The 70,504-nt window shown below is 51.4% G+C and overlaps 1 protein-coding gene across 1 annotated transcript; it reads left to right on the top strand.

Moving 5' to 3' along the window:
- The first annotated feature begins 15,768 nt into the window (after positions 1 to 15,768).
- On the top strand, positions 15,769 to 46,488 carry DISP3 (dispatched RND transporter family member 3). The gene is made up of 20 exons (XM_049618089.1): positions 15,769 to 16,864; positions 17,789 to 18,008; positions 27,625 to 27,761; positions 28,637 to 28,771; positions 29,076 to 29,236; positions 30,488 to 30,627; positions 31,580 to 31,728; positions 31,951 to 32,112; positions 33,133 to 33,294; positions 35,500 to 35,613; positions 36,385 to 36,521; positions 37,596 to 37,780; positions 39,576 to 39,706; positions 39,786 to 39,958; positions 40,926 to 41,052; positions 41,569 to 41,714; positions 42,957 to 43,116; positions 43,687 to 43,800; positions 44,260 to 44,426; positions 45,220 to 46,488. The coding sequence occupies exons 1-20, from the start codon at positions 15,769 to 15,771 to the stop codon at positions 45,580 to 45,582; spliced, it is 4,179 nt and encodes a 1,392-aa protein (XP_049474046.1). The 3' UTR covers positions 45,583 to 46,488.
- Positions 46,489 to 70,504: the final 24,016 nt, after the last annotated feature.

Here is a 70,504-nt window from a genome sequence, read left to right as displayed (position 1 = left end):
TGGCCACGGAGAGACCAGACGGCCGCTTCTGCTCCTTCCAGCTGGAAGGCACACGGGTGGGAGGGCTGCAATTAATGTGTGTCTGTAGGCTCATCAGAGCTCTTTGGAAATGGGCATCATTCAAGGCTAATGGCCTCAGTCCTCTGCCTTACAAACGGAGCAGCAGGCTGAGAATAACAAAGCTGATAATGAGGCTGCCGTTTGCTGATTACCTACTAAGCATGTATAGATACTATTTCACTTAACCTTGTAAGCATCTCTCGTGGAGTACGGATCATTATTCCCATTTAATATATGGGAAAATCAAGGTTCAGAGAAGTGAAGAAGCTTTCCTAAAGCTGTACACCTAAAAGAGGCCACACTGGGGTCAGATTTTAATCAAATAAAGCAAAAGACCCTACTTTGCCCAGGATTCTGCATTGTTTCTGGTATTCATTCATTCATTCATTCATTCATTCACTGAATGAATGGTTTTTGTCAAGAAACCATTTACATGATGGTTTTGAAAAGAATGTAAATTCCTCTGCTGGCCCCACCAAGGGTGAAAGGTGCAGGGCTGTCCCCTGAGTTTAGCTCTGGCCCTGTCTCAGGGAGAATGGGTTTCCAGGGCTGGGACTGGGGGCTTTGCCTTTGCATCTTGGATTGTCACCAACCATGGGAGCCCAAACCTGTCTGCCTGTGGAGGGGCTCAGGCAGGAGCCCCCGGTGAGCCTTGGACTAGGAAAACGGTTGACCTCTGTGACATTCCAGGGCTACCGATGGGGAGGTTACTTCAGAGGGGGTGGGTTACGCAGCATCACGCAGCACATTGGTGGTAAGGCCCAAACGCCAGGGAGCCAGGCTGGCCGCCTTGAGTATGGGAAGCATCCAAGTGGCCTCCAAGAAGGAGCTGAGCCGATACAGATGGGAAAGATAATACTTCTCTTCCAAGTGCAGGGGTGAAATGCAGCTGGCTTTCACTGCATTTCGCACCAAGTCCTCTCCCCCGCACCCTGCACCCCCAGCTCAAGCCTGATCCTGCCGACCTGCCCAGGTCCCCACCTATGCATCATCATGAACAACAACATTAGCAAATACAGAACGCTGACCGTGTGCCAGGTGCTGTGCTAATGTTTGAAGAGGCTGAAACCTCCTCTACAAGAAAAAGCCTTCTCCTTACTCCTGCAATCCCACAAGTGTCTGCCTGGGCAGACCCATTGTGTGCCAGACACTGGGCGCAGAAGTGGAAAAGCCTGTCTCTGTCCTTGGAGGGCTCACCAGAGTCTCCCATCCTCGCCTGGCGTCTCCTCCCTGGAGCAGAGGTGATGGGTGAAAGTGATGGCTCCTCTAGGTCCCCCACTAGAAGCAGAAGAGGAACCCAGGTGTCTGTCCTTTGGGGCTCAGAGGACATGATCCAAACAAGCAGTCATTCCAGGGTCAGGAGGAAAGTTTCCCACCGGTGGTGCCCACAGCACACCTGGGTGCTCTTCCTAGCATGATGTCTTGGTGGAAGATGGGATGTAGGGAAAGCTTGTCCCCGCCCAACCATCTGCCCGAGGCATCCGACACACATACTGGCACCTGGACGACATGTCCTTTGCCAAACCTTGTTACTAGAGGACACATGACTGCCGGCTGGAAACTATTCCTATCATGGAGCAGAATGTGGCGATCTCCTTGTCTCTGGGGAAGGCGGCTTAAATGGGGCTGAGCTGGGCAAAGGGTTTGACAAACTGGCGAACCTTCGATGTTTGTGGGGAGAAGTATGTGTCCCTCCCTCCCATACTGGCCTTTGCACTGTCCTGGGGGTGGTTTCTTGTGTTCTTAGCTGGGAGAGTTCTCCAGAGTGACCCGTCTGATGATGATGATGATGATGAATCTTTTTTTAAAAAATTTGGTTAGTTCAATGTTTATTTTTGAGAGAGACAGAGAGAGAGAGACAGAGAGAGCATGAACAGGGGAGGGGCAGAGAGAGAGGGAGACACAGAATCCGAAGCAGGCTCCAGGCTCTGAGCTGTTAGCACAGAGCCCAACACGGGGCTCGAACTCACAAACCGTGAGATCATGACTTAGCCAAAGTCAGACATTCAGCCGACTGAGCCACCCAGGAGCCCTGATGACAGTGATTCTAATAATGGCCAACATATTTGGAATGTTTACTGCTTGCCAGGCACCGGGCTTAGAGCTTAATGGGTGTTATAATTTCATCCTCATACCTGCCCTATGAAGGCATTACTATTATTTTTTTAAAGGATTTTCTTTTTTTTAAGCTTCTTTATTTATTTCAAGAGAGAGAGCGCCAGGGAGGGGCAGAGAGAGAGAGAGAGAGAGAGAGAGAGAGAATCCCAAACAGGCTTCATGCTGTCAGCGTAGGGCTCGAACCCACGAACTGTCAGATCATGACTGGAGACAAAATCAAGAGTCAGACGCTTAACTGACTGAGCCCCCTGGGCACCCCAAAGCATTACTATTATTATTTCATTTTAAGGATGAGAAATGTGAGGCACAGAGAGACAAAACAAGTTGCTGGTGAGTGATGGCGCTTGAGACACAGGCAAGCTGGGCTCAGCACAGACCCCAGATGATGATCGAGGCCCTTCTTTGGCCTTTATCTTGATGTAGGTCTCTAAAGATTGCAGCCAAAATACTTTTCGGATCCTTCAGTAATCTGAGTAACTTGTACGTATGGACTGGGGCCGTGTCCCGGTTGACAGGGTGACATGGGTTGACCACTTGCTTCTTGACTGCCAAACAGCCAAGCGGGCCATGTTTCAGATGTCCATATGCGTGCCACATCTGGCAGACTGGCGGGACTTGCCTGCCTTTCTTCCAGATGTTTCCCCTTTTCATGCCATGTAGACACAGCTGGGACTCAAATCCCTCTGGACATGACTGCATGTGCGAGATCCCTGGGTGAAAAGTATTTGCTGGTTTTAAAGCATCATCTTGTGGCTTCACAAAGGCAGGATGTTGGTTTTGGTTCCTCTCTGCCATCCAGGCCTGAGACACATTAGGCTAAGCTAGAGAGAAGTCAGGCTTTGGAAAAGTGTCAGCGGCCAGAGGAGAAGACCCCTCCTTCCCTTCTTCAACTGAAGAAGCTGGGGGGAAGCTGACTGGTGAAGAACATTGCAGGCTAGTAACATCTGCACGCTCCTTGCAAGGGCTCCTGACTTTCTGACCCTGTTTTCCAGAGGCTTTGCGCAGATGGTTCCAGAGTAACAAAGCCAGGAATTTGTGATGAGCAGGAACATGTCAGCCAAGAGGTACTCTTGGGCATTAATGACCATGAGAATAGATCCGGGGTGGGAAGGTTCATAGAGTCTTCTGGAGAAAAGGAGTTCAAGATAAAGGTAATTTAACAGAAAGTCTTTAGTTTAGTTTTAATTTACTGTTTCAACTGTTTTTTAAAAGGTTTATTCATTTATTTTTTAGAAAGAGAGAGAGAGCAGGAGAGGAGGAGGAGGAGAGAGAGAGAGAGAGAGAGAGAGAGAGAGAGAATCCCAAGCAGGATCCACACTGTCATTGCAGAGCCTGATGTGGGGCTTGAACTCATGAACTGTGAGATCATAACTTGAGCGGAAACCAAGAGAGTCGGACGTTTAACCAACTGAGCCACCCAGGTGCCCTGGAAACTCTTTATTTTACAGCAAGCACCATCAGGTGAATGAATTAAGACAATGAATGAATGAATGAATGAATGAATGAATGAAGGGGTAAATGTAGAATTGGTAAGTGGGGCTGGCAGACTTTGACAGCCAGGACCTTGATCTGGCAGAGCCTGACCCCAAGTACTGACAAGGGGAAGGGACCTGTTCTTGTCCCCTGGAACACCCTTCAGCACAGGATCAGGGAGACATAGTCTGAGTCCTTGAACCTTGGCGCCTCACTGCGTGCCCCATCCCCATCCCATTCTGCAGGACCCTCCAGTCACAGGTGTCCTCTGGCTCCTGGCCGTGGCAGGCATTGAAACCCAGAGGCTGCACAGCTGATGGGGGTTGCAGCCCAGCACCCTGTGAAATCTGCAGCATTCTTTACCTTCCCAGCTGCTCCCCTAGCCCTCAGCCACCCTATTTGCTCTCTTGTCACCCTTCTGTGTCCTGGCCTTGTGGGGTCTCCGAATGACAGAACTGGAAGGTATCTAAAATCTCATTGCGACCAGCCCTCCCATTTGACAAAGGGCAAACTGAGACCCAGGAAGGAAGACTAGCCTGAGATCACAAGCAAGGAGGAGACAGAGCCCCTACTGTGGAAGGATTTGGGGTGGGGATTCCCACTGACTTAGGGTGATACTGCACCACTGAGCAGGGGTGGGGTGGGGTGGAAAGGGACTGGGATTCTTGAGTCCAGGTAACTTCACTGGGGTCTCTTGTGGTCCCCGCAGCTGGGAGCCACAGCCAGTTGCTGGGGCTCAGAATCTCCTGGGAAAGGCAGCGGAGTTGAGGAAGGATGCTTAGAGATCTGCTCTTTATCCCGGGGCCCTCTGCTCTGCCTGCTCAGCATGGACCCTTAATTCCTGTCTCTGTAGACAGCTGCACCATCACGGGGTGTGGGGTGAGGCCGAGAGCCCGTGTCAGACTCCCCACCCTGTCAGGGGCCTCTGTGCCACTCCCCACTATAGGCACCCGAGTTGTCATCATCAGTGTAGCCAGGAAGCCCTTCCCCGGAGCCACTGACTGGTGTGGGCACTGAAGGTGCATTTCTACCTAGACACTCAAGTTGATGAACTCACTTGCTAGTCCCAGATCCTCCTCTCCTCCCTTCCCTGGGGCCTGAGCTGTGCCTAGGCTGTGGCCAGGATGACTCTTTGTGGGGGGGAGGTGCGGACCCTGAGAAAGACCGAGGGAGATGGAGAAGGCACTCACCTGTGTGTGCACCAGCAGGGATCAGGAGGGCTGATTCCAGAACTCGGAGAATTTCAAACATGTAAGGCTCAAATAAAGTCCAATATAGTGAGGAGAGTGCCGAGCTTATCAGAAATCCGGTTCAAAGAAATCCGTTTACTTCTTTTAGCCTCAGTTCTTGTTTGCAAATTGGAAATAATTCCTAGGACTTGAAACCCCACGTGAAAATGATCTACAAGCTGTAAGATGCTGCGTAGACGCATCCCCCAGGATGTGAGGGGCAGGGGCAGGGCTGGCTCTGTCTTGGGGACGCAGGGTCTGAGCAGCGTCCAGCATCTCCCTCCTGTGCTTTCGGCCGGTGCTGGCCTCCTTGGCCCTCCGCAAGCGTCAGCAGCAGGGGCTGGGGAAGCTCGGAGTGCTCAGAGGGGACATTTACCCTAAGGGCTCTCCCTGTTTTTTTCCCCGGCAGTCAGGCTGGGGTACAGCCTCCCTGGAGCTCCATCCCAAACCAGTCGTGGTGGCCTCTCTGTGGTCTGAGCACTTCGTATTATGTGCTTTTTTATCTTTGGTGTTCCAATTTACCTCCATGCTTGTCTTTCATGGTGTGGGGCTGAGAAGGGTCTTGCAATGTCCTTGGGCCCACAGATGTGGTCTGGGGGCTCTGGGGGGGTGGGGGTGGGAAGGGATACAGTTTCCAAAGCCTCCCCCAGAGCTGATTACTGACAGGTGGCCAGCCACCTGCTGTGTCCCAGCAAAGCTGATGGCACCTAGGACGTACTGCTTGGCTGGTGTCAGAGCAGGACCCTCCCAACATTTCCCCCTCCCCCAGTCATACAACAGCTTCTGAATGGGGTGAAGGGCAGCCCTCTGCCTTTCCTTTGTGTCCCCCTCTTGGGCAGAGGCCGAGAACACAAAGCGCGAGGGTGTGAGAGCGTCTCTCCCCAGGTGGGGGACCGCCATCCAGAGGTATTAAGTGACTTGTTCTGAGTGACACAGCAGGCCAGTGCCGAGGCCCAGAGGGCCGCTTCTTCTGCCCTAGATACACATCCCCCCGCTTCTGCCTCGTTCCTTGTCCCTGAGCTTGGAGCTGCAGGGAGAGCTGGCTGGAGCCAGAGATGATAGGGGAATCGTTTTACATATTTGTTAATCAGGTCTCGGAGACAGAGAAGGACCCCAAGCTCATCATCCACGAAGGAATCCAATTTGGCTTTTATGGCCATGGTTATTGGTCGTGTTTTGTGGGAATCTTTTTATTTTTTATTAACCTAGCGGTCTGGGGCTGGGGAGCTGATTGGCTACTGGGCCCTGTGGACACTGAAGTCCAGACAGCAGCCAGGACTTGGGACCAGGGAGTGGGGAAGAGGTGGTGGGAAGCAGACAGGTTGGCCAGAGCATGTAGTGAGGGTTTTCAGGAACCTTCTGACCCTTCAAGCAAGGGACGCCTGGGGGCCTGGCTGTATTTTGCGGCCTCTGTAAGTGTTCCTGGTTTTATTAAGCTTTCATTGCCTCTTCTTCAGAGATGCCAAGGTCGCCTGGAGGGCTCCAGGAGTCCGGACTGATGGGTCTGGGCTATGAGGTCTGAGTTCCTAGGCGGCAAGAGGTGTGGGGGAGGGGCAAGAGGTGTAGAGTGGGGCAGTCTGTGTGGAATCCCTCTTAGCAGTAGAGCACAGAGGCTAAAATGATGGGCTCTGACATTGGGCCTGCAGAGGCCCAGATCCCCGCCCCACCCCTGCACACTGCCTCATAGAGCTGAGGCTGGACCAGAGAGGACATAAGTAAAGTGCCCAGTGCTGGGCACACAGCAGTGCCTGGTGGATGCGAAGCTCCCTGCCCAGGCCCCTCCCACAGCTTCTGCCAGAGAGTAAGCCCTTGGCCTGCTGTTTTCTTTCACTGCTGGTTGAAGAGCTGGTTGGCAGATCTGGGCGGCCTGTGTCCCTCTCTCTGGACGTAAAGTCCTGTTCCTGGCCCAGATGCTGTCATCTCTTCCCTCCTCATGGCTGGAGGAAGAGGTGCTTAGAGGAGTGAGCCCTGAGTCCATCCACAGGGCCCCCTGGGGGTGTGGTGAGCCTGCAGAGAGGCAAGCATGAGCTGCAGGAAAGGGAGTGCCAAAGGCTAGACCACCTGCCGGAAGAAACCACGGGGAGCTGGGGAAGATGACCAGGACAGCAGAGTCTTTCAAGGAATACTCCCGGGCCGCCTGCAACAGAATCACCCAGGGAGGTGGTGTCACTAGATTCCTGGGCCTTGCCCCCTGCCTCCCCGAGAGTCTGAATGACTGGATCTGGTGTCTGGCTGAGAAGTTTGCACTTGAACAAGCGCACCTGGTGAATGACCCATGTTAACATCTGAGGGCCAAGGTCGTAGAGAATGAAAGAGGTGGCTCCGGCCAACGTACAGCCCTGCACAGGAGCCGGGGCCGGATTTAGGGTTCTCCCCATCTCTGAAGCTCATACTGATCGCACCAGCAGCTGTGTGACTCAGTAAGCAGGTGTCACCATCGCCATTTCACAGATGGGGAAACCGAAACCCCAGGCGCCCAGCCAGCGGCAGAGCCAGGGTCTGACTCCAGGTGTATCTGACTGCAAAATCCATGCTTAGCTCCCCACTGCCCCCCGCCAAAATCAGGCCCTGATGCTCTTGGTACCCCAGATCCTTCTTAGTGCTGGGGGGAGGCCAGTTCTGTTCCCCTGAGCCCACTAGAGAGAACACACAGAACGGCGGAAGGTGGCAATGCTCTGGTGACCATTAATACTGGATTCCTCTGGTGCTGGCTGGGACATTCCCCGGGTGATATATTGACCAGAGCAAAGCTTGTTTGCCTGATATATATTGAGCTGTTGGGCTTACAAGTCAGTGCCCAGTTTCCTCACCAGCTGTCAACCCCGGGAGGCCGGCTGTCCTTCATGTACTCTGTCTCCGCAGCTGGCCCCGGTCTGGGGAACACAGGGCCTGGACAGGCTCACCGCAGAGCCCCTGCCGACTCCCTCCCTCCCACCCCTTCTGCCTCCCTATAAATAAGCCCAGATTTGCTTTGTGAGAAGTGGTCATGTGTGTCCTTCTGAACTTCCTGCCCTCTGCTGGCACATTTAACTAATGAGGATATGGTGTTTCTTGAGGGGCAGGGGGTCTGAAGGGGAGTAGGGGCACGTGTGAGCTTCAGCTACAGCTGCAAAGCCAGGTTTCCTCAGGGCTGGGGGAGGGGGCGGTTGGGGGGGTAGATGGGGGAACTTCTTGCTGAGGGAAGGGTTCAGACACGCCCTGAGAGCCTCCCAACCATGCCCCTCCCTCTACGGATTTGGAGGGCATTGCCTGGCTCTTTTGCCATTTTCATTTGAGATTCTGGGTAGGACTTGGGGCTTCTTGAAGGAAGACCTCTAGGATCTAACTGCTGGGATGGGGCTCCTGCCTCACCCCCACTTTCCCTCTGAGAAAACTGTATTAGAAAGAAATGGAACCAATAGGATGTAGGCTGATGGATGGATGGATAGATAGATAGATAGATAGATAGATGAATTGGCTCACATGAGTTTGGAGACTAAGAAATCCCAAGGTCCACAGGCAGCAAGCTGGTGACCCAGGAGAGCTGATGGTGGTTCCAATCTGAGCCCAAAGGCCTGAGAACCAGGGAAGCAGATGATGTAAGTTCTTGTCCAAAATCCAGCAGGCTTGAGACCCAGGAAGAGCCGATGTCTGAGACTGAGTCTGAAGGCTGGAAAAGACTAATGCTTCAGCTCTAGCAGTCAGCAGAAGCCCTGTCTTACCCGGCCCTTTTATTCTAGTCAGGTCTTCAACTGATGGGATGAGGCCCACATTGTGGGGGGGTGGTCCTCTGCTTTCCTCAGGCTCCATATCCAGGATCATGTTCGGTCCAACGTCTGGGCATCCCATGGCCCAGCCACACAAAGGTAACCAACACACCCATGTTCCCATTGGAGGGAAGGCTAGGCTTCTGAGACTGATGGGGACTTCCTTTAAGTCATGCCTTGAGCTGACAGGTACTGAAAACAGAGTGATTTTTAGGTCTTGCAGTGCTGGTGCAGGCTTGCTAAAGAGCAGTGTGTTTTTTCAATGGGTATTGCCATCTCAGCTCTCAAGAAACTGACGGGCCACCTGGAATGCAGAAATGATCATGGGCTTCAGAATCCGTAGACCTGAGGTTCAAACTCCAGTTTCACCCCTTATTCGCTGTGTGACCATAAGGGAGTCACTTAACCTCTCTGTTTATTCTTCTGTTAAATGAGGACGCTCCTACTGCCTCCCTCGCAGGGCTGGTGTATGAGGGAGGGTGGAGAGAGTACCTGGACCTCGCAGACACACAGCTAATTATTAGATTGTGATTATCTTAATGGGTGGCAGAGTTTCTGCAGTGAGTTAGTGGGGCTTTGAGCTTCACCCCATCTGGGTGATTTGGCCCCAGTTTTACCACCACGTCTCCACTGCTCCTATAGCCTCCTGGCCTGAGATGGAGTGCCCAGGTCTTGGAGAAGGGCTGGGGATTCAGGATGGAAGGCACATAGCTGGGGCATCTGGAGGGAAGACGGGGCATCAGCAGATAGGGCATTAGGACACTGCTGCCCAGGAGGTCTCTCCCTTCTCCTGTCCACCCTTCTCCGCCTCAGATGAGCTGAATTCACCCAAAGGCGCCGACCCAGAACCAGGAAGCAGAGAAGGACACGATGTCCCCCACTTCAGTGTCAGGGGAGAATGGGACCGTTCAACTCCAACTGTCTCATTTTGAACTTGCACGCACATCTCTCAGCCGAAGGGTAGAAGAATCAAACACCCCAAGATGTTTCTGAGGACCAGCGCCGCACCAGGGAGGCAAAACACCCCGAGACAGGAAGAAAAAGCTGATTAGCTCCTAATTGCCGTTAAATTATATATACATGTATGTATTTGAAGTTGAATCTGCATGTCTAATGTGACTTTTAGTAGTCTGGCTGGGATAAGGGAATGAAGAAGGAATGTTTCTGTCGCCCATCACGGGAAGGAGGGACGTTGTAACCAGCGCTGCAGGCAGGCTCTGGCGTGGGTCCATATCCCTGGGAGCCATGCTGCAGGAGAGCAAGAACTGGGTCAAGGGGGTCTTTGAGGAAACATCGCCTCCCACCAAAGCCCCATCCTGTCCAGGTTGGGGGGCGGGTCCATCTGGCTTGGGACTTGAAGAAGGCCTCTTTCCCTAGACCTTAAAAGTCGTTTCCCTATTTGGCTCTTTGGGAGCACGTGCCGTCTTCTCCGGGCCTGGTGGCTCCCAGGGACTGCCAAGAAGTCCCCCCAGAATCTGCCGATGGAGCAGACTGAGCACTCCTTCAAGCCGGAGTCCTGGCTCTGCCACTGAAATAAGACCTTGGGTGAGTCCCTTCTCTTTGCCTGGTCTCAGTGTCCCTATCTGGAAGACAAAGGGATTGGACTGCCTGTGCTCTGATGCCCCTTCTGGGACATGATCTACTCCCTGTTCATTAAAGAAAAATTTTAATGTTTACTTATTTTTGAGAGAGAGAGAGAGAGCACGAGTAGGTGAGGGGCAGAGAGAGAAGGAGACACAGAGTCCGAAGCAGGCTCCAGGCTCTGAGCTGTCAGCACAGAGCCCGACGCGGGGCTTGAACTCACGGACCATGAGATCATGACCTGAGCTGAAGTCAGACACGACTGAGCCACCCAGGTGCCCCTCCCTGTTCATTTTAAAGACCCCTCTCGGGTCACCTGGGTGGCTTGTTGGTTAAGCCTCCAACTCTTGATTTTGACTCAGGTCATGATCTCACAGTTCATGGGTTTGAGCCCCGCTTGGGGCTCCTTGCTGACAGTGTGGCGCCTGCATGGGATTCTGTCTCTACTTCTCTCTCTACCCCTCCCCTGCTTGTTCTCTCTCTCTCTCAAAATAAATAAGCTTAAAAAAAAAGACCCCTCTCTTTATCTCAGGAGAACAGGAGATTTCCACATTCGCTCACTCATTGGCCTTTGCCAGCTGCCTCTTTTCCAGGACCTTCTGTTTTCTAACCAGGGTCTCTCCTGCTGCAACTCAGTCACCCCCCCTCCGCATTTGCTCTCCTTTGGGGACAGAACCCTCCTCCCAGGCCCTATTATCCTAACTCCTCAAAGAGTTGGAGGCTGTTCACAAAATCCCTTCCACACACATACACACACATTCTATTTTTAAATAAGGTTTTTTTTCTCATTCTAAAAGTGAGGCTACACCTGATCATTGCAGAAAAATTGGAAATAGACAAGTATAAAGGAGAAAATGAAAATTACCCATAATCCTCCCAGGTAGAGATAACCATTGTAAGTGTTTTTTTTTTCTTTTAATGCATGTGGAATGTTGTTTTTTCTGTTATAATATTGAGATTATGCTTCAAATGTGGCTTTGGATTGCCCCATGCCTGGCCCTTAACACTGGGCCAGGTTCCTCCCTGGGCCCCCCAGGGCCTACCATTCCCTTTCAGGCACCTGCCCCTCTTGATTCCCCCAAGAGAAGGGAGACCTTTTTTTGTGGATGTCTCCACCTTGTCTCCTGGGCCCCTGAGAGGCTCAGAGTTCAATTCTGACCATCTCTGTGTGTGTGTGTGTGTGTGTGTGTGTATGTAGGAGAGACAGAGACAGAGAGAGACAGGGGAGGACAGAGAGGACGTTGGGCACTGAGCAGGCCTACCATGATGAAGACCGTGAAGGCATAATGGAAGTCGGCTCATGACGGGTCCCTCATAAGCTGTCCTTAGTTCCTTTCCATGGAGCAGCTGGAGCTCCTTGCTCGGCTAATCAATTCCCATCATTTGAGAAGGGAAAAGAAATGTGCAATTTGCTGCCCACCCTGTGGAAAAGCCTGAGGAGGTGGTTGTCCACTGAGGTGCTGTTGTCAGACCCCACCTGCGAGCTGAGGCCTCCCTGGGTTTGCTGAGGGTCTCTCAGACCCCACCCACCCTCGCTGGCCTGCAGACCAGGGCTTCTCTGCAGCTCGGCGGGAGTCACCACTAGAGGGACCTGAGGCTTTACCATCCCAATGCCAGATGGGGGAGACAGGGCCCCAGGAGCGGATGGACAGGCCCAGGGCCACACAGAAAGTTGATGGCTGAGCCAGGCCTGCAGCCGTGGTGGTCAACCACCAATCTGGTGTCATTTCCCACGTGGCAGCTTTTCTTCCCAGAGGTAGAGAAGACAAGCGTGGGGGTGGGAGGCATGAGAGACAAAGAACTCATGGAGTCCACTTCTTGTTTGTTCGTTTCACCCTCTTCAAGATCCTCCCCACCCCAGGCAGAAGAAACCATACTCCCGGCTGCATGTTTATATTGTTTGGTGATCATCCTCTGTCCCGGGGGGGGAAGTTCTAATACCTAATCCAGATTCTCCAGAGATTCCTTTACCTTTCCTCATTCGACAATTATCCGAAACCCAGAACCCCAGCAGGGAACATGACAGCCAAGTCCCTGCTCTCTTGGAGTTCATGTCCACCCGGCTGCGGGGCTCTCACTGGGAGGCAGAATGGCTGTGCCCAATTTTCTGGGCACTTCAATCCAGAAAATGTTGTCTGCAGGGCACAGAGTCAAACGTAGGGGACAGGGACCCATTATAATAGTTCAGTTACTATTACTATGTAATCAATCATCCCCCAAACTTAGTGATGTATGACAACCAGTGTATTATGCTCCTGGACTCTGTGGGTCAGGACAGGGTACAAGAGACGGTGGCTTAGCTCTACTCCATGGTACTTGGGTCTCAGCCGGGAAGACACGAAGGCTTGGGTTACTCCTTGGCCGGTGGTGTCTTTACTCACATATCTGATGGTTGATGCTGGCTGTCAGCAGGAGCTCCCGCATGTGGTCTCCCTTCCTGTGCTAGTTTGGGCCTCCTCTCCGCATGGCAGCTGGGCTCCAAGGACAAAGCATCCCAAGAGAGCCAGGGGGGAAGCCTGCCTCTCCATTTGCCAAGCTCAGAGCCACTTCTGCTGCAGTCACAGCCCCCACGCTCCTGGATTCAAGGGGAAGGAATGCAGACATTACTTCTTGATGGGAGAAGTCTCAGTCATACCATGAGAAAAGCACATGAGACGAGAGATATTGCTGTGATCATCTTTGGCAAATGCAATGAGCCATGTGAGTCTTCCAGTTCACAGCCTTGGCGGAGGAGCAGAGTATAAAAGAACAGAAGCAGTCATTTCCCAAGCACTTACATGTACCAGGCACTGTGGTCAGCCTGCTGTGTACATCATCTGATCACCTCTGTGATGATGACTACTGGTAGCCCCATCTTATAGATGAGAAAACTGAGGGTCAGAAAGGATACATCGCCTGCTCTAAATTGTATAGCTGGGACCGACATCCAGATCTGTCTGCCTCCAAAGCCTTAGCTCTTAATGTCCTACTATATTGCCTCTCCCTCCTTGTCCCTGAGTAATTTGTACCCCCTAAGTGTGGTGAGAAGTTTAGATGGGTCGCTGGGGGCTTCAGATCTGGGAAGGCTTCTTGTCAGAGGTGACACTTGAGCAAGACCTTGAAAGATGCATTAGACTCCTAGGGAAGGGAATGGCTTCGCCGGTGCAACAGCAGGATCCCCCAAATCCCTCAGGAAGTGCTGCCGTGACCCAGAATCCTGGCCTTGGACCCCCGCTCACATATCAACATACCGTAAACTATACATCTTGAAAGGCAGGCTGAGGCTGGGGGCAGGGTGGATGGACCCCAGAAAAAGAGGCAGAAGTGGCCTTTGTCCCTCCCTCTCCACCATATTGCCATCAGCATCCTCCTTCCAAGGCTGGGAGTGGGGGCGAAGCTCCCACCTGCCCCCACCTCCACATGCAGACTTAGTTCTGCCCCTTGGACATGGGGTGAGTCTGAGCTGCCTCTGGTTCACACTCAGGAGTTCCTGCTAACACAAATTGGTCCTGGGAGCATATGGCGTCCCCTCGGCCAGAATGCTTTAGGGCATCGCAAATGGGAAGTTTAATGATCTCATCTTAGGATAGGACTCTTGCATATTACAGGAGCGGTTCCCATCCCCTCCAGGCCTCTCTCCCTTTCAAGTTTTCTGCTTTGCCCTCCTCTTCTCCCACCCTCCTCTCTGTTTCCCTTTTTGCATCTCTGTCTGCCCACCCCCCACTCAATTCCCCTCTCCTCTCTGTCTCCTCTTCCCAGCTGTCTCTGTCTCTCATCTCTCCCGTTTCCTGTCTCTCTGTCTCTGTTTCCCTCCTTCCCCTCACCCTCTCTTCCTCACTTTCTCTGGGCTGACGGCAGCCCCCTCTCTTCCCGGACAGACCGTCTAATTGAAATGGAGCACTCTAGAGAATGTTAATAGGAAAGGCAGCATTAATTAGCCAGCTCTGGTATAATTAGCTTCCTCTTCTCGCTGCCTGGTGTCTAACTGGATAATGAGTCTCTCCCCGTCCAAACTGAGGACAGGAGGGACAAGGGGAACAGGCCATGCCCGGGGATGCCGGAAGGCCTCCTGCCTTCGGGCCACCCTGCAGGAGTCCTCAGGCTGCCCGGGCTGCCCTCTCCTGCCAGGCCCTCCTGCTGCTTGTGCCCAAGTCTTGGGGAGACAGATGCCTGGCCCCTGCTCGTGCCCAAAGGTTTGATGTTGCTGTCGCTGCATGTTAAGTGGCCTGAGCCTGACAAACAGTGGCTGCAGCTGCAGTGTCCCAAAGAGGGGGTGGGGAGCTATTGAGAGTTCTTGAGGAGAGCTATGACAGCTCTGGCACAGCCCCATCCATGGGCGACCGCTAGGCACATTACAGCCCCCAGAGGGGAGCAAACAAATCTGCTTACGTGACAGATATAGTAACTAATATACTACCCAGACTGCAGCCCTCCTCACAACTGTGTGAGGCAGGAGTGGCCACCTCTGTTTTATAGACGACAAATTGAGGTTCAGAGAGGTTTACTGCCTTGCCAATGTTCACCTTACCAGGACCCAAACTCCCGATTCCAAAGACCACGTTCTTTCCTCCTACCCTGATACTTCAGAAGGTATTTTATTTATTTTTCATATGAAATGTATTGTCAAATTGGTTTCCATACAACAGCCAGTGGTCATCCCAACAGGTGCCCTCCTCAATGCCCGTCACCCACTTTCCCCTCCCTCCCACCCCCCATCAACCCTGTTTATTCTCAGTTTTTAAGAGTCTCTTATGGTTTGCCTCCCTCCCTCTCTAACTTTTCCCCCTTCCCCTCCCCCATGGTCTTCTGTTAAGTTTCTCAAGATCCACATAAGAGTGAAAACATATGGTATCTGTCTTTCTCTGTATGACATATTTCACTTAGCATAACACTCTCCAGTTCCATCCACGTTGCTACAAAGGGCCATATTTCGTTCTTTCTCATTGCCATGTAGTATTCTGTTGTGTATATAAACCACAATTTCTTTATCCATTCATCAGTTGATGGACATTTAAGCTCTTTCCATAATTTGGCCACTGTTGAAAGTGCTGCTATAAACATTGGGGTACAAGTGCCCCTATGCATCAGCACTCCTGTATCCCTTGGGTAAATTCCTAGCAGTGCTATTGCTGGGTCATAGGGGAGATCTACTTTAGAGTTGCTAACTATAAGTAAACATGATGGCAGTGGAGTAACGCCTCCTGTTGGCCATGAGTTCTAGAATCAAGCATGAAGAGGAAGTTGAGAAATCGTGTGTAGTCAGAGTCCACCCCCCCCCCCCCCCGCCCCAGTATCCCTTACACAGGGAGGAATGTCTCTTTTGTTTGCAAACGGGCTGTGATTCTCCCTTTCCTGTGGCCTCGAAAGCCAAGATCTAGTTGAGGGAGGTGATGGACCAGTAACATATTTTTCTTTGTTTTGTGTACAAGTGATGAAGTTCAGTTGAGTTACATGCCCACGCGATGCAATTCCATCGCAGTATTTGTGGACGGGGCTAATACCCAGGGCTGGGCGACTGCAGCCACAGGACACCGTCTTCTCCCTCTCTCTAGCCTGCTGACCCTCTCCCTCTCCTGTAGGCTATGGACTCGGAGGATGACCCCTTGCTGCAAGACGTGTGGCTAGAGGAGGAGCAGGAAGAGGAGGAAGCAACCGGTGAGGCCTTTAGGAGGGCCCAGAAGCCAGGGCCCCGAGCTGGGAAAGGAGGGCAGTGTTGCTGGAGGCATTGGACCTTGCCTTCCCGGCCGCCTGCCTCGGGCTTCTGGAGCACCCTGGGCTGGGCTTTCACAAATCCCTGCTGTGCAGGGCTGGTGCTCTTCCTGGGCTGCAGCATCCCCATGGCCCTGTCGGCCTTCATGTTCCTCTACTACCCGCCGCTGGACATTGACATCTCCTACAACGCCTTTGAGATCCGCAACCATGAGGCCTCCCAGCGTTTTGATGCCCTCGCGCTGGCGCTTAAGTCCCAGTTTGGGTCCTGGGGGCGCAACCGGCGCGACTTGGCTGACTTCACTTCTGAGACGCTCCAGCGCCTTATCTCAGAGCAGCTGCAGCAGCTGCATCTGGGCAACCGCTCTCGACCGGTCACCAGGCCCCCACGGGCAGTCTTTGCGGCCCCAAGGCGTGGCCCAGGCATATCCCCTGACACTTCCGCAGACCAGAAACCAGCAGCCAATCGGAGTGGGCGTCTTCGGCGGGAGGCCCCAACCCTGGTGGATCTGGCAGCCAACCAGAGTGAAGGCCCAACGAACCAGGGCATGCAGAAGAATGTACGGTGCCAACCCAGCACCCCGCCCCGTGCTGTGGCTGCGGCCAATCAGAGCCGAGCCCGCAGGGGTGCCTCGCGCTGGGACTACTCACGTTCTTATGTGAGCGCCAACACCCAGACGCATGCGCACTGGCGCATTGAGCTTATTTTCCTGGCCCGTGGCGACGCAGAGCGCAACATTTTCACCAGTGAGCGGCTGGTCACAATCCACGAGATTGAGCGCAAGATCATGGACCACCCGGGCTTCCGGGAGTTCTGCTGGAAACCCCATGAGGTGCTCAAGGACCTTCCACTAGGGTCCTACTCCTACTGCTCCCCACCCAGCTCGCTCATGACCTACTTCTTCCCCACTGAGAGAGGCGGCAAGATCTACTATGATGGCATGGGCCAGGACCTGGCCGACATCCGGGGTGAGCAGCCTTGTGTGTGGCTGGGGACACAGCCTGCTGGGGAGGGCCTTGTAAGGGGTGGAGCCCTTGGGTGGGTGGGGCTTGTAAGGGGCGGGGCCTCAGTGAGGCTGAGGGCGGGTCTTCATGAGATTGAGAGAAGGTACTTTAGAGACCCATGGGAAATTTGGCCATGGACTCACACCTGAAGGAGAATGGGGTGGGACTCTGCTGTGGGCAGACTCAGGCTCGAGCTGCCTGCTGGGCGTGACCTGAAGGTGATACAGCAAAAGACTGGCAGCAGGGTAGGATGTGAGATGGGATCTGAGAGAGGCAAGGAAGGTTTGGGTGCAGACCTGGATTGTGGAAAACTGGCCAGTTAAAGAATGGGTGGGGTAGGGCTTGGGCATGAGTTTGGTTAGAGGGAAACCCAGGTGTGGTTAGAGGACCGGGCATCTAATCAGAGGAAGATAAGGGAGAGAGACAAGTTGAAGGGAGACCAAGGCGGGGTTAGTTTGTAGTAATTTAGGGATGAGACTTGAAAGGTGGGGTGGGGCTAGAGAATGGTCGTGGGGTGGGGCTTGGGTGCTTGGGTGTGCCTTCTAAGGGGCACACGGGCAAGATTCTAGGCAGATGAATGGGGACTGTAATGGAAAGGTGGAACTCGAGGGCTGCAAAGACTGAGCCTTGGAATTAGGTGAGGTTCACATGCAAATAAAATGTGAATTTATTGGGGGCTGCCTGAGCAGGTGTGGGGGACTGCTGCTCTTGGGCAGTGAGTTCTTTAAACCGTTGCTCTGTTCCATTTGAGACAGCTGGAGGCAGCCTGAGGGGGAGTGCCACGTCCTTAGAAAGGAGTGAGATTAGCAAGGAGGACAGGATGATGTTGATGGAGGGCTGTGGGGAGCTGCCCTCTGAGCTCCTTGGGCCACCACCCCTGCCCTGCAGGCTCCCTAGAGCTGGCCATGACTCACCCCGAGTTCTACTGGTATGTGGACGAGGGCCTCTCCGCAGAAAACCTCAAGAGCTCCCTACTGCGCAGCGAGATCCTCTTTGGAGCACCCCTGCCCAACTACTACTCAGTGGACGATCGCTGGGAGGAGCAGCGGGCCAAGTTTCAGAGCTTTGTGGTCACCTACGTGGCCATGCTGGCCAAGCAGTCTACTAGGTAGGTAGGAGGTCCAGCTGCACGCAGTGTCTGTTTGTCCTTGTGTATATCAGGAAAGGGCTGTGTTAGGGTAGGAAATTGTCTTTCGAGTGTTTCTTTCTCATAAACCCCAGATCACCTCCCCTGAACCTTCTCCCTAGGAAGTCTTTCTTCCTGAATCAGGGGCAGAGCCAGATACATCCTCACTGTCACTCTGACAGCTCAAAAAGCCCCTTTTCTTGATCAGTGCTGATGGTTAGTGAACATGAAAGCTTTGGAGGAGGTAGGAAATCCCAGGGCTTTTGCCTAAGAAGTCTTGGATATTGATTTTTCTCCTGAGATGGTGCCTAGAGGGCTTTCTGGAAAGAGTACTGACCAGGGAGTATTGGCCTGTCTGCCTCCTCTACCCAGAGAGAGAGTTGGCAAATATGCCTCTACTTCTCTGGGCCTCAGTTTCCCTACTTGTAGAATGGGGATGATGAGTCCCGATACCTTCTGGAGGCATTAGGAGGAGGTGAGCCAAGAGATGTGAAGGTGCTCTCAGGTAGTGGGTGCTTTGGTTGTCCTCCAAACCTTGGGCTATGTGTCTAAAAATACACGTAGGCCCCTCCTCACCCAGAAAGGGCATTAAATAGTTCATCTATCAGTCCTGATGGGCAATAACTGTGATGCCTCTCAGTCCCCTGCCCTGACAGGCCAGCTCCAGGCAAATGAATCATTCTGCCTGAAATACCCTTGTTCCTTCCATTACTCATTCATTGCATTGAGCAACAACTATGATAATCAGAACCAACATTTATGTGGCACAGTGCTGGTATAAGCCCCTTATACACACCATCTCATTTAATTCTCAACACCGACCCAATGAGGCAGGTGCTATTATGATCATCTCCATCTTATGGTTGAGGAAATCGAGGCACAGCCCTATTAAGTGAGTTGTCCAAATTATAAAGCCCATAAGTGGTGGGATTGGCACTAAAAGCCAACCTTTCCAATCCAGAGCCCTTACCCCTTTTGTTTTTATGCCAGTCGCTGCACTAGGAACCTTCTCCTGACCCTGCTTCTTTGCTAAACAAACCCCTGCTCATCCACTAAGATCCAGCCTGGGCAGTTTTTCCCTGAAGCTGGAGTGAAAGCCCACTCCACCCCCCTTCCACCATGCCCTTCCTTCTCACTAGAGGAGGAACGAAAGAGCATACATGAGCTTTGGAGTTAGATATGTCTAAGGTCACATACCGGTGACTTAGTCCACTTGGGAGTTTCCATGAGCTCTTTCACCTCTCTGAGCTACAATTTCATCATGGCACTTGTCAGTCTGTATTTTGGCTGTTTAATTCCTTGTCACTCAAAGTGCATTCCTCAGATCAGCAGCATCTGTTTCACCTGGGGGGTTGTTATAAATGCAGAATCTCCAGGCCTTTCTTGGACCTACAGGATCCTAGATGACTTGTCTGCATGTTAAAGTTTGAGGAAGGTTTAGTTTCATTATGTTTCAAGAGAGTGTGAGTTTGTTGCGGGCTGGGATTGTTCCTGGCTTCTTTCTATAGGCCTGGTCCCTAGGACAGTGCCAGGAACCCCTTAGTAGGAATTTATCTTGGGCATGAATGAGTGGGTGGGTGGGGGTGGATGAACAAATAGAGGTGTTCCAGAGAAACGTACTTGGCTAGGGTGGGAAACTGGGAGGGGCTGCCTGCAGGAGGATCTTTAGGGTTCAAATACCAAAAACTACCACTGCGTAATATGTTCAGCTGTTAAGACAAAACCTCTGCCTGGGTAAAAAAGCCTCTCTTCCCGTTCCCATCACTCTAGAGCTTCATAGGAGCAATGAAAAGCAGAGTCCCTATAGACTTTAGTATCTTCTTTTGGAATAATTGGATCTTTTTACTACTTTATGACTGGTTACCCAAGAGATGGCAACATGCACCTTGACTTAACTACAGAATAATACAAATGATCACTTTCACTACATCTCTGATAATATTAGAATCTTAGAACATGTTCACTGCTTTTATACCCTTTAGCCTTTTGCATTTTGTTGCATGCATTTTAATTCTAGATACATTAAGCCCCGCATGATATCACATTATTATTTTACTAAGTCAGTACTCATTTATATTTACTCACATATTTACTTTTGCTGTTGCTCTTCATTACTTTCTACAATTTCATGTTTCCCCCTAGAATCATTTTCCTTGTATCTTTAGACCTCTTCTTAATAGTTTTTTTTTTTTTTTTTTTAAATTTTTTCAACGTTTTTTATTTGTTTTTGGGACAGAGAGAGACAGAGCATGAACGGGGGAGGGGCAGAGAGAGAGGGAGACACAGAATCGGAAACAGGCTCCAGGCTCCGAGCCATCAGCCCAGAGCCTGACGCGGGGCTCGAACCCACGGACCGCGAGATCGTGACCTGGCTGAAGTCGGACGCTTAACCGACTGCGCCACCCAGGCGCCCCATTCTTAATAGTTTTTTAAGTGCATATTTGCTGAGGATAAATTCTGTGTTTTTGCCTAGAAAACATCTTTATTTTACTTTCATTTTTGAAGTATATTTCTGCTGGTATAGAATTGTAAGCTGGTAGTTATTTTCTTTTAGTACTTTAGAGCTGTCAATCCATTGTGTTCTGACTTCCATCATTCCTGTGGAAAAGTCAGCTGTAAATATTTTTGTTGTTCCTTGGAAAAATTGTCTTTTTTTTCTCTGGCTGCATTTAAGATTTTTCTCCTTGGCTTCACCAGTCTTACCATGAGTTATGTAGGTGTAGTTTTCCTTGAATTTGTTCTGCTTGGGGTGCACAGAACTTCTTGAATCTGTAGATTGATAACTTTCATCAGTTTGGGGAGTTTTCCTGGCTATCACTGCTTCAAATATTGCTTCTACCTCATTCTATGTTTCTTTTCCTTTTAAGATTCTGATTACACAAATGTTAGATTTTTTTTCACTGTGTCCCATGTGTTTTCAGGGATCTTGTCTAGGTTTTTTATTTTTCATTTCTATGTTTTGGTTTTTGTTACTTTCTATGTTTCGTTTCTTTCTGTGTTTTAGATGTTCTAGTTCACTGATCCAGTCTTTTGTTATATTTAATCTGCCACTTAATGTCTGTTGACATTTTAATGGTATGTTTTTCTGTGGAGAATTTCCATTTGATTCTTTGTTATTTATCTAAATCCCTGGTGAAATTCATCATTGTATTTATTTTGTCCATAATATCCTCTCTGTCCTTAAACATATTATTATTATTTTTTAAATTATCATTATTTTAAAGTCCTTATCAGCCGACTTTCAACATAGGGATAAGCTGTGGATTTGTTTCTGTAGTCTGTTCTTTCACTTGGTTTTTGGTCATGTGGTCATGCCTATGAGTATGCCTGGTAATTTTTATTGAGCGATAAACATTATGCATAAAAAAACAAACAGGTCCAGGTGATATTATTTCCTGCACAGAAAGTCTATCATTCCTTCCACTAGGCAGACAGAGTTGTGACTGATCACCTTAAGTAACCAACCATTTTGTTGAGTCAAGGCTGTTTTGCAGCCCTGGAAAGTCTCAGTCTGCCCCTTGTTTGCCCTTGGTTCTCTAGGACTTTCTACTGGGAGTCTGGTGTATTCTGCAGAACTCTTTCCCCTAACAAGTTCCAAACTCTAATCTTTGTTTCTCAAAACTACAAACACACACACACACACACACACACACACACACACACACACAAACCAACAGAAACTCCATGCCACGTTTTTAAAGAAGCTTTCTGCTTAGGTTTCTAGCCTAATGCTTCATGCAGCTCCAGTATTTAACCAAAGTGCTGAGGGGAAACTCTGCTAGTTCATCTGACTCCTAGCCTCGATTTTCACATCTTTCTGCCTGTGTTCAGAATCAGCAGATGCCTCCAGGGTGAAAATAGCTGTAGAAGAACAGCTTACCTTTCCTAGGTTCTTCCCTTTATGGAATCTTTCTGGAGTCCCTCTACTTCTCATTACTTCAGGAACCTTCTACTGTCATCAAACAGATGATTTCTGAATTTTATCTTTTTAGTAGTTCTTGGCAGGAATACTTGTCTTCCATGAACTATTCCTTTATACCTGAGAGTGAAAATTGGGGCCTGTGTCTTTTTATAGCCAGCAACTAAAATAGGACCTGGAACTTAGAAGGCACTCTATAAATGCTGTACGAATGAATGAGTAGAATGAATAACAATTTCTTGGGGCTCCTGAGTAGCTCAGTCGGTTAAGAGTCCAACTTGGAGTCAGGTCATGATCTCATGGTTCATGAGTTCAAGCCCTGCATCAGGCACTCTGCTGTCAGCACAGATCTGCTGCAGATCCTCTGTCTCCCTCTCTATCTGCCCCTCCTCCAGTTGTGCACTCTCACTCTCTCTCTCTCTCAAAAACAAATAAACATTAAAAAAATTGTTTGAATTTTCAGTTGTCTACTCTAATGAAAGATCAATTGATCTATATAACTAAAAAAGTAGATAATTCAGAGATCTTTTCTATTTTACTTTTAAGTGTTCTGTTTTTAAAAACAGCTTTATTGAGATGTAATTGACATACAACCAACTGCACATACTTAAAGTTTACAGTTTGATTAGTTTTGACACATGTATATACCATGAAACCTTCACCATAATCAAGATAGTGAACATATCCATCACCCCCAAAAGTTTCCTCATGTCCCCTGGCTAATGAGTCCATCCTGCCTCTTCTTGCCTCTCCACCCCTACCCCAGGCACCACTTTCTGTTTTCTATTACTGCATACTGGTTTTCATTTTCTAGAATTTTATATCCATGGCATCATATAGTATACACTCTTTTGGTTGACCCCTTTCAGCCTAATTACTTTAAGTTCTATCCATGTTATTGCAGCCATTGATAGTTTATTATTTTTAGATGCTGAGCAGTAACCCAGTGTATGGAGATGCCACATTTTTTAAATTTTTTTAAACATTTATTTATTTTTGAGACAGAGTGAGAGACAGAGCACAAGAAAAGGAGGGGAAGACAGAGGGAGACACAGAATCCGAAGTGAGCTCCACGCTCTGAGCTGTCAGCACAGAGCCCAACACGGGGCTTGAACTCACAAACCGTGAAATCATGACCTGAGCTGAAGTCGGTTGCTTAACCAACTGAGCCACTCAGGCACCCCAAGATGCCACATATTTTTATACAGATATCCAATTGTTCAAACATCACCTGTCAAAAGGATTATTCCTTCAACAAAGATTGCCTTTGTACCTAGGACAAAAATCTATTGTTCATAGATATATAAGTTAATTTCTGGACTCTCTGTTCTGTTCCATCAATCTGTTTCTTTATTTGCACATGAGTACCACACTGCCTTAATTTTGGTAGCTTTATACCATATCTTGTCTTTATACCAAGTCTGTTAAGCCTCCCAACTTTATTCTTTTTTACAGTTATTTTAGTTATTTTAGGTCCTTTGAATTTCTATTTGAATTTTAGAATTCACTTGTCTGTTTCTCCAGGAAAAAAAATGTCTGCTGGGATCTTGATTATGGCTGTGCTGAATCCATAAATCAACTTGAGAACTGACATCGTAACAATATTGAGTCTTCTTACCCATGAATGTAGTATATACATCTTTTGTCAGATGTATCCCTATTTCATGTTTTTATGCTGTTGTAAATGGTATTATTTTCTTAATTTTAATTTTCAATTGTTCATACTAGTATATAGTAATATAATTGATTTTGTATCCTGTAACCTTGCTAATCTCCCTTAGTAGTTCTAGAAGTTTTTTGGTAAATTACATTAGATTTTTTACATAGTTAATTATATCTTATGCTAATAAAAACAGTTTTACTTCTTCCTTTCCAAGTTAGATGCCTTTTATTTTTCTTTCTTGGCTGATTGCACTAGCTAGAACCTCCAGTATAAGGTTGAATAAAAGTAATGAGAGAGGACATTCTTGTCTTATTCCTAATCAAAAGTACATAGGGTTTTTGTAGATGTCCTTAATCAGGTTAAAAAGGCTCCCTCTATCCCTAATTTGCTGGTAGCTTTTTTTTTTTAATCAATAATGAATGTTGAATTTTTTCAAATGTTTTTTCTGTGTCTAAAGAGAGATCATACAATTTTTCTTTTTTGGTTTAATGTAGTGAATAACATTGATTGAGTTTTTAATGTTAAGCCAAGCTTACATTCCTGGGGCAACCCAAGCCCCCCCCAGCTCTTGGTCATGATATAGTTTCTTTTTTATATAGTGTTAGATTCTATTTTGTATTTTGTATTCTGTTTGTATTTTGTGTTCATGGGCACAATATGTTCAACATAGATATTGGGCTGTAGTTTCCTTGTAATGTATTTGTCCTATTTTGGTATCAGGGTAATTCTGCTATTATAGAATGAGTTGGAAAGTATTCTCTTCTCTTTAGTGTTCTGGAGAGTTTGCATAGAACTAGTATTCTTTCTTCCTTAAATATGTGATAGAATTCATCAATAAAACTGGGCCTGAAATTTTCTTTATGGGAAGAATTTTTTAATATACATAGATAGGGCTATTAAAGTTAGCTATTGCTTCCTGCATGAGCTTTGGTAGTTTTGAGTCTAACATTAAATCTGTCCATTTCATTTAAATTGTCAAATTTGTTGGTAGGAAATGGTTCATAATATTCCTTTACTATCTTTTAAATATCTGTAAAACTGTAGTGATGTCACATCTTTCTTGTGTATTTTCTCTTTTTTCATGATCATTCTGACTAGAGGTTTATCAAATTTTTTTTAACCTTCTCAAAGAACTAGCTTTAGATTTCTCTGATTTTTTTTTCTATTGGTTTTGTTTTGTATTTCATTAGCTTCTCTGATCTTTGTTATTTCCTTTTGTCTGCCTACTTTACATGTAATTTTTATCTTGTTCTACTTTTTTGAAGTAGAAGCTGAGGCCATTAACTTGAAATGTTTCTTCTTCTCCAATACAGGCATTTATTGCTATAAATTCCCTTTTGGTACTGTTTTAGCATATCCCACAGATTTTCACATGTTGTGTTTTCATTTTCATTCAATTCAAAATACTTTCTATTTCCCCTTTGATCTCTTTTTTGACCTGTGTGTTATTTAAAAGTATGTTATTTAGTTTCCAAATATTTGGGAATTTTCCAGATATCATTTTGTGGCTGATTTTTAATTTAATTCATTTGTGGTCAGAGAACATACTTTGTATGACTTCAGTCCTTTTAAATTTAGTGAGTCTTGTTTTATGGTCCAGATTGTGGTCTGTCTTACTAAATGTTCCCTTGTGCACTTAAAAAGAATACATATTCTGCTGTTGATGAGTGGGGTGTTTAATAAATACCTGTCAGGTCAAGTTGGTTGATTGTGTTGTCTTGATGAATCAAACGCTTTATCATTTTGAAATTGTCTTCTTTATCCCTAGTAATATTCTTCGTTCTGAAATTTATTTCATTTGTTATTAATATAACCATTCCAGCTTCCTTTTGATTTGAGTTAGCATGTCATATATTTTTCTTTTTTAAATATTTTAACCTATTTGTTTCTATACTTAAAATGGGTTTCTTGTAAGCTTCTAGGTCTTGCTTTTTTTAAAATCTAGTCTGTCTCTGCCTTTTAATTGGGGTGTTTAGACCATTTATAGGTAATGCAGTTATTAATATGGCTAGACTTAAGTCTCTCTTTGTTCCCCTTTTCTTTTCTTTTGCCTTCTTCTGGACTGATTCCGTGTTTTTTTATTATTATGTTTTATTTCCTTTGTTAGTCTTTTTTTTAAGTTTTTTAAACATTTAATTATTTTTGAGAGACAGAGAGCAAGCAGAGGAAGGGCAAAGAGGTAGGAAGACACAGAATCTGAAGCAGGCTCAAGGCTCTGAGCTGTCAGCACAGAGCCCAATGCAGAGCTCAAACTCATGAACCACGAGATCATGACCTGAGTCGAAGTAGGACACTTAACTGACTGAGCCACCCAGGTGCCCCTCATTTGTTAGTCTTTTAGCTATAACTTTTTATTTTAATGGTTGCTTAGGGTTTATAGTATATAATCTTAGATTATCACAGGCTACCTTCAGATGACATTTTACCACTTTGTGTATAGTGTAAGACACTTCCAGTAGTATGCTACCATTTCTTTCCTCCCAGCCTCTATGTATTGTTCTCATGTATTTTATTTTCATGTGTGTTATCAACACCACACTACATTATTATTTTTGCTGAAGTGGTCAATTATCTTATAAAGAAACTTAAATAAGCAATAAGAAAATATTTTATATTTGTTCATGTCATTACCATTTTTAATCCATTTTATTCCTTTGTATAGATCCATATTTCCATCTGTTATTCTCTTTGTACCTGAAGGATTTACTTTAACATCTCTTATAGTGCAGGGATCCTGGAGATTAATTCCTTCTGCTTTCATGTATTACTGGGGCGCCTGGGTGGCTCAGTTGGTTAAGTGGCCAACTCTTGGTTTCAGCTTAGGTCATGGTCTCATGGTTTCATGAGTTCAAGCCCCACATCAGGCTTGGGATTCTCCCTCTCTCTCTCTCTCTCTCTGCCCCTCTTCTGCTCATGCTGTCTCTGTCTCTCTCAAGATAAATAAACTTTAAAATTAAAATAAAATAAAAAATGAAAAAGTCTTTATTTTCCCTTTGCTTTTGAAGTATATTTTTGCTGGGTATAGAATTCTGGGTCGATGTTTTTCCCAATAGGTAAAAGATGCTGCTCCATTATTGTCTCACTAGCACTTGTTTCTGATGAGAAGTCTCTCTCATCTTTGTCCTTCTGTATGTGATGCGCCTTTTTCCTCAGGCTGCTTTTAAGACTTTCTTTTGGTCACTGGTTTTGAAAAAATTTGGTTATGATGTGCATTGTTGTCATTTCATTTCATTTTTTTTTTTTGTACTTGGAGTTTGTTGCTCAAGCTTCTTAAATCAGTGGGTTTATAGTTTTCCATCAAGTTTGGAAAAATTTCAGCCTCCTTTGGGGAGCCCCATAACCCATGTATAAGGTTATACTGAGACCCAGCAACTCTCAAGGCCGTTAGTCAGGATAACCATAGGGCCCATTTTGCTTCTCATCTCTCAAGAATCATCATCCTGTGTTGTCTCATGTCCCGATTCTTGTTTTATATAGTTTCTCTTATTTTTTTTTGTTAGTTTTATGGGGAGGGTAAATCTAGATTTCATCTTATCACTGCATCGTGTCCAGAAGCAGATATCACTCCTGTTTGTATTTTAAAACTCTACTTGACCAGCCCGGTTAACATTTTTGTTATTATGAAGAATAGTTTGTGTTAAGTGCACACTGAATAGCAGTGTAAAACTGCATAAGTGGAAGCTGGTTTGAATTTAGAATTTTGCAGTGAACAATTGAGTATTGGGAGATGATGTAGTATTTGACTATAATTGATTATTATCTGTGTTGAGCAGGGTCTCAACCTTGACTGTACGTTTGAATCACCTGGGAGATTTTTAAATACTGATGACTCAGCCCCACCCCAGAAATTCTGGTTTAATTTGTCTAGAGTACGGCCTGGGCATCAGCAGTTTTGGAAGCCCCCAGGTGATTTAACATGGAGCCAAGGTAAAGAGCCCTGTGGAGGTGGGTATCTCCTGCTCCTCTTCCAAGTGTCAACAGTACAACCCACTTCTGTCTTTCCTCTCCCCTTCCAGCAAAGTCCAGGTTCTGTATGGGGGGACAGACCTCTTTGATTACGAGGTGCGCAGAACCTTCAACAATGACATGCTCCTGGCCTTCATCAGCAGCAGTTGTATTGCTGCCCTCGTCTACATTCTCACCTCCTGCTCAGGTAGGCCTCCTTGGAAGGCCCAGCAGGAGCCAGCCCCTTTCTCTCCTTCCTGTGTGCTCCTGTCCGGCCAAAGCCTGCCTTCTCCAGAATGCCAGAAATCATCTCAAATCCATTGTGTCAAAGGATTCTGGGGAAGGGTGCTCAGAAATCACCTTCCAATCCCAGGCAGGTGGACTGAGGTCCAGAGGCAGTTTGGGCCATACCTGAGGGCCCCTGCTCCTGGGACCTCACGTGGTTAACCTTTTGCCCTTTGACCATCGTTTTCTTGCTAAAAATTTGGTTTTGGGGAGTCTGGAGTACTGGACCCTTCTTTATGGATTATTCTGTAGCCTGTTTTACAGTCCCAGTGCAGCTGCCCTTCTGTCCCCAAGGTCACTTTAACAGCATCATCTTTTCCATGTACCCTGGCTGCTTCTCACTGCATATACAGTGGGTACTCTCTATTGCCCAGGTGAACAACAGATTAGTAATACCTTCACAAATGGAAAAGACACTCATTCGTCCATGTAACAAATACTAATTGGGCACCAACCATGTGTCAGATGCTCTGAGATGCCAGGGATACAGTGGTGAACATCACCAACACATTTCCTACCCCCACGGAACCTCTAGTCTACTGGGGTGACAGATGTTAAACATATAATAATTCCCTACTAGCGATTGAGGTAGGTTCTGCAAAGATGAGGGCCTATGAACCACCTACTCAGGTGGCTTCCTCTGCCACTCGGGCTCCTGCCTGGCCCCTTCTTTCTGGGCGTGAGAACTGTGCAGAGCACACCCAGGGTAGTGCAGGGCTGCCACAGGACCCAGCTGTGTCCCTGAAGGGTGTGTGTTCTGCTGGATCCTCCCACTGTATCCCCTCTTGCCCTGCCCAGTGTTCCTGTCCTTTTTCGGGATTGCCAGCATCGGCCTCAGCTGCTTGGTGGCTCTCTTCCTGTACCATGTGGTCTTTGGAATCCAGTACCTGGGCATCCTCAACGGGGTGGCTGCTTTTGTGATAGTGGGCATTGGTGAGTTGTTTCTGTGGCATGGTGGGAAAGGTGGAAAGGAGGCCAAGATTTGGAAACAGGGGCCTCGTTCTGGAGACGGGGGCTGGGGAGGGCAGGGAGAATGAAGGGCAGGGCTTGGATTTCGAGTGGGTAGAGCCAAAGTTGGATGGGTCTTTCCAAACTCCAGACTGAGAAGGAGGACTCCCCTGAAGCCTGACCTCTTGGGGCAGACTCAGGATTGGGCTAGGCCCAGCTTGGGCCTGATTCTGGATATAGCAAAATGATCCTGAGCCTGCCCCTGCTGGCCTGGGACTCCCTCCCATAGGTGTGGACGATGTCTTTGTATTCATCAACACCTACCGCCAGGCCACCCACCTGGAAGACCCACAGCTGCGGATGATCCACACCATCCAGACGGCAGGCAAGGCCACCTTCTTCACCTCCCTGACCACAGCCGCTGCCTATGCAGCTAATGTCTTCTCCCAGGTGCGAGACTGCCTTTGTCCCTAGCCCCGCCTCCTTCTTCCCCCCACCACGAGCCCTGGACCCTGCTCCTCCCACATGCCCCACATAGCTTTTACCTCAAGGCACTTGCCATGTCCCTAGACACCATTCTGGCTACTAGTCACCATTACCAGAACTTAACAAATGGTAGTCATCCAACTTCTGCCCTGAAGGGTATGTGGCAATTTCCAAAGCTCTTCCACATTTAGTTTTCAAGACATAGGACAAAGGTACAATTACATCCTTATTTTCCAAATACAGAAACTGAGGCCCAGAGAGGTAGAGCAACTTCCCCAAGGTCACACAACTGGTAAATGGTGGCCTATCAAGTCCCCTGACCCTCCGTCTAGAGCTTTTTCCAACCACCGGCTTCACACTGTGTTGTCACCCCTCTCGCTGACGTCCCTCTCCCCTGGCCCCATGCTCCTTCAGGCCTCTGAGTTGGGCTCAGGAGAAGGGTCTGTGTTGGGGCCAGGGCCTTGGTGCTGACAGAACCTGAAAGGCAGTGAGCCCACCTGAGCCTTCAAAACATTTAATGACCTGGGCCGCGTGTCCCATCAAGAAACCACTAGATGCTTTGGGATTATCCAGGCCGTGCTAGAGAACTGCATCCAGAACACAGGCAGAGCTGGGCTCTAGTTCCACCTTTGTGATGGGCCACGTGACCTCCAGACCTCTCTGAGCCTCACTTCCCCCCTGTGTAGCTTATTCAGAGACTAAAAGGAGATGATTGTCCCAAGTTTTTCAGAAACAGTGAAGGCTTGTCTGCTGTTGGTTACAGTGTCCTTCTGAGCGCCACATCCCTGTGAGGGTCCCTGGACACCCTGGAGCACACCCATTGTTCCTCGGCCCCAGGAACATATGTGAACATTCTCTTCCTTACCCTCATTAACACACGGCCTGGTGTCTAACGTGCTGTCTTCCTCTGATCGTCAGTCGCTCCTGGAATGACTGCTATCGAGCACCTGCTCCGAGTCAGGCACCGCTGTGGCCAGTGGGCTGCAGCATGGACACCAGCCTCCGACCCAGAGCTAGGAGTGTCCCTCCCCTGCTGGGTCCCCTGACACCAGCCCTTGCCTTTTGACGTCCTCCTAGTTCCCGTGGCTGGCAGCCTGGCAGCCTGAGCCTCCTCATCCCGTCTAGTTCTGGAGGTGGTCCGGCTGCAGGGTCTCAGACTCCCTGGGCTCCAGGCCTGACCAGCCTCACATCCCACCCTTGCCTCTCCATTGCCAGATCCCGGCCGTCCATGACTTTGGCCTGTTCATGTCTCTCATCGTGTCCTGCTGCTGGCTGGCTGTGCTGTTCACCATGCCTGCTGCCCTGGGCATCTGGAGCCTTTACATGGCACCGCTGGAGAGTGCCTGCCAGACCAGGTGAGCAGGTGGGCAGAGGCGCGGTGGGGAGGGGGGCGAGGGGGAGGGGGCGTGTCCTCTGGGGCCACTCAGCATACCACCTTCTCTTCTACAAGCTCTGTGATCCTTTATTGAGCACCTTCTGTATGCCCAGTTCTATGCTGGGTGCTACCGGGGGACCAAGGAAGGAGAAGAGAACCCTCCCTGATAGTCGCCATTTGTGATTACCTGCTCCGTGCCAGGAAGTGGGCAGAGCACTTTTGCACAAGACCTTATTCCCACCGCCTCCCCGTCCCCGGGACCCTCGGAGCTGGGTTCCCTTGTTTTGCTGGTCTTACCCACAAGGAAACAAGGGCTGAGAGAGGGTGGGTGACATTCCCAAGCTCACCCATTCAGTAGGCAGCAGAGCTGAGATTAAAACCTCGTAATCTGACCAGACCCCATGCCCAGGTGCCATACTAAATGTCCCCAGGCTTCTCCTCTCGGTGGAGAAACATATTTAGACACAGTGAGCTGTGTGCAGACGTGAACGGGTCAGGGCCACGGTTGCTGCCAGAGGTCGGGGGGTTGGGGTCTCACGGCCCGAGTGGTGGGGCAAGGAGGGAGAGCGGGGGAGGCCACATGGGGTCTGGCCTGGGTGGCTGGCTGGGCTTGGGTGCTGGGAATGACAGGGGCTCTGGGCTTGGGGCAGGGCACACCAGGGCGGGGGTCCCTCTCCCTGGGTCATGGCTGCTGTCACCCTTTGTCCAGAGGAAGGGGGGCACCGAGGGTCTGGGGGGCAGATGGCACCGGGAAGGAACCAGGCAACAGGCTCCTGGGAGTCTGTGACGCGTGTCCTCGGGAGATGTCTGCAGCAGCCTGAGGCCCGGGCTCATGTGGTGGGCGGAGGCTGGAGGTGAGGGGGGGCTTGCCCCACCCTCCTGGCACACCCGGGGCCCTTGGGGCTCACCCCTCTCCCCGACTCTGTCCGTAGCTGCCACCAGAAATGTGGCCGCAAGAGCTCTCTGCACCTCCCCGGGGACGTGTTTGCCGCCCCCGAGCGGGCTGGGGGCAACCCCACCCAGGGCCCCATGCCCTACCTCGATGATGACATCCCCTTGCTGAATGTGGAGGAGGAGCCAGGTGAGTTCCAGCACAGGCCTGCCCTGCTGACCCTGGCGGGACCCGGGGCTGTATCTGCCAGGAAGGTCACTTTCGACGAAGTGATTTGAGGACAGGCGGATCCTGATGGCCCTTGGGGATCCCCCTCGAGCATTTGGGCTTCCCTAGGGAGGGCGGGGACGTGGGTGGGCTTTGATGGGTGTTTGGGCCAGGCCTCTGATGGGCCGCTGTTCTGCCTGGCAGTGTCGCTGGAGCTGGGAGACGTGTCCCTGGTGTCTGTGCCCTCGGAGAGCCTACAGCCAGCACCCGACAGGGGCAGCCGGGGCCAGCTCATTGCCCAGCTGCAGGAGTTGCTGTACCACTGGGCTCTGTGGTCAGCCGTCAAGAGCCGCTGGGTGATCGTGGGTAAGTGGCTCTCCACCCTCCTTCCCCTGTGTCTTGCGGTGGGATCCCAGCCCCCTCCTGCAAACGAACCTGGGTTAGTGTCTCACTCTCTGGGCCTCCCCACTTCCTGTGTAGAATGGAGCCGGTCCCACAACAGCTGTTGTTTATTAAGCATCTACTATGCGCCAGTCATCATGCTGGGTGGGAGAGCAGAGCCCCCAATGCTTGGGCTCCAGAGTCAGACCACCCAGTCAGACCAGTCAGCCACCAACTGGGTGACCAGCCAGTAAGGCTGAGCTGTGAGTCAGTCTGAGCCTCACTTTCCTATCCTGTTTCTGAGGAGGAGAATAGCATCTATCTAGGGGCGCCTGGGTGGCCCAATTGGTTAAGCATCTGACTCTTGATCTCAGCTCAGGTCATGATCTCACGGTTCCTGGGTTGGATGGAGTAGCACGTCGGGCTCTGCACTGACAGCGTGGAGCCTGCTTGGGATTCTCTCTCTCTCTCTCTCTCTCTCTCTCTCTCTCTCTCTGTCTCTCTCTCTCTCTGTCTCAAAAATAAATAAACAAACTTAAAAAAAAGAACAGTATGTATCTAATAAGGCAGTCGTGGGACAAGTAGAGAACTCAGTCGGGTGTGTGGGATGCAGTAAGTGCTCAAGAAACATTCAGTGCTGCTGTTATGATAACGATTGACAGTATTTAAGGTTGTGTATAACCAAGCGCGTGTGCCAGCTCTTTACCAACTGTTAAGTGCCCTAAGGTAGTGGCCGATTCTTATCCAGGAGTCTGAGATCGCAGCTTATAGCCTGATCTCCAAACGACACAAATAACATCCACCCCCCCCCGCCCCCCCCCCCAACCCCGCACCAAGGACGAGTCCCTGGCAAGGCTTCACCCCCAGGCCGGCTCACCATACCTTTGCCAGCTCCCTTGGGCCCCCGCCCCACCCTGCCACCCCACAAAGGGAACCGCTCTCACCTGGGGCTGTGGGTGCCTCCTGCGCCCTGGCCCCACCTAGCGTGGCGTCCTCTCCTGGCAGGGCTCTTTGTCTCCGTCCTCATCCTGTCCCTGGTGTTTGCCAGCCGGCTCCGCCCCGCCAGCCGGGCCCCCCTGCTCTTCCGGCCCGATACCAACATCCAGGTGCTGCTGGATCTCAAGTACAACCTGAGCGCTGAGGGCATATCGTGCATCACCTGTTCAGGTGAGAGTTCCGTCGGGGTGTCCCCTGTGGCTCCCTGCTCTCTTTGGAGTTTCGGGTCTCCAAGACTGTCAGCCTGAGAGATGTGACGTGTCCAGGCTGTCTGTCACCGTGCAACCTCAGCAAACCGCTGAGCCTGAGTGTTTCCGCGTTTCCTGAAACAGGTATTTACTGGGTGCTGGGGAGACCTCAGTGGGCAGGACAGGCTTCCTGAACTCAGGGAGTTCATTCGCCTGCCAGGGGCCAGCGTTGTAATAGTGGATCTGAGCTGTGATGGAGGAAGAACAGGGCACCTGGGGAGCTCGAGAGAGAAGAGAAGAGAGGTGGGCAAGACCAGGGCCAAGTCTGAGAGAGGCAGCCGCGCGGGAGCTAAGGCCAGCCAGGTAGGTGGGGCCACGGTCTGGAGGGCTAGAGCGAGGAGTCTGCATTTTATTCTAATTGGCAGGGGGAGCTAGTGGAGGGTTTTGAGCAGAGTAGGGCTGTGATGGAGGGCACTGTGTGGAGGTGAACGGTAGGGCCAGGGTGCAAGCTGGCTGGGAGACCAGGTAGGAGGCCGGTGCCCTCATCTGAACTTGAGATGGTGGGCCTGAGGCCAGCGTGCTTATGGGGGCAGCAGAGCCACGAGGTTTTTAGGAGGTGAAAGCCATAAGATTTGGGGATGGAGTTGGTGTCAGGGATGAGCAAAGAGGTGAGTTAAAGATGTCTCCTCGCCTTAGAGGTAGTCTGGTCCAGAGGAGAGCCTGAGGTCAGGGTTGGGGGCAGGGGAAGTTGGCCAGTCGGTTAGAACCAAAGGAGAAGATGCTTGGGCAAGTGCTTCCTGTTCCTAGGAGAGGATCCGCTGACCGCTCTAATTGCCTTCGTTTAGTTAGGGCGGTGTCCGTATTAACCTGGCCTTCCCCTTGGTATTGGCATTAGCCAAATGCATGATAATTGAGTGTGGCTCAGGGAGGTGCCTGAAGAGCCCCTCCTAAGTTGGAGCCAACCCCCTCCCCCCCACTCCCGCCACATCCCCGGCTCCTCTCCTGCCCGCCCGGGCACATGCATCAAACTCCATTACTACTGCCGCTATGAGGCCACCTGCCATCCCTCAGGGCCCGGAGTCAAAAAGCCACATCCACTACCATTTCACAGATGGACAAAACCCAGGATAGTGCCAAAACTCCTGGAATCATCTGGAGAAGGGCCAGGATGCCGGCCCAAGTCCAGCCCCCAGCCCCTTGTAGCTCTCAGCATTCTGAACTGCCTCTCAGAGGGACCTATTCATGTTGTCCCAAAAAGGGCTTGCAGGGCCAACAAGACTGGATCTGAATGAGGCTCTGCCTCTCACTTCCTTTGCGGGTCACGGCACCTCCCTGAACCTCTGCTTTCTCCTTTGTCAAGCGGGGTTAATGATAGCGACCTTCTAGAATTATTGTGAAGATTGCATCTTTGAAGGTGTCAAATTTCTCTCATTAGAAAACAACGAAGAAAACAGAAAATTCATCCGCAGTGGTTGAGGCAAAACGAGACAGTCCCCTGTCATCTGTGCTAGTTGATGACGTTCCTTTTCTAATTGTTCCCACTAATTGAGCATTTATCACGAACCAGACATGTAGCCAAGTGCACGAGATGCAGCACCCCGTCTGGTCCTTCCACCACCCTCTGGAGATTCGGGGTCACCCCGTTTGCCAGAGCAGGGACGTGAGGCGTGGCGAGGAGGACGAGGGAATGCGTCCGCATGTCTTTCTCTGGGTGGAGCTGACAGGTGCCTTTCTTTCGCCTTAAGATTCCTGCGAAATCAGGGGCGCCTGAGTGGCTGAGTCGGTTAAGCATCCGACTTTGGCTCAGGTCACGATCTCGCAGTTCAGGAGCCCGAGCCCCCACGTCGGGCTCTGCGCTGACAGCTCGGAGCCTGGAGCCTGCTTCACATTCTGTGTCTCTCTTTCTCTCTCTGCCCCTCCCCTGCTAGAACTCTGTGTCTCTGTCTTTCTCTCTCAAAAAAAATAAACAAAAAAAAAATTTAAATAAAGATTCCTGCAAATTCGATATTTGGCACTTTTGCAGTTCCATCCCGTTTCTTTCAGACCCCTAACACCCCTCCCCCTAAGCTGAGAGCCCTGAGGCCCACGTCCCTGGGGCTGTTATCCGTCCCAGTCTCTGCCCTCCCCTGCCAGGCTCAGCCAGGGAGGCCCTGTGTCCCTAATGACGTGTGGGGGTGGGGGGGGCCAGGTCTGTTCCAGGAGAAGCCCCACAGCCTGCAGAACAACATCCGGACGTCCCTGGAGAAGAAGAAGCGGGGCTCAGGGGTCTCCTGGGCCAGCCGGCCTGAGGCCACCCCACAGGGTAAGTGGGGCATGTGTTCTGGCTGGGGTGGGGGCTCTGGGGGATCCTGCCTGGTGCTGGGGTGTGGAAGTCCTGTGGAGATAGATGACATTCATTCCCTGGGTCTCCTGGGAGAACAACAGTCTGTGTTCTTGGGGTCACTGAGGAGGGGTTGGGTTGTGAGGGGGGAGGTGACCTCAGGGCCCCTCCTGCCAGCACCACAGCCAGGCTCTGGTGCCCTAGGAACCCGCTGTGCACCAGATCCACCCTGAGTGTCTGGGGGAAGGCAGGGGTGTCCTGAGCCCTGGAGGGTGGCTCATCCCTGCCCGGGTCTCTGTCACAGATGGGGTGCTGGGACACGTGTAGGAATCAGCCCCCACCCTGGGGCAGTTCTGTGTGTCCTCGTCATCCCCTGGCTGTCGTCACCCCTCTGTGCCTACCACTGTCACTCCCAGCTCCGGCCCCGCCGCTCAGCCCGCGCCCCGCCCTGGGTGGCACTGCCCACATTGCTTGCACCTCGTCACCATGATCCGTACCATCGCCGTCACTCCCTCCACCTATGCCGCCACCCCATCCTGGTGACCGCTGCCACCTCCCTTTCTGTGCCAGCAACCCATCCCCGCGTCCACCACCAGCATCCCCAGCTTGCCGTGGGCTCGGTCCAATAGAGAGGCACAGAGCCAGCATTCAGAGCTGAGCCCTGATGCGGAACAGAGAGCGGGCTGCTCCGGGGTCAGGGAAGCCGGTCAGGGTGACTGTCCACCCCTCCTCCATCCTTCGTTTGCCTCCCAGACTCCCCAGGCACCGTGTATGTCTCCAAGGTGAAGAGCAAGGGTCACCCGGCCGTGTACAGGTTCTCCCTCAACGCCAGCCTGCCTGCCCCTTGGCAGATCGTGTCCCCCGGGGACGGGGAGGTGCCCTCCTTTCAGGTGAGTCCAGGCTGCCGGGACTTGAACCGCGGCTGCCGAGGAAGGTGGCACTGGCCATGTAGGGAGGGGGAGGCGGGGTCTGCGAGGACGTTGCTGCTAGAGGCAGATGAGGACCCTCTCCCAGCCAGGTCTGTGGCACCTACAGAGCGGGGACAGCATGGGCTCCCAAGTCAGCCAGACCTGGGTTCGAGTCCTGGCTCTGCCGTCTGTAATCTGGGTGTCTTCGGGCAGCTTACTTAGTCTCTCTGAGCCTCAGTTTCTTCATCTGTGAAACGGGGTGTGTAAAGCACAGCCAGGGTCGGAGGTCCACGACGTGAGGCCTGCATGGCATGTAGCACGTAAGACGCAGCAAGTGCTGCTCGGCAAGTTACATGTGGTTCTTGGCAGCTGCTCCCGCACCCCAGCAAAGAGCCTCTGAGGGCCAACCCAGGCCCTGTCAGGAGTCCTCTGTGTTTCTCTGACATGTTACACCCCCTGGGGGACGTAGTTACCTGCGTCAGTTCCTGTGTTCAGGCTTTATATTTCCATTTGAAAGATGCGTGTGGCGTTTCCTGACCCTGAGCCTTTGCACTCCTGTTCCCACTGCCCAGAAAGCTTTCCTTCCAGCTTAATGCATGGCAGGCCCCTCACTGACGCCTCAGCGTAACTGTCACCTCCTCACAGGGCCCTGTGCCGGGGCACTTCTCGGTTCGCCCTCCTCCTCCCCTGCCTGTTTATCCCGTGTCTTATCATCCTGACTCTTTAATTCACGGCCCCTGCAAGAACCCAAAGCCATGGTGATCGGCAGCCCCCCGGGGGGCAGGGACCAAGCCCATGTTACTGACTACTGTGTGCTCAGGGCCTGGCACACAGTAGGTGCTCAGCTGCAGAAAAGGGCTGAGGCTCAGACAGGGAGGGAAGGATTTGCCCAATGTGCAGACTCGAACCCAGGCCTCCTGAGCCTCTGTCCCCAGCTGTGGGGGCGGGGACCGGGTGGAACCAGCCTCGGGGGGAGGGCGCGGAGCCTGAGGCCGGGCCTAGGCCGAGGCAGCCCCCTGGAGTCACGTGTCTTGTCTCTGTCGCTCCACTGCCTAGGTGTATAGAGTGCCTTTGGGTAACTTCACCAAGAAGCTGACCGCTTGTATGTCTACAGTAGGGCTGCTCCAGGCGGCGAGCCCCTCCCGCAAGTGGATGGTGACAACCTTGGCCTGTGACGCCAAGCGGGGCTGGAAGTTTGACTTCAGCTTCTACGCGGCCGCCAAGGAGCAGCAGCACACCCGGTAACAGAGCATCGCGGATAAGCCGGTGTCTGCCAGCCCGGCCCCCTTCTCGCCAGGGATGTCAGCAGACGCCTTTAGGAAGCCCCTGTCCGCGTGCACACACGCGTTCAGGTGGTTCTGTGCCCGGGACCGGGGCGCGGGGAACGCGGGCGCAGAGGACGGCCCGTGACCTGCTCTGCCGCTCTGCCTCGTGCTGGCTCCGCAGCTCCTTCGCAAGCCTCATGTGCTGGCCTCTTTCCAGGGTTCAGGGGTCTACTCAGATGCCCCCCCCTGGGGAGAGGCTGTCCCCCCACCCCGCCTCCATCCAGAAGAGCCACACCCTCTCTGTCTCCCTGCGAGGGACCCCCTGCTCCCAGTCTGGCCCCATCACCACCTGGAAACACACTGACTGGCTGGTTTATAAGCTGTGTTGCGTCAGGAGCACGCAGGCATCCTTCCACGGGCGCCCTGACTGCTTCCCCTGCTCCGTCCCTCGCACCTGGCACGATGTCTTGCACACAGGGGGCGCTCGGCTAACGCTTGCCGAATGAATGGACGTGTCCGCTCCGTACGTCCTCTCGAAGGCACTCTTCACATTCTCTCCCAATATAATCAATTCAGAAAACACCGCCGTCCCCCTCCCCGACCATAAGGAGACAGGAGAGGGACTGTGTCTATTATACTTACCTGTCGTATCCCCAGGCCCTGCCTAGTGCCTGGTATGACATAAGTGCCCCAAAATACTTAATGAGTGTTGGGATTCTGTGCCTGTGCACTGGAGGGGTGGGGGGGCGGGTCTCTGAGCAGCTGGGGGCACCTCTTTCCCAGGTTTTATTCCTGTGTTCTGACCCCACATTCATTTCTCCATTGAGGCTGTATTTCTCGTTCATTCACGTAACAAACATGGGGCACCGACTGTGCGCCGGCACCATGCTAGTCCTGGGGATACGGTGGTAAACAGGACAGATGTGGGTCCTGCCCTTAGGCCGGCTAGCGGGAGACAGCAGCTAACGAGTCAGCCGCGATGTCGTTACAAATGATGATACGTGCCCAGAGAGCAGCAGTGTGGTCCCTGTGCTGGTGACACATGGGGCTACGGTCTCTGACAGCCTGGCCTCAGGGCACCAGGCACCCATAAAGGCTGGACTCCACTTGAGGCAGAGGGCAGTGGTGCAGAGGTGGGGGGGAGTGGGGAGGTGACTGAGACGGGTTCCCTGGGTCCTTCCAGCCTCGGGTACCCTGGCTCGGGCAGTGGGGGTCCCTCTGCCCGCTCTCCCCTGAGGCCAGGGCTGGGCTTGCTCTGCAAGGACACAACGGCAACTGGGATCAGGCTGCCTGGACGAGCTTAGAACATTCTAGAAAGAACCTTGAGCTCCATCAGGTCCAGTGGTGAACAAGCTAACCGCGGAACCCTTGCTTCAGACAGAATCTTGAGGCTCAGTGACTGTTCAGGTTAAGGTGAGGGTGCCTCTGAGCAGGAACCCTGAGGCTGGCCCGGGGGGCCCGTCTGTGAACTCTTGCACCCCCTGCAGGGCAGTTTGGAAACCTGGTCTTCACCCCTCATGCAGCAGGTGAGGAGACACGCAGAGGGGAAGGCTGCGAGGCAGCCCTGGGGAGCGCCTTGGCAGTGGCCAGACTAGAAGTGGCCTCCAGAGCCCAGCCCCCAACCTGAGACCACATCCTTGTGCTGAGGGACCCGAGTCCGTCCCCTGCACTCTTCTAGCCCCTGCTCGCAGCCACACATGGCTGTGCTTGCCTCACCTCCCAGGCTCCTCCCGGCCTTCCCAGCCTCAGCCCGGCTCCTTTGCCTCCACAGGAAAGTGTACTTTGCTCAGTCCCACAAGCCCCCTTTCCACGGGCGTGTGTGCGCCGCGCCTCCGGGCTGCTTGCTCAGCTCCAGCCCCGACGGCCCGACCAAAGGCTTCTTCTATGTGCCCAGTGAGAAAGGTACGTGCATGGGGAGGCTACCTTGGGGCCTGGGGAGGCCGGGCCCCACCCTCCTGTACAGACGTGACTCCCTCTGCAGTGCCCAAGGCCCGCCTCTCGGCCACCTTCGGCTTCAACCCCTGCGTGAACACCGGCTGCGGGAAGCCAGCCGTGCGGCCGCTGGTGGACACCGGGGCCATGGTCTTCGTGGTCTTTGGCATTATTGGCATCAACCGCACGCGGCAGGTGGACAACCATGTCATCGGAGACCCGGTACGTGGGCCCACTTTGAGCAGATGCCGGAGGACCCGACTGCACCAGGTTCACAAACCAGGCTCGGGCGGCCACTAGCCCTGCTCCCCACACCCCCTCCTGGCTCCTTTGCTCACCGAGCTCAGACGGGACCACCATGGGCTCTTGAGGGCACTGTTTCTCTTGAGGAGTGATCAGGGTTGAGCTCTTAGAATCACCCAGGAATCTGAGTACATTTTGGGCCTGAGCTGGTTGCCCCCTCAGCATGAGGGGCTGGAACGGAGCTGAGGGAGAATGCAAGTGTGTAAACCCCCGCCTTCTGCAGGAGGCCCTCCCTGCACCCACAGCCCTTGCTGCGTGCCTGACCGAGGGGCCCTCCGCTCTGTCTCCTCCCTTGTACACGCTTGTGCCCTGTGCTGGGCTCTCAGGTGTCTGAAAGGGAGAGACACGGATGGAGCCATGGCTAGGTCCGCCTGGCACAGAGTGGGGGCTGAGCACGTGGTAGGCAGGGCTGTGGATGTGGTACCGTCATAGCTCCTGCCTTGAGAAGCCAGTCCAGCTGAGTATACAGGAATCTTTCCCGAAGTAATTCGGGAGCCAGAACAGTCTGAGATCTGTGTGATCAGTCTAGACCGAGGATCCCGAGGTGTTTAGAGGAGGGTGGGGAGGTAAGGAGGGGACAAAGCTCACTGGGGAAGTGGTTGAGGGATTTGGATGTGCAGAGGGAGGGGAGGGAGCAGGAAGCCCCCGTGAGAGCCTATGGGTAAAAGCAGGGGTGAGCCTGGGGGGCTCACCGTGCAGGGTGGGCAGTGGTGGGAGCCCTACAGAGTGGACTCGGGCAGGGACCTCAGGCGACTGTGCCCGGGGCTCCAGCACAGTGTCTGTGATGGTGGTGGGAGCTTCGGAGGTTCTGGCCCCGGGGCAGGGCCCAGGGCCGAGTTCCTGACTCACTGAGCAGCCTGTGCCCGCTTGTGTCTCCTTGGGAAAGGGCAGTGTCATCTATGACAGCAGCTTTGATCTCTTCAAAGAAATTGGGCACCTGTGTCGCCTCTGCAAGGCCATTGCGGGGAACTCGGAGCTGGTGAAGCCAGGCGGGGCCCAGTGCCTTCCCTCAGGTGCGCGGGGGGAAGACAGGCTGGGGAGGCTCCACGGGTGGACAGCCGTGAGCACACACACGTGTGCCTGGCGCGTGTCCTGCAGACAGGCATCTGTGCCTGAATTTGCATCCGCGCTGGGGTGAGGGGTGCGTGACTCTTCCCGAGTGGGCTCATGCGTGAACATGAACAGGTGCAGACGTGCACATGTGTGGGGGCACCTGCAGGAGTAGCTTTTCCAGAACTGGGAGCCAGGGCCGGGGCTGACACAGATGAGGCCCTGCCAGGGCTCTGCTCAAGGGAGCACAAGATGTCCTTTTCCACCCCAATGGCAAGTGACTGTTGTAAGTTGCCTAATGGCACTGCCACTGGTTACAGACACGTTTGAAAGCTGGGGGGGTGGGGGAAGGGCGTGCACCCCTCCCACACTCTCACCCGGCGGGTGAGGACACACGTCCGGTGGGGGGGGATGGGGTGGGGCAGGGGTGCTCTCCCGGGGTCCCCTCCCTGACCACCTCTCTCCCCTTCTCCCCGCAGGCTACAGCACCTCCTCCGTCCTGCAGATGCTGCACCCTGAATGCAAGGAGCTGCCGGAGCCCAACCTGCTCCCGGGGCAGCTGTCCCACGGGGCGGTGGGCGTCAAGGAAGGCCGAGTGCAGTGGATCTCCATGGCCTTTGAGTCGGTGAGCTCCCGTGGCCAGCCGGGCACAGTGCCGAGGGCTCGCCTCACGTGTGTCCCCTGATTCCCCGCCCCCGGCCCAGACCAGAGGGGCTGCTCGGGTCGCGTGGTTATGAGTGTCAGCATCGGGTATTAAACCAGGGCCACCTGACCACAGGGCGCTGCCCTTTCTCTGATGTCGGCTGTCCGCCGGTTCCCACCAGCCCAGGGTGTGTGTCGTTTTGCAGCCTCTGGGCTGGGGAGCAGACGAGGTTGGGCGCTGGTGAGAGTCTAGGATGCTCCCCTCTGAGGGCCCCTTTGGGGGGCCTGGTTGTGGGTCGCAGAGCCAGGTGCTGGGCCTGCCCCGGAAGAGCTTGGAAGCCAAAGGACCAGCCATCCACGCACATCACTACTTCCTCTCTCATCCTGACACTCCCTGGACTCCCACGTGCACACGTACGCACACGCACACGCACGCACACGTGAGCATACGAGAGCCCTGACTTGGGCATCTGCGGACCTCAGGGCCCTGGCACTTCGCTCCACGAGGCTTCCCAAGCCCGCCCCTGCTGTCCCTGTGCCGAGACCCAGGGTCCGGCTCCACCTCTGATCCTGGTGTGCTCCGTGTCCTTGAACAAATCACGTATCCCCGCCGGCCTCAGGTTCCTCCTCTGCAGAACGGGGTCAGTGAGGATACACGTGAAAGTCCCAGAGCAGGGTGAGTGCCTGCCTCTTCCCCCGAACGGCTCCTCAGAGCTGGGGGCTGTGAAGCAGACTCACGCTGCAGCCAGGAGACGGGCAGCTTGCTGGGCAGTGACAACAGCTATGATGGGGAAGCACCGAGGCCTTGCAGAGCCCAGCAGAGGCCTGTCTTGGTTAATCAAAGAAGGGCTCCTGGAAGAGACAGAACCCTAGTGAGAGCCTTGAAGGCCAAGTGGGAGCTGGCTGTGCAGGCAGAGGGAACAGCGTGTGCAGAGGGCGCGGCGTGAGAGCGTGGGGGCTCTGGGAGCTGCAGCGGGCTCTGCTAGAAAGGGACGGGGACTGTGGTTACATCAGAGCCTGCTGCCCTTGTAAGGATCACACGTGCACGCAGAGGCTGGTGGGAGGTATTCCTGGACTGTGGCACCCTCCGCCCCCACGCACAGCATCCTCTGTGTGCAGGTGGCCAAGGGCCGGCTGCATCTGCCACAGAGCAGACCAGCTGTCACCTGGGAAGGGTGAGTGGGCACCGCCCCCTGCCCGTCTCACTGACTCATGTGCCCCACAGACCACGTACAAGGGCAAGTCCTCCTTCCAGACATACTCCGACTACCTGCGCTGGGAGAGCTTCCTACAGCAGCAGCTGCAGACGTTCCCTGAGGGCTCAGCCCTGCGCCGAGGCTTCCAGACTTGCGAGCACTGGAAACAGATCTTCATGGAGATCATAGGCAAGTGGCAGCCCTGCCCCCACGCCGGGGCCGGGCTGGTGGCAACGGGTGGGGGAGGGGGCAGGGGCAGGGAGGTAACCTGGGGTGGGGAGGGCAGGGCAGGGCCTGTCTGAGCTACAGCCTGTCATCTCCTCAGTCCTGGCCAAGAGCCCTGCAGCAACCAGAACAGCACGGTGGCCAGGAGTACCCATCGGAGGCCAGAATTGGTGTCTCCTGCTCTGGGGTACCTAGCCACGTTCTCTGATCTTGAATCTGGCCGCCTGGAAAGTAACAGTGATCGCCACATGGCAGGTCTCTGTCATGCTGGGGCTTCCCGGTGCCACGCCCCATGCCAAGGGCCTGACCCACGTTCTCTCTAAACTCCCAACAAGGCCTGTGGGGTAGGGGCTGTGATTGCCCTCTTTTGCGGGTGAGGCTCAGGGAGGTCATGGCTTGCCCAGAGTGACACAGCTAGTGGTGACCGTGTCCACCCGTGGAACCCCAGTAACCTCGGAACCACGGAGGGGAGGGGGGCCTGTAGGCGCCCCACCCACGAAGCCCAGCTGAGGACCGTCTGCTCTTGCCTTCCAGGGGTGCAGAGCGCCCTGTACGGCCTGGCCCTGTCCTTGCTCATCTGTGTGGCCGCCGTGGCCGTGTTCACCACCCACGTGCTCCTCCTGCTGCCTGTGCTCCTGAGCATCTTGGGTATGTGGCAGAGGGGTAACAGGCATCAGGCTGTGGGGCCAGGAATGGGCAGGGGCCTTGCTAGTGGCCTCCGGTCGGCGGGTTTCTCTCCACCCTTAACTGTCACATCTCCTCGGTGAAGGTTTCCCAACCACCCCCACCTCCCTCCCGGGCAGAAAGACCCTCAGCCACAGGCGTGCATAGGACGGTGCCCCACAGGCATGTGTGCTCCCACAAGGGAGCCGCGTGTCGCCAGGTAGTAGCTCCTGGCCCAGTGACCCCTTGCCGCACCTGTCCCCCCCCTTGGAGCGTCCGCTTCTCTCTGGCCCTGGCCCTCCTTGTCCCTCCTGTGTCTAGAAGTGGGGGCTCCACTCTAGGCTTGGCCCCATTCCCCAGGGGCCCTCCGAGTTCGCCCAGGACCCCTCCAGGACTGTGTGGGTGAGGCTGGGTCCAAGCTGCCTCCCGCCCTGCCCCCTGCAGGCATCGTCTGCCTTGTGGTGACCATTATGTACTGGAGCGGCTGGGAGATGGGTGCCGTGGAGGCCATCTCCCTGTCCATCCTCGTCGGCTCCTCCGTGGATTACTGTGTCCATCTGGTTGAGGGCTACCTGCTGGCCGGAGAGAACCTGCCCCCGCACCAGGCTGAGGTGAGCGACCTGCCAGTCCTACCCCAACGCATCTCCCGTCCCCGGTGCAACGGAGGGATACTCCAGGACAGCTGGACATCCCCGGTGCCCAGCTCCCAAGCAGACTGCGTTCCAGGGGCTGAGGTTTCCACGGCCAGTCTCCTCGCCCAGGGGACTTGGGTCCTAAGGCATTTCCACCGAGCAGCGCTCCGGGCCTTGGGCGGGTCCATCCCCCAGCCTGTTTCTCTAATGAGCATAAGGGGTTGGACCCGTTGACACCCAAGGGCCCTTCCTGCTTCCCTGTGTCGAGTCTCATTCTCCAGCCTGGGGAGCAGGGCGGGCTGTTCCAGTCGTGACTCTGAGGCCACCAACCACCCGTCTGGACCTCTCGGCTTAGTGAGAATGTACTCACATACTCTGTGCCCACACCAGCTCTGGGTCTCGTAAAGTTTTCGTTGTTTCCTAACCTGGAGTTGTGGTGGTGTGAAAACGCTCATAAATATGCGAATCAGTTATGTGTTTAGGTGCTTTTGGTCAAAAGAAAGAGCTCCGTTCCAATCAGGGCCATTTGTGAAGACCTACTGTGCAAATCAGCCTTAGCCTGGTCGTCATAGCAACCTTTAAGCGCCTGCCTGTGCGCCCTCTTCAGGGAGTTGGTTCATCTTCACACCCACCCTGGGGAGCAGGTGCTGTTACTGGCCCCATTTATGGAGGCAGAATTGGGGGCCTCCAGGAGCGGGCTGGCCCCAGGCGGGGAGGGATCCCGCTGGCATGTCCGTCCCTGGCCCCAGCTCTTGCCCTCACCCCACACCAGGACACCCACTCACAGCGCCAATGGAGGACACTGGAGGCCGTGCGGCACGTGGGAGTGGCCATCGTCTCCAGCGCCCTCACCACGGTCATCGCCACGGTGCCCCTCTTCTTCTGCATCATCGCCCCGTTTGCCAAGTTCGGCAAGATCGTCGCGCTCAACACAGGTGTCTCCATCCTCTACACGCTCACGGTCAGCACGGCCCTGCTCGGCATCATGGCCCCCGGCTCCTTCACCCGGACCAGGACTTCCTTCCTCAAAGCCCTGGGCGCTGTGCTCCTGGCGGGGGCCCTGGGGCTGGCCGCCTGCCTCATGCTCCTCCGGAGTGGCTATAAGATCCCCCTGCCCACTGGGACCTCCCTATAGCGCTGGCACTGGGTCCTGACTTAATGCACCTTTTGTCCAGCGGGCATGGGACGAGGCCCTTGCTCTCTGATCCCAGAGACATGTTTCCTGGCTCGGCTCTAACTCGTTCTGTTCCCAGGCCTGAGCTGGAAAGGCGCCAAGTCGCTCAGCGTGGGAGCCGATGCCCACCTGTGTGGCCCGCACTGCCTTCATCACGGCGCCCAGCCAGAGTTGGATGGGAAGCTGGCTACCATCGTGCCAGACATCCCCTGATAGCAGAAGAGTCCAGCCCCCCTCGATGCCGGGTCACCACGGGGGTGTCCCTCTCACACTGCCTCAGTGCTGACAACTTTCGCATGCGGGTGTTACAGGGCCCCCGTTCTACAGATGTGAAAACTGAGGCACCAGGAGGCACATTGACTGACCTGTAGCTGGGTCGGTGACAGAGCCCAGCCGCCTCCTGAGTCCCATGCTTCCCTCGGGGAATTTGCAGGAAGAGCACAGCAGGTTCAAGGGCAGGGGCCTTGCACCCCCTATCCTATTTTTCCCTTCCCCCAGCTTTATGGTGGCCAGTGCTGGGTGGTCCTGTGGTCCCTCCCAGGCCTTTTGGTCCTGGCCAGAGAGTACAGAGACTGGCCTGGGGTTCTGCATGCCCGACCCTGGCCCCAGTCTCAACAGGCTCCTTCTCCCCGGGGGCTGCAGGGCCCCAACACAGCCTTCCTCACTGATCCAAGTCCCCAGCTCCCCCACTCGACTCTGGGGCCGGAATTGGGGGAGACAGCCCCTGGGAGATGGGGGCTGATTGTGCCTGCCGGCATCTCACAGCAGATGGTTCCAATCCCAGTGACAGGAAACTGCCGCCATTAACACGAGCATCGTAACATCGCTGGCTCCCCCATATTCTTCAAATCGTGATAACTATTCGCAGGCGAGGGGGTGGGCCTGGGCCCCCCAGGGACCAAGGTCCCAGAGTGCTCTGCGTGCAGGGGCGAGGTTGGGGGCTTTGGGTAGCTCTGTGGGAGTGGGGCTCAGTAGATGTGCCTTCTTTTACGGGGTTCCTCTGGCTCCTTGGCTGGGGCGTTTTTGAGCACGTCTGGCGTGCCGCGTGCTGCACCAGGTACTGGCCTCCTTCCTCGGGGCAGACGCTGCCCCCTGGGCTTTGGGGAGCTGCACACAGACTGAGCGGGAACTGAGCCCTGAGGGTGAGAAAGGTGTCAAGGGTGGTGTCCGGGCTAGCTCACCTGGCCATCTGTAAATATTAACTGGGGTCCAGGGATGCACAACAGCAGCACAGCACCATGTTCCCACTTAGTGTCCTACCAAGCAGGGACTCGGTATTTGTGCCGGGAACAGCAGACTTTTGGACTGCTGCCCTCCCCACCCCCACCCCCCCATCTATGGTGAAGACAGACACTGAGCAGTTAATGGTACCAGTTACCGTGCTGGACGTCCTTCTGAGGATTTGTATTAATCTGCTGGGGCTGCCATAACAAAATGCCACCGACGGGGGTGGGGGGTGGGGGCGGCGCTTAGACAACAGAAGCTTATTCTCTCGCGGTTCTGGAGGCTGGAAGTCCAAAACCAAGGTGTCGGCAGTGTGGTTCCTCCTGGAGGTTCCAAGGGAGAATTTGTTCTGGGCCTTTCTGCTGCCTCCTGTTGGTTGCTGGCAGTCCTTGGTGGTCCTCGGCTTCTGGACACATCACTCCAATCTCTGCCTTCGCCTTCTCGTGCTCGTCTTTTCTCTGTGATGTTGACGTCATTTTCCCTAAGGACACCAGTGGTATCGGATGAGGGTCTGTCTTAATGACTCGACTTTATCATATGCGAGGACCCCATTTCCAAGTAAGCTCACATGTGTAGGTGCCACGGTTAGAATTTCAGTGCGTCTTTCGGGGGGACATTTCAACCCAGAACAGGGCTCAGCCTGCATAGATCCTTCATTAACCTTACAGAGTGGGTGCTAGCATACCCATTTTGCACACGGGGAAACCAAGGCTCTAAGAGATGGACTTGGCTAGGTCACATAGCTAGTTAAGGTGGAGCCAGACTTTGCCCCCAGCCAGCTTGCCCCAGGATGTATGCTCGGCCAGTAAGGGCATACTGCCTGTGGGAGAATTATAATAAAGCCCGATGATGGGGACATTCAAAGTTGGTGGTCACATCGAGCGAGAGGCCTATGGTTAGAAAATCTGGGTTGGAAACCGTTGAATGTGTACCATATTCACACTTAAGCACTCTCTCGTCAGCCTTAAGTGAAACCTGAGCCCTTGGAGGCCCAGCAAAGAGCACTGTCTCTCAGGGGCAGGTTGTGCTTGGGACCACACAGCCCTAAAGGGGCTGCTCAGGGATTCAGGCCAGGCCAGTGAACCCAGGGCTCTGCAGCGTGGGGGACCCTTATGGGGTTGTGCCCCTTCCAGTGATCAGCACTGTGGGAGGAGCAGGCAAGCTTCCGGGTGAAGCCCAGGTGGGAGGGGGTGACTGGGAGGCAAGTCAACAAGACAGCCCGGAAGGTGCTCTAAGAAAGGACTGCCCCGTCTGTCTAATAGCCTCTCCAATAACGTAGTTTTAAAGCAGAGGCAAAGTCATTTGCATATCATTTGCATGCAGTCCAATAATGCCCATTTGTAAAGAAACCCTCAGCCCATTTCCTTTTAAGAAACAGCTCCTCCTCCTTCCCCTTGGCCTCTGGTTTCTTCAGTGTTGTGGGGGTGTTGAGCAGGCAGCCAGGCCTTGGCGTCGCTGTCACCTCCCCGCAGTTGACTAGGGCTGCCCTGCCTGGGCACTATTCTGGGGACCCCTCTAGCTCTCCAGTGAGCTCGGCTCCTGTCTCACGGACGAACACCTGGGACGCAGAGGGGAGGGCAGTTTCCGGTAGCACCAGGCTTCTCCCGCCACCCCCACCCCCACCCCGCCTCCCTGCCAGGCTCCCCCTCTGTGGGTGGCATTCTCAACTTAGGATCTTTATTTCCTAATCAAAGCTGACCTGTCCTGGTCCCTCAGGCCCTGTGTGGTGACCGCTCTGTCCAGCTCCCGGCCAGGAATGCTCTCCTCACCAGGGGCAGGGGCCGAGGCAAGGCTGAGGGAAGGATGTGGGTGACTATTTGGGCCCACGCACCTGACTGTCTACTTGTCTACAAGTAAATCGCCCTTTAACTTGTTTGTGAATATTCGCACGCAGAGTCCCAGAGGCACTAACTCCCATGAAAAGAACCTTGACCTTCCTTTGCTACTGATGCACAGCTCACGGTCTTAATGAACTTTTGCTGAGCATTAATGAGATGCCCTTCATTAGCTCGGGCACAGCAGTTATTCTGGGGTCTGTGAAGATGTGCAGGCATTCAGCAGGCCAAGGAGGGCCACGGAACACCAGGGGAGCCCAGCAGAGAGAGACCCTTGTCACCTGCAAAAGTTCCCTGAGCCCCAGCTTCTCTCCCTCCTTCCTTTGGAGGCCAGGAGATACTTATTAATGAGAGCCAGCTTTTTTTGGAGTGCCGACTGTGTCCCAGTTCCTATCCATGCATTCTTGGGAATTCTCACAGCTTCAGGAGGGAATGTTTTTGTTCTGTTTCACTGCTGAAGGAAATTGAAGCTCAGAGACAAAAAGTAACTGGGCTGAGATCACACAGCTTGTGAGAGACAGAGCTGGGCTTCCCACCCAGGGCTGTTGGCTCCTGACTATATGTTCTCTGTCCCCTTCAGCCTCTCAGCATGCACCACCTTTGACCCGAGGGCCAGCTGACAAATGTCCCTCAGTTGCTGTCCCCTGCCTGCATGCTACTCTCAGAAAAAGAAACACCAGGTCTAGAGTTGAGAGCCCAGTGTCCGAGTCTTAGTTCCAGCCCTGCCTGGGTGACCTTGAACAAACCACTGAACATTGATATAATCCCTTGGGAAATGGGGCAGGGGACAAAACGATGTCCAGAGCTCCAAATCCTTCCACTGCTATGCTGGCAGAATTTGAGTCTCCTGAAGTCCAGCTGTCCTCTTCGTCCACCATCGGTGGCCATCCCAAGTCTCTCTTGTTCCCATCATTGTTCACATCTGATAGGCAGAAGAATACCCATTGGAGCTGTGTGTTCATTTGTCCAACAACTTCCTTGCTGAGCACCTACTGTGTGCCAGGCAACATTCCAGGCCTCAGTGATACAAGGTAACAAAAACACAGACCCAGACCCTGACCTCCTGGACCTTACTGTGGAGGTGGGGAAAATTAACAAAAGAACCCCTCGGGGTGCCTAGGTGGCTCAGTCAGTTGAGTGTCCGACTTCGGCTCAGGTCGCGATCTTACAGTTTGTGAGTTCCAGCCCCACGTTGGGCTCACTGCTGTCAGCTTGTTAGCACAGAGCCCACTTCAGATCCTCTGTCCCCTTCTCTCTCTCTCTCTCTCTCTGCCCCTCCTTCACTTACGCTTTCTCAAACGATAAATAAAACATTAAAAAAAAAACCCTCAAACACATAACCACAAACAGACGGCAGTGGGGAAGAAGAGTGAGGAGAAAGGGCCCTTTCTGGGACTGGGAGTGAGGACCGGTTTTCTTGCCTCTGGGGAGTTGATCCCACCAGACACAGGCCTTCTTGAGCCAAAGGACAGCCTACTGTAGGCTGATGTTAGGCATAAAAGAAGGGATTCATTGGATCTTCGAGGGGGCAAGGCTGGAGGCTTTGGGGGCAGCAGACATGGAAAGAGGTAACACGCTGGCCCAGGAGAGAACATCTGGCTCAGAGTGACACGCACAACCCACCAGGTGAATCAAAGGGAGCTGGGCGAAGCTCAGCTCAGAGTGGCCCTCTGCACAGGCCTCGCAGGCCAGCCTCGGTTCCTGCAGAAAGTTCCTCAGGAAGAACCAAGTCTCCTTTGCCTCTAGAGGAGTTTGGAGCGGTGGTCACACGCACTCCAGCAGGCTAAATACCATTGCCTTTGGCATTCAAGGCTCTGCAGAGTCCTGTGAAATGCCAGCCACTCCCAGCGGATGTGAAATAATACGAGCCCAGCCTCCCTCTTCCACACATCACTGTGCCTGAGGGGCTCAGGCTGGCATGGGGCTTGATGTCTTTGACCAGCCCCACCCTCCAAGGCTGCCTGGATTTGCCTTATAGAGGCTAGGTCTGCATCCTGAGACCAGGTTGCAGCAGATGGCAGAGTGTGCTTCCCAGCCACAAAGGTGCTCGTGCCCCCCCCACCACCACCACCACACCCCCAACAGGGGGCTCAAAGGGAGCCTCTTCCTTTCCCCCACCCTCTTCCTAAACTTTACTGTCTCCTTCTTGGCTTCCCCACCTGTAATCTGTCTCCCATACAAGCCCATTCTTCCCTCTCTGGTCACTGCACCTTGATTTTTCTTTGAGGATCTTCCCGCATCCCGGACATGTGGTGCAGGTGAGGCTGAGGCCACCCTCCCCCATACACACATACTCCCCCAATTACCCCCTTACATCACCCCCACCCCTCCACCAGGTGAGTGGGTATGTAATCCAGGCCCGGACAATAAGCACATTCCATCTCCTGACCAAAGTGATTGGTGGAGGGATGGGCACCTGACCCAAGCCAGTCCATTGAGTGTCTTCCTGGGGACTTGCTGGAATCATGGGAAAGATGTACTGTCTTTTGACTGATATTCCCAGGCTGTGGGAGGAGCCCAGAGCCTGCCTCGAAATGAGGCCAGATCAGAGGAAAGCAGAGCTAAGGGTAAAAGTCAAATTTCTGATCACATTACTTAAACCTCTGGATCCAGCCATGCCTGAAGCTAGACATGCCTAGATTTCTTTCTTAAGCCAATAAATCCCCTTTTCCTTAAGCCACTTTGAGTAAGGTTCTCTTTCACTTTAAATCAAGAGTCCTAACTAAATAGCCCCCCACCAAAGGCTTCAAGAGCTTCTAATATTTACAGGCTTAAGCCCCAACTCTTGCACATAACATTCAAGGCCCATAATGACCTGGCCTTAAGCCTCCCTTCAAGCTCACCTCCTTCAAGGTCCTCCAGCCATCCTAGACTCTTCATCTGCCCCAGACATTCCCCATCTCCATTCTGGACTATACGCACATGTCCCCCTTACTTTTCCCCCATTAACACTTGTCAAACTCTGGCCTGTCCCTCAAGGCTCAGCTCAGATGCCATCTTCTCCATGAAGGCTTCCACTTCTCTTGCATGGCTCTTTGCTGGAACACCATGTTCCATGTTACCATGAGTCATGTCCACATCTACCTTCCTGGCTAACAAAGTACTCTTAAAAAGGAAAAAGCTGTGCCCACTCCTATGACTGCCCAAGGAAGCTGGACTCTATCCCAGGGGAATGGGGATATAATGAAGGGTTCTTTAAAGCAGGAGACCATTATAGGCTTGTCCAATTGGTAAAAATCTTAATGTTTGATAACACACTCTGTTGGCAAGGTTTGGGGAAACAGGCTCTCTTATGCATTGTTGGTAAGAGTAGAAACAACTCAAAATGGAGGGTGATTTGGCAGTAACACTCAAAATCACAACTGCATGATCCTTTTGACTAAGCAAACCCACTTCTGAGAATTTAGCCTGCAGATAAACACACACTGGTCAAGTGTAGACATTAATCACTGAAGCCTTGTCTGGTATAGCAAAGGACTGGGGGCTCCTAAATGTCCATCAACACAGGGACCAATGAAATAAATTAGTCCCTTCAGACAATAGAATACTCTATAGCTGTAAAGAAAGAACAAGGAAGCTAAGTGCCAACAGGCGAAACATCACCAAACTACATCAAATCGGGCAACATGGCAAAACAGTGTGTAAAATGTGTTAGCTTATGTGTTTAAAAAAATAGGTAGGTGAGAGGATATATTCTCATTTTCACTTGTATATGCATAAAGAAATGCTGAAGGAAACAAGAAAAGCTAAAACACTGGTTACCTGTGGGCATGGCGGCGGGGGGCGGGTGGGGGAGGGTACCAGGCAGATGGCAGACAATCACTGGAGGAAGACTTTTTTAATAAATCTTTTCACATTCTTGGATTTTTTTTTGACTTCAGGAATGTAGTACCTGGATGATTGTTTTTTTAAGCAGAGGAGAAATGTGGCTTTCATCTACTCCTTAGAGACCTCACTCTGGCTGCAGGGCAGAGGGTAGACTGGAGGAGGGTGTAGTAAGGCAGGGTGAGCAGTGAGGAAGGAGGGAGGGGAGCACCCTCCACCCAGAAAAAGCATCTACAAACATCAGCTGAAGTGCTCTGAACCCAGGCACTGCCAGGAGCTGGTGGGGCCAATGGCAGCCTCCCTGCCTCCTCCTCTAAGCAGAAACATGGGATAACCACCTGCTCTGGAGCCAAAGAATATAATCAGAGGCTTTGGAGTGACCGGGAGTGCGGCATTGCCTGATGCCTCTTCCTCTCCCCCTCGTAGTTGGGAAGGCAGAGGGGATGCTTGGTAGGGGCACAGGGTGATAGAAAAAGGCCGGGGCCAGGCTATGTGTCTGTGCTGGTGTGGAGTCCTAGAAATTGGGTTTTGTGTCCTCATTCTGCCTCCATTAGCTGTGTGAATTTGAGCAAGTCACTTGCTCTATCTTAACCTGTTTGCTCATCCATTAAATAGAATAGTCCATGGTGCATGCTTGTTGTATTTTAAATGAGATAATATAATGCCAAGGACTTGGCCATAGCGATATCTGCTAAACCATCATCACTACCATTGTCATTGTTCCCAACTCAGGGTAGCATTTATGTGCTTAAAGTTGCAAAGCTGTTCAATAAATAGGGACTATTTGCTTCCCAATTAGTTTTTCTCCAACTGTGAGTGGAATGTTTTTTCCTGTCCCATTGATGCTGGGTCTGGCCATATGACTTTGCATTGTCTACTGGGATGCTGGCAGGCGTGAAGCAAGCAAAGGCTTGAAATATATCTGTCTGAGGGGACTTGCCCTCTGAGCTTCTGCTTCTCCAAGAGAAAGATGTGTCCCAGGGAGCCCACCTGTTCTAGGAGGCTGAGAGATATGTGGAACAGACTGGATCCAAGCTGTTGTCTAGAGTCAAGCAAAGCTAGTCCTAGCATAGATCACCTGACTCTCAGCTGACACTGTAAGTGATTGTTGTTTGATGCCACTGGGTTTGGGGAGATTTGTTTTGCAGCATTATTGCAGCAGTAGCTGACTGAAGCATTGGCCATTACTTCCAGAATAAAGTTGAAGGTCCTTCATGTAGTCTTCGAATTCTTTTAGGGTCTCATTGACAATTTCCCCATTTTTATCTCACACTACTGACTCCACTTTGTACCTTGGGCCTCAGTTGAACCAAATTTATTTCAGTCCTGATGCATGTAGTGCTCTGACTCACCTCCAGCCTCCACTGTGGGCTGTTCTCCCTGCCTGGAACACTCCTCTCCCTACTGCACTTTGATAGCTCTTTCCTACCCTTTGGGACTCAGCTTCCTCCAGGAAGCCTTCACTACTGCCCCATGTCTGAGTTGGCTGTACTGGGATGTGACCCCACAGCCCTTTGTATTTCTTGTGCCCCATATTTTTAGTGACCTTCTACTTGTCTCTCTCTCCCCACGAGGGCATATTCCATGAAGGCAAAAGACTGAATATCCCCAGTTCCTGGCATAGAGTATATTCATTATACATATTTGCTGACTGAATGAATTTCCTGTCCCTTTCAAGCCTCCATCTGCCTACTTGTAAAATGGGAACTATTTCATCAGAACTGGGGCAGAAGGATGCCCTTGCTCTGCTTCTCTACAGGGGGATGAATTAACAGATGCCTTCTACTCTCCAGAAACCCTGCATCCTTCCTTGCCTTCAGCCTCCTCCCCCACCTCTTGTCAAAGGGACTCGAGGTGAAGGACGGGTTTCTCGGCAGATCAGTGGAGCCTTTGTTCTGCACAAGCCTACCTGACAGAGATGCTGCTTGTACTTATCTGGCTTGTGTGGGGAGAGGAGAAGGGTTTCTGACCAGACTGTGCCGCAACAGTCACTCCACTCTGCCTGCCAGAGTGCCTTCAGAGAAGATCTGCCTTCCCTTGGTGAGAACAGGCAGAATTCTACAGGGAGGGGTGGAAGGAAGCTGAGATATAACTGAGTCCCTTACACTGCCTTGAAATCATGTCATTCCTACTACCCTCCCTGAAAGGAAGATTGTATCCCATTTTTCAGAGAAGAAAGTGAGTCACCTATCTTTACCTAGTGGTGGGATTCTAACCCAGGCTGGCTGACTCCAAGGTCAGTTTCTACTGCATGCAACTGCCTCCACCCTGAGCAGTGACTTGGTGTGGCTCAGTGGTGCAGGTAGCACCAAAGGGAACAGAGAGCATAGAAGACATTATTATAATAAAAATAGAGACACCCTAAAATGCGTATAACACTATGCAACCCACAAGAGGCTGTCTCGCCAGTTTCACACAACTTTGCAAAGCAGGCCTATTAGCACCCCATTTTACAGAGGAGAAAATTGAGGCTCAGGAAGATGAAGTGATTTCTCTCAAGATCTCACAGCAAATGGCGGAGCTGAGGCAAGACTCCTCCCATCTTTGCCCCCTGAATCACTGAACTCCAGAGGTCCCACTAAGGGACTCTGGGGCCCTTGACCCAGGGGGACTTTGGGACATCTGATACCTCGAGGCAGGCCCTTTCCCCATCGTGTGGTAATCAGACCATCAGGCTGCATGGGTTCCACCTATAGCTGTGCAACCTTGTGAAAGCCACATGATCTCTCTGAGTCTCAATATACCAATTATCCATTGCCGCCTCACAAACCACTTCAAAAACTAGTGGCTTAAAACAATAGCCATTTATTTAGCTCATGATTCTGTAAGCTAATTAAATTACGCTGGGATAATCTGGGTGGTTCTTCTGATGCTAGAGACTCTCTCATGCGTCTGCAGTCAGCTGTGGGTTAACTGAGTGGTTTTGCTTTGGGGGCCTGGCTAGCTGTCAAGCTGGGGGAACAAGGGTCACAGGGCCATATGTCACTCACCAGGCTTGTTCACAAGGCAGCGTCATGGTTCCTGAAGAATGAGCAGGAGTGCACAAGGCCTCCTATTATGGCCTGAATTGTGTTCAACCCTCCTGTTATGGGTTGAATCCCAGAAGACAGATTATCAAGATTTGTTTTATAAAAAAGAGAGAAAGCAAGGGTGGAGGGGAGAGAAAGGACATATACACTTGCCAACCCCAAAATGCAATTTATAAAACGAAAATCTGGTGTGACATTCCACTAAATTAACAATTTATAGATAATTCACTATGCTTATACCATTAAGCAAATACACTTTAAATTGATTTCAAATTAGTGGGCTAATGACTCCCCCCAGGTCCAGTCTCTGCCAGCCCCCCAGTGCAGTGTTTTTAATAAGAGGTAGGTGTGCAATAACGGCCTCTTTATTCCATAATTGAAGCCATAATTGAACTTGAGGTCATATCCAAGGGCCCTATTGATCTACATAGAGAGGGAAAGTGCTGACAGTGACCATCTTCAGGCCAGAGAGGTGGGGTGGGCCAGGGGAGAATCCTGCAGCTATGGCAGATTTGGAGATCACTTTTTGTATGACCTGCAGGTAGCCTTGATGGCTGATGAGGAAGTTAAATAACCTTGAGGCAGGCAGAGCCCTTAATTCCAGTCCTACAGGGACTCCCTAAAGGCATGTCAAAGATATGTGTGACCCTCCAAGATTCCCAGGGCCCCAGGGTGAACACTGCACCCTCTCTTGTCCCACCATGACTTCCTGACCCCCAACTCCCTAGGCCAAAGGGATCCAAGCCAAGGTATACCACAAGTGTGTTCTACTTTCCTTCCTTATCCTAAGTTTCAAGTCCTTTAACCCTCAGCTCAGCTGAGAGCTTCTCTAACCCCAACTCAGAATGGCAGGATGGAAGGTCTTTGGTTCTTGTTGACATAGTTCTGATTGCTTCCATTTCATAAAGCACAAACCATTATCCATCTCTACTGCTACCTCCAAAGGGGCTGTAATAACTTTATCTCCATCTCAAGAGAACATCAGAGTCTCATTTTATTCTTCGTCAGTCATTTTGGCTGCTCTGAACCCAGAGATCTTTTGTCCAAAGGGTATGCCTGACAGAAGGAAGTGGGAAGGGAAGCAGAGAGGGAAAATGAGAAGTCCAGAGGAAAGAAGTGAGGAGAATGACAGACCTAGTGTTTAAAAAAAAAAAAAAAAAGAGCATAGAGCAACAGAGAGAGAGAAATTTTACAGAGGAGTAAATGTGTAATGGAAAATCTCGTGACTTCAAGGCCAGGGAGAACATCCAGGGAGGTGAGGCAGACTGGGCATTTGGTCTCCTAATGAATGGATCAATGTTTAGGAAAATCTGTAAAATACTCCATGTGTGCCCTTGAGATTGTTGAGCTGTCTATAATACAGTCCAAATTTGAACCCTAAAATTATCTAAACATTGTATACTAGCAGTAAATATAATGCTCCCAAATCTCATAAAATCTGGACAAAAGACAAGAATGGAGAAGAACAAAGGAGAAGGACCTTGTTATTTTCCCTGCTACCCATCCCCATTCTGTTCTTGGAGCATAAAACTCCTTGCAGATTTTTAATTGACCTTTGAGTGTGTGGAGCTCCCAAGATTCTTTCATTGCACTGGCGGGGAGGTGGGGGGAGGTAAATATGATGCTCCTAGCTCTTCTTTTTTTTTTTCTTTTTTTTTTTTTTTAATTTTTTTTTAACGTTTATTTTTATTTTTGAGACAGAGAGAGACAAAGCATGAACGGGGGAGGGTCAGAGAGAGAGGGAGACACAGAATCTGAAACAGGCTCCAGGCTCTGAGCTGTCAGCACAGAGCCCGACGCGGGGCTCGAACTCACGGACCGCGAGATCATGACCTGAGCCGAAGTCGGCTGCTTAACCGACTGAGCCACCCAGGCGCCCCACTCCTAGCTCTTCTTGGCCAGATTCTTCTCTCAGACATTGTTGTACCTGGATGCAGAGGAAGGAGAAGATTATTCATTATAAGCTCTGCATCATCTCATTCACATTCCATTACAGGGGTCAGTCATGATGATAACCAAAGAGAAGAAAGGTCTCAGGGAAGAATGTCTCTGGTTTCTAGGAAAAGATTAGTAGGGAATAGTTGACTAATCAATATTAGTCAATAAAATGTCCCAGAAAAATCTAAAGCCACATTATTTAAACAGAGTTTTCCCTAGAACATCTTCTCTGTTGACCAAAAGAATGAAGAAAGGCAAAATCACAAAGGAGAAATTCATCTTTTTTTAAAAAAATGACTGTAAATTGATGCAAATATACATATAATCAGCAATTTCACTCCTGGGTATGTACCCAACATAAATGAGTGCTTTGTCCATCAAAAGGCATGCACAAGAATGTTCACAGATTTATTCATAACAGCCTCAAATTGGAAACAACTCAAATGTCCCTCAATGGTAGAATGTATCAATAGACTGTGGTTTATTCACACAAAAGAGTATTATACAGAAATAAAAAAAGAATGAACTACTGATATGCAATGACATGGATGAATCTCAAAACATGATGTTGAATGAAAGAAGTCAGATATATAAGAGTGAATACATTTATATGAAGTTCAAGGACAAGAAAAACTAATCTTTGGTGACAGATGTCAGAAAAGGAGTTACCCTTGGTGGGAGGCATCACAAGAAAGTGGTGCTGAAAATGTTATGCATTTTATCTGGATAGTGGTTATACACACATGCACACTTTTAAGCTGTATACTTAAGATTTGTGTACTTTATACAAGTTATTCCTCAAAATGATTAATAAATGTTTTCAAATGGTCACTCCACTCCCTCAGTCCAAAATTTAAATCATCACCTGTCATTCACTTCTCAAGGGCTATAAAATTACAAACCTTTGTTCTTTATTTTCCATCTTGAGGGAAATGGAAACATAGTTGTTCATTGTACAGATGAGGATAATGAGCTATGGGATCTTCCAGCAGAGACATCACTACAGACCACGTAGTGTAAGGCTGGACTGACAGGTGTCATGGCGAGTGGAGACTGTGAACCACGATCTGTGATACCTTTGTCCTTCCTCATGGCATTATTGATGTGGTGCACAACGCCTGAGGCTGGACATGCCCCTTGGAGCTGCCAAAAGGTCTCATCATCCCATAGCCCTGCCACTCTCCCTAGAGCAGAATAGGATGGCTGTCGCAGCAGCTCCTGGATTAATTTCAAGACATACTAAATTAGAATTGAATTATAGTCCAGCCTTGTGATTTCCAACAGCTATCATTGCAGTGATCCAGCTATGCTTGGTGACCATACGCCAGGGGTAGCTCCCAGAGGTTGTTTCAGCACCTTGGACAGGGGAAGGACCCTCGCTAAGCCCTGGTGCCCAGCTGGTTCTCTTATTTCAGCACCAGGGACAGCGGGCTCGTGCATTTAATGGGTATGGAAATAGACTGGGCTGGGAAAACGTATTTGCAGAGAGCAATCTTCCCACAGTTTGCTATTTACACACAACGCGACTGCTTCCAGCTTTGTATAACAAATTAAATTCTGACAGCATTAAAAATGTATGTGTGATGAGAAGATTGGTTTGGAAAACACCCAACATTTACCTCCCTTCCACCTCCACCTCCTTCCTCCAATCCACGTGTTTCCCAAGGGACCTGCACTTCAGGGAATGCCCAGGTAAATGGAGTTTCTCATATTTTAAAGTTGTCAGTGGAGTACATGGGTAGAAGAGCAGAACCCCTGGGACCAAACTTATTTTCCCTCTGAAACCTACATGCAAGAATACCTCCTCTCTGAGAGAGTGAAAAGTGAGGTTATTATTTAGAAATCTTTCCTTGACTATTGAAAGCCTGCTGTGTGCCAGGCTTTGTGCTAAGCACTGGACATATAGTGATGAGCCAAAGAAATTCCCTGCTCTTATGGAGTGTACAGGCTAGTGGGAGGAAAAGGCAAAAATTACATAAATATATCAGTAACTAGGATAATTTCAGTTCGTTGTAAGTTCTATGAAGAAAATAAGCAGAGAAATGGGCTATGGTGACAGGGTGAGAATTACTCTGGCTAGGATAGTCAAGGAAGTCTGCTCTGAAGAGATGATGAATGAGTTGAGTTTTGAACAATGAAAAGGAGTCAGATTTATGAAGAGCTAGCAGAAATGCAATCCAAGAAAAGGGTGCCACAACTGCAATGGTGCTCAGGTGGAAACAAATGTGGCATGTTCAGAGTGTGGAAAGGAGCCCAATGTGGATGGAGTGTAGTGCACGAGGGGAAGACCTGGAGGAATAAGGTTGGAGAAATAGGAAGGAACTGGTCCACGTGGGTCTTGTGGGTCATATAAGACATTTGGATCCTAAGCATGGGAGTGATCCGATTTATGTTTAAAACAACCTGCTTTTTAGCCCCTATGTGGAGAGTGGACTGGGGAAGTGGGAGAGGAAGCTAGCAGACCAAGTTGGACTGTTGCAAAGGTCCACTGAGAGACAATGGTTATGATAACCCTTCTCACCTCCCACAGTTTGCAATTTTGTCTCCAAAATTAAGGATGCACTTGTCTGAGTCATCCATGTTCCCGTTCTCTACTCCCTCTTATAATCAGTGCCACACACTGGTTATTGTGAGATATTATGAGAGAACACGCACATAGTCACATATTATGGCTCATTCCATTGAAAGAATGAATAAGTGGTGGCTTCAGAGCCACCTGTCTCATCTAGAAATAGAATCTATTACCTCTTTTACACCAGTTTTTCTCACTCTCTCAATTCATGGGTTACTTGTTGGGGAGAAAGGATGTGCAGAGCACTTAATCCACTCCTCATAGCTCATCATCTGAGAAATAAGCTTTACCAAGTCAGTGGGAATTGTAGGCTCATGCTGATGGGATGTCAATGGAGGAGACTATACACTATCATGCAGTGAACAAAAGCATGAATGTATATGATATTTAAAGCATTAATGTAACAGTAATATCACTTCCCAGACCAGCCACGGGACCTAGAGAGACCACAAATGCATAATATGTGAGTCCATGCTCTATCCAACTAGGTTCACCAGCCATAAGTATCCAATATGGGAACTGGAATCCAATATGACCACCAGGAAGGGAGCAAACTGAGCAAGGAGAGGAAAAACAAAGATCACATGGCTTAGTATCAGGGTCTCTGACACTTGGTCTCATCTCATTCACTAATTCACTTGAAGATGTCAGGCAAATTCTTTCCTTTCCCTGGGCCTTGCTTTTCTCAAATGCAAAATGAAGGGGTTTATTTGAACCTCATGATTTTCTAGCTCAAGAAGTCTCTAAATCTGCAATGGCCTCAATTTCCCACATTCTTTTGTATCTCCTCTTGTACTCCCCAAATCCCCCCCCCAAAGTATGGTAAGTATGTATCATTGTGCCCATTTTTCAGGATGGGAAAACCGAGGCCTCAAGATCACAAGAACCATTCACATATCTACCAACTGAATGAGAGAGAACATAGATGCAATTACAACTCACTCAGGTAAATCCTAACTCTTCCAGAAGGAACTCACAGCAGTGCCTTCTGCACAGCCTTCCTCACCTCACTCCAGACATCCCCTTCCCCTTCTCCCAGCCCCTTCAAGCCCCTGCTGGGCTCTGGCTCTTCTGCAACCTCTCTGGTCATCATCAGGAGGTATGCTGGTACTACGAAGATGCCTGTACTCCATGTAGCCTCTGGTGGGTATGTATGGCTATTTCAGTTTCAAGGCTACTGGCAAATCCCATCATGGCCAGGCCCTTCCACTGGGCTCATAATTTGGAATATACCAGCTCATTAGCATGGGGAAGGGGAGGAAGACACCCTGGGCTTTATTCACCAGTCCTGATTTAGTAGGTGTTCCCTTTGCAGCTCCTGGGCCTTGGAGGTATCTGTGCCCCGCCTGTGTGTGGTTGTGTTTGTTATGGAAATTACCGCTCATGCATACATATAAATCTGCAAGAGAGCATCCTGTCATTTCTAATAGTTCCACAGGCTGCACTGAGAGAAGGCTGGGCAGACCTGAGGCTATTTCAGAGATGCGAAGACCTCCATCTTTGTGTTAACATCAGAAGAATCTTGACTACCAAAAGAGCTCATGTAATAGTTTCTAGTCATCAAGAGCTTACAGTGTACCCAGCACTGTGCTCAGGATTTCCTGAGTATCATCTCATTTAATCCTCACATTACCCCATAATCTCCACATTTTAGATGAGAAGACTGAAGCTAAGAGAGATTTAAGTGACTTGCTCAATATCACAGGAATGGAAAGCAGCTACCTTTAATTGCCCAACTTCTAGATCATCTCCGTGATTCTTGGGTTCTTTAGGGCCATGGTGAGAGGAGAGGAAGGAATGGAGGTGATAATACTCCGTGAGAGGTGGAACCTCCCCAAAGCAGTCTCCCACTATCTCTCCCCTGGGAGATGTTCTGCCTCCATCTAGAAGAAATTTCTCCCCCACAGAATGAGACTTGGGGCTCAAAATCTTGGCCCTTGTACTACTTTTGTGGTACAACCATCCCTCTCTCCCTCGCTTTATTGTTAAGAATTCTTTCAGTTGTGCCAGAAACATGAAAATCCTGGACAAGAGCTGGCTGGGGGCATGACTCTACCCAGAGGATTAAGCAATTTGTTAGAACTCTGTCTCTTTCCAACTCTCAGCTCTGCCTATGCCTGCTTGGAGTCATTCTGCAGGTGGGCCTGCCCCAACCAGTTAGCCAAGAGGGTCATCACAGGCCCGAGATTTCATACTCCCAGACAAGAAGAACACCATTATTGACGAACACACCAAGACTAAGTATATGTATATTGTATTTTTCCATTCGTGGCCCCCCCAGTATCTCCCATGTTCTTTTACAACGTAACACTGACACTCCTTTCATCTCATGGTCACGTTGGTCCCTTCCCCTTGAATCTGGGCAGACTTTGTGGCTGCTTAGAGCACTAGAATATGATAAAAGTAATTCTTTCTCTTTTTCCAGGTCCAGCCCTTAGAAACTGGCAACTTTGGGGTGCCTGGGTGGCTCAGTCGATTAAACATCTGACTTCGGCTCAGGTCATGATCCCACAGTCCATGAGTTCAAGCCCTGCCTCGGGTTCTGTGCTGACAGCTCAGAGCCTGGAGCTGCTTTAGATTCTGTCTCTGTCTCTGTCTCTGTCTCTCTCTCTCTCTCTCACTCTATTCCTCCCCACTCATGCTGTCTCTCTCTCTCTCTCTCCCTCAAAAATAAATGAACATTTTAAAAAATAAAAAGAGAAAGGAAACTGGAAGCTTCTATTTTTTTGTCTCTTGAGACACTCACCTCTGAAGCTCTGGGCCCCCATTTAAGAAGTTCAAGGCCACCAAGTTGTGGGAAGCCCAGGGCATGTAGAAAGGCCAAGGGTGGGTGTTCAGTTAGAACAGCCCCAGTGGAGGTTTAAGTGGACAACCAACATCACTACCAGACATGTGAGTGACATCGCGTCAGGATGATTCCTCCCCAATAGCGAGTCCTCCTTGGTAAAGCCCCAGACACCCTCTAAACAAAGACAACGCATCCCTGCTATGTCCTTTCCCAATTCCTAACCCACAGAATCTGCGATCATAATAAAATGGTTGTTTTAAGCCACAAAGTCTAGGTGTAATAGGTTATGCGACAAAAGATAACTGGAACTTTGTGTGTGTGTGTGTGTGTGTGTGTGTGTGTGTGTGTGTGTGTGGTGTTAGAGAGACTGTTTCCCATAGGAATTAGAAGGCAGACAGATAAGCACATGAGACAAACAGGCACTATATCTAACCCCTGAAGAATTGCCTATGGGGCCCACCACTTCTGAACGTACCAACTTTCACCGCTGGCAGGAATGATTGTAGGATAAAGACAATGTACACGTGGGTCTGTTCCTGTGTTGGGCCTCACGGTGCCCAGTTAGCTTGGGCAGAGTGTTAAAGCACATAGTAAGCTCTTCTGTGTATTCCCTCCTCTTCTTTGCGGTGAGCTGGCTGCTCCTCTAAGCAAAGTGTCCCCAGGCGGGGTCTCTCCGTTGTTCAATTCCAGGGTTTACCACTCACCTCTTTTTCCTTATAAATGGTGCCCTGCCCCGAGTTGTATTATGTCAGTGACATAGACCTTGAGGTCCCTGTCCCTTTTACCCTCCAAACCCAGGCCAGTCATTCTCCAAGCCCCTCCAGCCCATTCCTGGGCTCTTCCCACCCCCCTGCTCTCACTACAGTCTCCTGGATTCTGACTCTGGAACAATCTCTCAATTCTCCTCCTTTTCTTTCTTTTCTGTGTTTGTTCCTTCCAGGTGCTGTGAAACTGCCCTGCTTCTGAGGCTCTACTCTCCTCTTTTCTGAACACGTGGATTCTCAACCAGTCCCAGTTTCGTCATCCACTACTTGCCAGAGTCATCAACCCACAGGAAGAAATGAAACCCCCTTCCCTCAGGTACACAGCATCCAGGCTGAGAGTGTGGTCTCCAAGCCAGCCTGGCTCTAACTCCTGGCTCTGCTGCCTGCCCGCTGTGTGTCCCCCAGCACATTAGTCAGTCTCACTGTGTCTCATTGTCTTGTCTGTAAAAGAGAGATGACAGAAGCTCCCATCTTGTGGGGTTGCTGGGAGGATTAAACAAGACAACCCAGGTAGAGGACACTGCACCTTGCTCCTATTAATTGAAATGACACAAGGCCTCTCCAACTCCTTGTTTAAATACAAATTCCAACAGGGCCAGGTTTGTTCACGCTCATTCATGCAGGAGAAGAGACAGTGCCCATCACCCTCCTCTGGCTTCACAAAGACAGCTCACAAGTATTTAATACCTTCCAGAACACGGAAATATCTGCTTACATATTATCACCAGGGTGATACATTTTTAAGTAAGACAATCAATTGGAATTATGGGGGGTTTTCTTTAAGAGTGAAAACTGTTTACCAGGGAGGATTGCAACCACCTCTGAACTCAGGGTGCCCGTATAAAGCTCTTTTGTTAGAAATAACATTTGCAAGGATGGATTTCTCATGCAGACTAGAATCTGCTTTCCTATAGCTGCAGGGAAAGTGGGGACCTTTTTTTTTTTTTTTTTTTTTTTACATCTTATCTTGCTGAGATCTCTTTCGCCAGCAGCTATAAGGACTTACAGTTTCAAGATCCAATATTGGAATTCTATTAGTCAGCACAGAAGGGGGGAAAAAAAAAGCAGTCTTGAGGGGGTCAAAACTCAAAATATAAAAGAGAAAAAAGCAGAATAGTGTTGTTAAGTGAAATGTGGGCATATTGGATAATAACCTTCAGTACATGGTAGGTACTATTTTTGTCCTTGTTCTTACTGACATGTAACCCTAACTAAAACCACAATGCAAATGGTCAGTGTCATGATGGCACATAGTCCAGCAACCAAAACGTTATTTAAAATCATTTCAATTCTTCAGCTGCATAACTCAGACCTTTTGAAGGGGACACGTGGTCGGAGAAACTTCCCAATTTGCTTATCCCTGTCACCTACGTCCATACAGTATTTGGCTCCCCTGGTGACTCCTTCCTGCCAAATACCCCAGTCCTGACTCCACCTCCTGAGCTACAGATTTTCCAGCTGTTCCGTCCTATTCTCCCTGATCCCATATCCCAAAAGCCAAAGAGCTGGTCTGATAACACGAGGGCCTTCCCTGGAGTGGGGAGGGGGACTCACAGGGTGGAAGGAACCCAGTAGACAATGCCAGAACCCCCTTTATCGTGTGGGGTAGGGACAGGCTGGGACCACCCCCAGGTCAATCCTTTCTGTCCTCCCACACTCCTGAAAGCGTGACAAGGACCCTCCATGACTAGTATCTCTCTTCGTCCCAGGAACATCAGTGTTCCCTACTTAACATTTATGATACATCTCTCCAACTCCGGGTCACCAGGGACTGCAGCAAATCACAGAGTTGGGGCTGCTGCCGTGGGGAGAAAGTTTTGCTTCTCTCAGCCCCAGCTAATCACAGCACATTGGGAAACAGCCTGGTGATGCTTCGAATCCCAATCCGCCGCCAGGATGCTGGCCCTGCTACCAAATCCCAGTGCAAATTGGAATGAGTCGCTGGGGCCTCACCTGCCTGCCCTGCCTGGCCCAGATTGCTGGGGGGCTCAAACAAGGTAGCACTTTGGAAGTCCCCCTTCCCCTTTCCTCAACAAGAGATCTCCTTGCTACCCACCTACCACAGCTTCTGACATACCCACCATTCAGCTTAATTCTTCAGTTTAAGAAATTGCCTCTGAAACATTCCCTGAAAGCAGGGACCCTTTGGCACTGGGGTGAGCTTCTCGACCACAGGCACTTTGTCTCACACGTAGTAGGTGCTCAATAAATATGGATTGAATGAATAAAAGAGTGTCTGCTGATATAAGAGCATAGATTAAGGGGCTCCTGTGTGGCTCGGTTGGCTAAGCATCCGATTCTTGATCTCAGCTCAGGTCATGATCTCACGGTTTGTGGGTTCAAGCCCCACATGGGGCTCCACACTGATAGCGTGGAGCCTACTTGGGATTCCCTCTCTCCCTCTCTCTATGCCCCTCCCCTGATCTCTCTCACTTGTTCTCTCTCTGAAAATAAATAAACTTTAATTTAAAAAAAAAAAAAAAGAGCATCAGAGTGCCTGGGTGGCTCAGTCGGTTGAGGGTCCAACTTCGGCTCAGGTTATGATCTCGCAGTTCGTGAGTTTGAGCCCAGCGTAGGGCTCTGTGCTGACAGCTCAGAGCCTGGAACCTGCTTCAGATTCTATGTCCCCCTCTCTCTCCACCCCACCCCTGCTTGTGCTCTGTCTCTTTCTGTCTTTCAAAAATGAATAACCATTTTAAAAAAGTTTTTAAAAAATAAAAATAAATAAAAATTAAAAAAGAGCATTGATTACGTTAAATCATGTTACCGATACCTGGCAGAGAGTAAAGAGAGTAAGTTCTTGAAGGGACTGGGTACAGAGGTTATTCATTCATCCACTTGGCAAATACTGGTGGAGCCTATATGCAGGCACTGTGCTAGGCACTGAAATACAGGCGATCAGGGCAGGAACCGTCCCCATCCTCATGGGGACAGAATGAGCTTCCCGGGTTTGATATGAGGGCCCTCCCCACCCGGCCCTGTCTCAGAGCCAAAGTTATTCAACCCCTTGGGCCTCTGCTCCAGAGAACCAGTTCTCTCCAGGCGCCCATCCCTACCCACCCTCCTCCCCCCTGGAAATTCACAAAACGAGAGACCAGAGGTGAGGGAGTGAGTGTCACTGAAAATGGCCATTATCAGATTAGACAAACCCCATGGCCTCCAGCCAGCACCGCCCACAGCCCCGGCCACCAATTTACTGGGATGAAAAGACTCATCCATATTTCATTTCAGGCATTCAGCATTCTCAGCTGCCGTCCATTCCTTTAGTGGGCCCATTTCACGCCTCCCTGCCTCAGAGGAGGCCCCGGACCAAAGGGAACATGCAGGGCCTGAGCTGACAGCCCATTTGCCCAAAGTCCACCCCATCCCCCACAGCACCTACATTCTATGATGCACTCAGGCCCCTTTGTGAGCCCAGCCCCCACCTTCCAGCACTTCCCACGGGCCAAAAGAAGAGCTATTCCCCCCCTTGCCAGGGAAGGCACTCCTGCTCCCTCATGCCCCCACCCCGGTGTCCCCACCTCCCCCAAGGGACCTGGTGCTTGCCACAAACCTGATGTGTCGGCAAACCAGCACGGGGTGGGGGAGCACGTCTTGAGTCCCTGAAGGCGGGCCTAGGACAAGATCGGGGATTTTCAAGCATGATAAGGACCTCAGAGATAAGGGATCTGCTATTCATTTTCTCCCTCCACCAGCAGGGTGATTTGGCATTTGCCTTTTTCCCCCTCCTTGTGGAACCAACTAGTGGAACCAACTAGAAACTGAAGCAGCCAGAGGACTCAGCAGGACCCAACGGCCTTTGGAAACTGCAGGATGGCAGTAGCTTGGCCACGGATGGGCAGGGGACGCGAGGAGTCAGCTAAACAGTACGAGAGGCAGGCAGGAGCAGGGGGGACCACTCTGTCCTCATCCTTAAACACAGCCAAATGAGGGCTAGAGAACTGAGGAAGAAGAGTAGGGCCAGGAGCCTCCGGGGCTGCAGAGCCATGAATCGGGGAATGGGCGAGCTTTGCTCTAGTTCAGCCCTGCTATAGTGACCTTGAATGAGTCCCTTCTCACCCCTGCCATTAGCTCATTCAGATATAAAGTGAAGGAACTGCATCAGGTCAGTGATTTTAAAACCAGAGTTTATAGGACACATCCCTCCCAGAGTGGAGTAACCTCTGGACTCCTTGCTCTCACGAGCGGTACCAAGCTCAACCTGAGAGGCAGTGCCAAGCAGTGCTTTGGGGGTGTCCCCAGCCTAACCCAGCGGTTCCCAACGGGACATGATAATCTTTTTTTTTTAATTTTTTTTTTACGTTTATTTATTTTTGAGACAGAGAGAGACAGAGCATGAATGGGGGAGGGTCAGAGAGAGAGGGAGACACAGAATCTGAAACAGGCTCCAGGCTCTGAGCTGTCAGCACAGAGCCCGATGCGGGGCTCGAACCCACGGACTGCGAGATCATGACCTGAGCCAAAGTCGGACGCCCAACCGACTGAGCCACCCAGGCGCCCCCCCAATGGGACATGATAATCTAATCAAGCGGGGCTCCACGTGACCCGCTGAGTCCCCATCCTGGAGAGCCTGGCGATCGGCAGTTTCCAAAAGCTCTCCTGGCAAGCAAGACTAGTCACGAACCCGATTCCCAAACGGCTGAGCTAGAGGGGAAGGAGAGGAAGGGGGTGGGGCAGGGACCCTCTGAGGCTTCCAGAGCAACAGGGAGAGGAGCTAAGGGCCCAGGCTGTCCGGGGCGGGGCGGGGGGAGCACCTCCACGGCCCAGCCGCAGGGAGAGCACAGGTGGAGACACTTGCCGTCCAGCCCCCGAGAGGAGCCCGTGCAGGGCAGGGCCTTACCTGCCTCCCCGAAGCCTTCTTCGCTGTACAGCTGCGAGCCGTGAGCTCCTCCGAGGGCCCCCCCCACCTCCCAGAGCACCGGAGTGTCTATTTACAGTTCATTAGCTACTTGACAGAGAGGCTCCAAGAGCGAGAGACATAAAGAGGAAGTGTCAGGGCCCAGGCCCGGCGCAGATCCGTCAGAAATGAAGATAAAGCTGCTCACAGGTGAACGGGTCTGACAATAGCTACAGCAGCTCGGGCCGGGCGCCTGGCCTTACAGGTGGCCGGTGAGCACAGCTCCGCTGACCTGAGACCTTACACCTGGGGTTCCCAGCCTGCCCGCTGCCCAGTCCGCTGGCTTCCTTGGCTACTCACAGCCCGAAAACAGCCACGATGCCTGGCAAGCGGGGGTCGGTTGGGGAAATGATGCCGCAGCCCCTCCACGGCGTACTATCTGGCCATGAAAAATTGTATTTGCATGGAACTCGTCCCTACGTGGGAGACTACTTTGGGGCTGTAAGAGAAAGTGAGGGAAGGGACACCTGGGCGGCTCAGTTAAACATCCGACTTCAGCTCAGGGCATGATCTCATGGTTTGTGAGCCCAAGCCCCGCGTCAAGCTCTGTGCTGATGACGCGGAGCCTGCTTTGGATTCTCTCTCTCTCTCTCTCTCTCTCTCTCTCTCAAAAATAAAGAAACTTTAAAAAAAAAAGACTAAGTCAAGGAAAAGCAAGATGCAAAACAGTATGAACAGCATCAACCCTGTGAACTGAAATTGCGCATAGAGGGGGAAAAAAAACTGGAAGGAAATACTCCAAAAGGTGAGGATGTGGTCCCCGGATGCTGAGGGATCCCCTTCTCTACTTCCTTCTATTCTGCCTTTCCCACATTTTCCATACTGAGCACGATTGCTTTTTATTTTTGAAATGCAAAGACTTAACTCACCACCTGCACTTGTTCTGATCCTGACGTCCCCAGAGCGAGGACAGACCCCTGCTTTCCCAGCCCGAAGCCCAGCCTCCTTAGGGCCCAGACCCTTGTTTCCTGACTTGAGCTGCTTCCCTGAGCCCGTGACTCTCCCTAGAAGCCCAAGGCAGATGCCCAGGTGACCGTTCCCACCGCCACATTTTGTGGTCAAGGGAGGGGGCTTCCTGCGAGTTGGGCAGCCCCTCACACCCAGGGACGAACTGCCCACACCCGTCGCTCACCGCTGGAGTAATTCGCAGCGGCTAATTGAAGGTAGCAGAACATCTGTGCCTCTTGAGCCCCTGAGACCCAGAGACGGAAAGACAAAAGAAACAGAACTCAAGAGTTTTCATCAGGGGAAGTGGGGGTGAGGGGTAGGGGGGCAGTTCCGGAAGCTACTGTACATGTTCTCAGGAAGCCCTTGGTCATGATAATAACAAGCAATGTTACTGAGCCATTTTCACAGGCCGAAGTGGGTTGAATGGTGCCCGCCCCCCGCAAGATACATCCACCTGTAACATATGGATGTGGGTTTATTTGGAAAAGGTGTCTCTGTGGGTGTAATTAACTTAAGAATCTGGAGATGAGGGGCACCTGAGTCGCTCAGTCAGTTAACCGTCTGACTTCGGCTCAGGTCATGATCTCGCGGTCCGTGGGTTCGAGCCCCGCATCGGGCTGTGTGCTGACAGCTCAGAGCCTGGAGCCTGCTTTGGATTCTGTGTCTCCCTCTCTCTCTGCCCCTCTCATGCTCACGCTCTGTCTCTCTCTCTCTATCAATAATAAATAAATGTTAAAATAGGGGCGCCTGGGTGGCTCAGTTAGGCGGCCGACTTCGGCTCAGGTCATGATCTCGCGGTCCGTGGGTTCGAGCCCCGCATCGGGCTCTGTGCGGACAGCTCGGAGCCTGGAGCCTGTTTCAGATTCTGTGTCTCCCTCTCTCTGACCCTCCCCCGTTCATGCTCTGTGTCTCTCTGTCTCAAAAATAAATAAATGTAAAAAAAAATTTTTTTTAAATAAATGTTATAATATATATATATATATATAGAGAGAGAGAGAGAGAGAGAATCTAGAGATGAGATTATCCTGGATTAACTGGGTGGGACCTACATCCAATGACACCG

Source organism: Panthera uncia (genome assembly GCF_023721935.1).
Source record: "Panthera uncia isolate 11264 chromosome C1 unlocalized genomic scaffold, Puncia_PCG_1.0 HiC_scaffold_4, whole genome shotgun sequence".
Lineage (NCBI taxonomy): Eukaryota > Metazoa > Chordata > Mammalia > Carnivora > Felidae > Panthera > Panthera uncia.
The sequence above is the reverse complement of the archived record's forward strand: the minus strand, read 5'-3'. Positions and strand labels throughout refer to the sequence as shown.

Excerpts from the sequence above, each read along its gene's own strand:
- DISP3 (XM_049618089.1), top strand. The coding sequence starts at position 15,769 with ATGGACTCGGAGGATGACCCCTTGCTGCAAGACGTGTGGCTAGAGGAG. Across the intron at positions 18,009-27,624 it reads CTGGCCAAGCAGTCTACTAG|CAAAGTCCAGGTTCTGTATG; the intron begins GTAGGTAGGAGG and ends CTCCCCTTCCAG. Across the intron at positions 41,053-41,568 it reads GGCCCAGTGCCTTCCCTCAG|GCTACAGCACCTCCTCCGTC; the intron begins GTGCGCGGGGGG and ends TTCTCCCCGCAG.